This window comes from Cibotium barometz, chromosome 50, assembly GCF_041138505.1.
Source record: "Cibotium barometz isolate CiBa-2024 chromosome 50, ASM4113850v1, whole genome shotgun sequence".
NCBI lineage: Eukaryota > Viridiplantae > Streptophyta > Polypodiopsida > Cyatheales > Cibotiaceae > Cibotium > Cibotium barometz.
Window position 1 is genome coordinate 2,697,571 of NC_141095.1, and position 60,948 is coordinate 2,758,518.

At 41.2% G+C, this 60,948-nt stretch overlaps 1 protein-coding gene across 3 annotated transcripts; it reads right to left on the bottom strand.

Annotated features, from left to right (window-relative positions):
- Window positions 1–31,897: 31,897 nt before the first annotated feature.
- Window positions 31,898–57,077, bottom strand: LOC147609720 (mitogen-activated protein kinase 9-like). Of its 3 annotated transcripts, none has more exons than XM_086787184.1 (11): window positions 56,574–57,077; window positions 55,836–56,244; window positions 54,328–54,455; window positions 54,128–54,187; window positions 53,777–53,926; window positions 53,263–53,418; window positions 53,026–53,163; window positions 52,824–52,897; window positions 52,612–52,710; window positions 32,612–32,742; window positions 31,898–32,336 (listed from the first exon to the last, which is right to left on the bottom strand). In XM_086787184.1, the coding sequence occupies exons 1-11, from the start codon at window positions 56,805–56,807 to the stop codon at window positions 32,077–32,079; spliced, it is 1,839 nt and encodes a 612-aa protein (XP_086643310.1). In that variant the 5' UTR covers window positions 56,808–57,077; the 3' UTR covers window positions 31,898–32,076. The 3 variants fall into 3 exon arrangements, with proteins under 3 accessions (XP_086643310.1, XP_086643313.1, XP_086643311.1); XM_086787187.1 differs by having other exon boundaries at window positions 56,564–57,065; XM_086787185.1 differs by having other exon boundaries at window positions 56,569–56,987.
- Between the last annotated feature and the right edge of the window lie 3,871 nt (window positions 57,078–60,948).

A 60,948-nucleotide genomic window follows, 5' to 3' on the forward strand; every position in this document is an offset into this window, starting at 1 on the left:
CTTCCTTTGATTGGGTGGGTCTAGTATCAATAGTATTCATCTTGGATTGCGACCCTCGTGTCACACTTACCTACTTTTTTCACTCTTCTCTGCCAGCCAGTTTTGGAAATAGTCGCATCCGCTCGATTTCTTCCCTTGTCTCCTAGTTGAGCTTGAGCTCGATTTCTTCCCTTGTCTCCTAGTGAGCTTGAGCTCTTGTTATAGGACATTAAGCAGTGTGATCTTCCCAGATTGTGCACTAATGGTCCGGATGGTGGCTTGATTAGTAGTAGAAGCAAAGCCACTTGCTTGGTATGGACAATCCTTGATCAAATGATCAATTCCACATTTAGTACAGGTGAGCACTGGCATGTCATTGGGAGAAGCTGCCACTTGTGTGTTGTGGTTGATGTGTATGACTTATATTCTTGTTTGGGCACTCGGAGACTCGATGTGGCCCTCCGCACCAAAGCATTGTAGCAGTCCTCTTCTCAAATTCGAGTTCTTGTCCTTGCTCTTCCATTGTACTGTGGTTTGAAACACAGGTACTAGCGTGTTATTCTATAGAACGTAGTATTCCGGCAGAGCCTCAGCCGTTTCCTCATAGTAATCCCCGCTAAGTTCTATTTCCTACACCATGTCAACATCTTCTGACGGCTCTTCAATCAGTACTTGATTGATCTTAGCCTGTGGTGGTTGTGGTGGTAGAATTGGTGGTGGAAAAGCTGAAGCATCTTGTACTCGAAACATCCCCCTAGGTAAGTAGGAAGAGTTGGGTTGTCCAGCAGTAGGGCGGTGATCTATACAGGTGGCACCGGTAAATCTAGTGGGGCTCTAAGTGTTAGTAGTTGTGTGCAACATTTTGAAACCTTGGATATCTACACATTGAAGTGTCATGATTTCTTAATTTTACACAATGAGCACAATAGCGTAAGGGCCTTGCTCTTAACTGTGGACACTCGGTGGTGGTGTGATTTAATCTGCACATAGAGCACCACACCAATTACATGCAGGGGTAAAGGTGATTATGCCCATGCCCAGATGTTTTTGTTCCCTCTTTGACTTTCAATTTTTCTAATATGGCATTACTGAGCTCATCCACCATCATGTTTTTGACTTGCTTGCTTCGAGTTCCAATTTCTTGGTGGCTCTCGAGACACGCGAAGTCGTAGTTGCTGAAGATGTTTTAATATCTTCTGGTTGTGGCAATTCTAAAATATTATCTTCATATTCGATTGCCAGTTGTAGCATGCATCAAGAGTAGCAGCTTGGGCTAGTACCAGGTAATCATGCATTTTATGGTCTCTAACCCCCCTCCGAAAACAAGGCAACAACTGATCATCAATTAACCTTTCCCAAAGTTTGCACCTTCTCCCTCTCTCTTTCTCTCTCTTTCTCTTGTTGATGTGTTGATGTATGTTCTCTTCTCCCTCTCTCTTTCTATTGTTTATTCTCTCTCATGCTCTAACTCACCCTGGCCTTGAAGTAGAGGTTGAGTGACGGTGTTGATGTATGTTCTCCTCTCCCTCTCTCTTTCTCTTGTTTACTCTCTCTCATGCTCTAACTCACCTTAAGCACATTGAAGTAGACGTTGAGCTTTCTATAGCATTCTCTCTCTTTGCTCCCCACCCATTTGCAAATCTCCTTTGTGTGGTGACAGCAAAGGAGGCAAGGTTGAGGACCCTAGCTCTCCACAAGAGAGCTAGGATTAGTCTACCAAGAGTGGAAAGAGGTAAAAGCCGATAAGACCCTTACATTCTCTTCTCCTTCTCCCTACCTTATAAGGCTCAAGTTTTCTCAATTGGTGAATATCTTTTACACCCTCATGAGGCTAGATAAGCTTTGGATTCCCATACTCAAAGCATAGGAAGTTTTGTAACATGCTAGAGTTACCTCTAGGACCAAAAGGCAAAGGTCTAAAGAGAGAGGACAAGGGGAAGACCATGTCACAGTTCAAGAGGGATCAAGTGAGAACACAGTTTCCAACATCTCTTCATCCTCTTTAGAGAAAGAATTAAATCCTCAGCCTACTAGATACCTGGAAGAGCTATTCATAGACCCTTGCAACTTGCCTAAGAATCTAATAGAATATCCCAATCCTATTGAGGGAAACATTAGGGTCGGAGCAGCCCAAGAACTGGTAAGAGCATGCCAAGCACAAATGGATAAAACCTCTAAATAGTCCCCACTATTAGAGAGGATTCCAATGTAGAGACTAATTTCACCTTGGTCAAGAAAAGACCAGGAAAAGAACCACTCTATTCCACAACCCAAGAAAACTTGGAACAGGGATTGGGGATGATGAGGACAAAAGCTTTGGCCTCCAAAATCTTAGGCAATGATGAATAGTCCACACACTCGAAGGGGCCTATACATATTCCATATACTATCAATCTTGAAAGCTATGTAAGTGGTGATGGACAAACCCCTATGGACATAGCAAGACTCATTGCCTCCTTCCTTTCAAGTCTAGATTTATATTAGCTCCTTTACTGTAAGGAATCCCAATCCTATGGAAGGACTTTAAGGATTATATGGATGGAGGGTTAGAAGTGAGTATGGAATAACAACCAATTCAAGACTCCTTATATGAGTCGGATGATGAACCTGCAAAGGAAGAGGCAGTTCACCAAGGTTCTAAAGGTACCAATGAATAATCTAGGCCTCTACTTTGAGAGTGAGACATGAATGTAGTCCTTTTCCCATAAAATACAAGGAAAACCAAGTCACATCCATCCTAGATGGAGGGGCTAGGGTCAACATCATTACTAAATAGTGTTGGAAAAATTGGGGGTAGCCAGCACTTGATACTACCAGCCTAATAGTTAAGGTCACTGGTGAGACGGGGCCATAGCAAAACCCATAGGCTATTGCAAAATCTGAGAATCAATATTTTTGGTCTAGTTTTGTCGCCACTCTTTTTTTGTGGTGATGAACTTTTCACAATAGCCCAACTCCTATGACTATATCCTTGGGAGACCCTTTATGAGAGAGACCCAAATGGTCCATGATTAGGTCATAGACATTCGAAAGAGGAATGAAACTCTCAAAGTAAAGTTACAAACATGAAAAAATCATCCTATGAGTGGTGGAACTCTTTTTCTAAAGACTCTATTAACCACCAATAACACCATTGAGCTAAACATGAGTGGTGGACCTCTTTGCCAAAGACTCGATTAACCACCAATAACACCATTGAGCCAAACATGTGCCAAACTTGAATGATAAATGTGATATTGTAGAATTTGCATTATTTTTAGAGCATTTTCAACAAAGCCAAAAGACTGTGAAAATTGGATGCACATTCCTTTAACTATGGTCATCCTCCCAATGAGAACATGCACAAGATATGCACTAGTAGATGCCAAGGATATTGCTTTGATATATATGTTGAGCACTATAGCAATGCAATGTGTTGCAAAATTTGAAAGTAATATCCTCCCATGACGAGTAGGTCCTAGCTTGGGACCCAAAAAGATCAAAAAGGGATGACCTATATCTTATCCAAAAGGAGAAAATGAACACAATTGGATTTTGATACATCAAGGCCATAGACTCCCATGTAGACTTTTTCATTAACAACAAAAAGAGCTCAATATTCATGAAATGTTGGTCAAGTTAATGGCCATAGAGAAAGACAAACCTATATGATCAAACGAATCTATAAAACTCTCTCAATCCACAAAGAAGGTCAAAAAACAAAGCCTTACCAGAGGTTGAAAAAAAAAAGCTAAGGGCATCCTCATGCCCTGTGCTGAATACCTTAGAGATTTTTAAAATATATAATGTCGGTGACCACTTTGTACACTTTGAAGAGGCAAATAAAACCCCTAATGGGTAGCTTGGAACATCTTACAATGATGGACCCAGCCGAAGTTAAGGAGGTCAAAATAGCATGACACCTAACAAGGATCCCAAACTTGTATACAGTAGGAAAGACCTATCTCTACAGAAGAAGAAGAAGAAAAAGACCTCATCAACCTACACGGAATTCCAAGACTACTTCTCTTGAAAATATACTGACATGAAGGCCATACCGTTGAAGGTGGTCAAACACACATTCCCATTGTGGAAGAAGTGCAGCCATCAAGGCACAGGATCTATCAAATGAATCCAAAATACTCCAAAATGAAATTGACAAACTTATTGAAGAATCTAGATTCACATACGAGATAGAGCACAGGGAACATCTATCCCCTAATAGTCATAGTGCCAAAGAGACATGGAAAGATTCAAGTTTGTGTTAAGCTCAAAAAGGTTAGTGCAACGACGATGATGAAGGACCATTACCCGTTCCAATGTGTAGCATCATGTAAGGAGCCCTATAGCTTCCTTGATACATTCTTGAGCTATAATTAAGTGGAATAGACCCGAATAATCAACATACAACTGTATTTTCCACATAATGGGGCACTTATGCATACAAAGTTATGTCATTTGGCCTATCCAATGCCCTAGGCACTTCTCAAAGCCTTTTTTGCACAACATACAAGGAATACCTTAGGAAGTTCCTTGAGATCTTCATGGATGACTTTTGTGTCATTTCTAAATGGAAAGCACATCTTTGGTGCTTGAGGAATGTGGTACTCAAAAAATACATATTATACAAAATATGCCCCTTAACCCACTTAAATGCAAAGGAACATGTTTGAGAAAGGTGGTACTCAAAAAAATTAAGATTATAGAAAATATCCCTTAACCCACTTAAGGCCAATTTTAGGTAAGGCATGGAGTGATACTAGGACACATTACTTCTCAGCATGGCATCTCTATTAATGACAACAAGGTAGCACCCACTAACTTCAAGGGTGTCCAACATTTCATGGGACATGTCAGACTCCTATAGACGATTTATAATCCTTTACCTTGACATAGCAAGACCCTTATATATAGTGACTACTTGTCATCTTTAAGTGGACAGACTATTACACTCTCAAGAAAGCCTTAACAAATGCACCAATCTTGGGATATTATTTTCCATGTGCACATAGATGTCTCAGTGTTTGCAATTGGCTACGTTTTGGCACAACCAAGAGAACATAACATGGATTTTCCTATTAGCTTTCGCCAACCATGCCAAATGAATAATGCTGGACAAAACTACACCACCATAGAAAGGGAAGCACTCTCAATGGTGGTCTATGTTGTAAAGAAATACTGCCATTATCTTTTGGGGAAAACAAGTTCATGTATTTCGTAGACCATCAAGTACTTATTTACTTAGTTAATAAGCCTTATGATATGGGAAGGATAACCTAATGGCTCCCGATCCTACAAGAGTTTGATTTCATAGTGTGATCATGTGGAAAGGCTCACAACATGTGCATGATGATCACTTGTTGTGTATCCCCAACGGAGAACCATAGGTCAAAGTAGTGAAGGATAAACTACTAGATACCCCACCATTAGAATTTTGCATTATTTTGAAATAAGAGATCGCTAATGGTTCCCCAAGACCCCTTTTATTGAGACAAATCATGACCTCTTATCAAAAAGGTAGCCCCCTACCAATTGATTATGGGAAATTTTACAAGTTAGGCTAAGATGGGGGGATCATGAGGAGGCAGTGCTATTCTTAGAAATTTGAATACATCAATTATTAAGAGACTAAGGTTATGTAGAAGGGGAAGAGAAGGGTGTAAGTGTGAATGGACTTAAGGTCCACTAGCTCACCTATTTAAAGGTGGAGCTATGAGGCATTTCGTATGTGAGCAAGGCCTAGTTGTATTCATAAACAACTCAATAAGCAAATATTGTTCTTATATTTTTTGAGTCTCTCTCTCCACACACTTGATCTAGTATGAGCACCACGTTTTCTCAACATGGTATCTAGAGCTTGGTTGATTAGAACCACTTGTGGTGTAGAATAGGTCAAAAATATCCATTTTTTGCTTATCTTTCTTGTGTGGAGCTCAACCCTCTCATGGTGGAGGACTTCCACAAGCTTGTAGAGGGCATATCTCTCTGAGATTTCAACTAGGGAAGTATAGAGCACACCCGGGCGCATCATTTCGTATGGGTAATTAGCTGATTTTCCTTGGTGCTGCGACGGCATTCTCTCTGCAGCAACCCGCCTGCTTCTGCGCAGGTCGTACAGCCATAGCACACCCGGGCGCATCATTTCATATGGGTAATTGGCTGATTTTCCTTGGTGCTGCGACGGCATTCTCTCTGCAGCAACCCGCCTGCTTCTGCGCAGGTCGTACAGGCATTGCCCGGCTGTAGACCACAATAAAGAAAGAAACCTTAGGGCTATGGTAGCCCATTGAGTGGAGGTGCTACAGCTCTAATTTGAGCTCCAACAATGCAGTAACGCACCGAAAATCAGAGAAAAACCAGTCACCTCTCTCTTTTCCCCTCAAGCTTCCATTAAAGCTTCATTTTTGGTGAATTTTTTCTTGCTCATATCATCACCTCCTTTGCTCTAATCAATCAAGTGATGAAGTAAATGTTTGTTGCTGAGCTTTCTCTTGATTTTAAAGAGATTCCAACCACATGAGATATTCATAAATCTCATTCCCGTCAAGCTTCAACATCAACATCAACTTTCAAGCTTTCAAAGCTTTCAAAGTGTGCTTTTAAGCACTAATTGTGTTGTTTAACACTAATTAAGCTATTAATCTAGCAAAGGGAGGTTAGTATAAAGTGTTCTTAAACACTAATAGTGTTCTTAAACACTAATGGTGAACTAATCACCAAAATAAGTGTCATTTAACACTAAAAATATACTTTTTAGCACTAATTATGTTTTTTACACACTAATGGTGATATTAATCATCAACCAAAGTGTTGCTTAACACTAAGGTGGTCTTAACCATCAAAGGAGGAGGTCATTTACATTAAGGAGGCTCTTCTTCATCAACATTGGAGGCCGGGCACACACCATAAGTGCCACATTCAAGTCTTTATAGTAGTCAACCCGTTTCTTCCAAGGAGAAATGGTGCAATCATGAACCAATTGGCTTCATCTCATGAGTCAAAGAGGTTGAAGATCTCTGGTTTTTTCATCAACAAACTCAATACTTGAGTTGTTTAAACTTGAACACATGTACACTAAGTGTTCATTTTCAATGTTGTTGTGTATTACCCTTGAGGCTCTTATTTTGTAAGAGGCATAGGCATGTCCTAAGCCGTATGCTCTCATTTCCCAAGCCCAAGGCATGTTATTCCGCTGCATATTCAATATTTTCATCATTTAAGATGAGTTGTAAGGTTAAGCATAGCAACCCTAAGTGCTCTACCTTGTTGTTTGTCATAATTTTAAACATCTTTTGGCATTGTTTTTGTAAAAGACATTGGCAACATTATGAGCCATGCCCTCTACTTCTTGAGCCAAGGATGATGAACCTTATTTGTTTGAGTATTTACCTCAACCACTTACTCATTAAGCTTTTAACTTCAAACTCTAATGGGTATCATGTAACAAACATGCACAAAAGTTGTTGTAATTGTGGAGTAGACACTGCCCTTGACCAATTCATAAGGCAAGTGGTAAGACCCTCCCTTTCCCTTTCCCATATAAATCTACCTCATTGCCCATGGAGGAGGTATGGTATTCAAGGAAGCATCAAGCATGTCAACTACAAGAAGTGAAGCAAACACAAAGAGTGGGGTGCACCTTCATTGAGGTGTACATCTTCATCGACAACAAATAAAGACTTAGATGGCATCATTGTCTAAGGCTCTAGGAACTCTTTGTAAATCCTAGATAACCACACCTATATTCCAAACCCTGTATGCCTAATGTTATAAAGTCATCCTATGTCCAATACCACCTATTCCATTCTTTCATAGTTGGTATTGAGGGGGGATATTAAGAGACTAAGGTTATGTAGAAGGGAAAGAGAAGGATGTGAGAGTGAATGGACTTAAGGTCCACTAGCTCACCTATTTAAAGGTGGAGCTATGAGGCATTTCGTATGTGAGCAAGGCCTAGTTGTATTCATAAACAACTTAATAAGCAAGATATTGTTCTTGTACTTTTTGAGTCTCTCTCTCCACACACTTGATCTAGCATGAGCACCGCGTTTTCTCAACATCAATGTCCTTGAGAAATCCCACTCTGGTGTATATTTCTTGGTAGGTATCACCGCAAAAAAAGTGGAGGATAAACTACTTGATACCCCACTATTAAAATTTTGCATTGTTTCAAAATGAGTAACCCCTACCAATTGATTGTGGGCAATTTTAAAAGTTAGGCTAAGATGGGATCATGAGGCAATGCTATGCTTAGAAATTTGAATACATCAATGTCGACTCTGGTGTATCTTTCTTGGCATGCATCACCGCTCTATTAGCAGACTTGTGGTGTCCAACTTTGTTCATAGATGGTGCTTAATTTATAAAGGTTGAGATGAATGTCAATGGTTTAGTGGGGTTTACAAATCATGTGATAAAATGCCCCTCACCCTATAGTGTCTCTACAATTATTTGGGAAAAGGGGCATTGACTTTGTTAGTCCAACAGCTCCAAGGAACTCAAGAACGATTTATCATTTTCTACTAACAACTAGGTAACAACTATAGTGGGATCATGTTCATAATGTAAACAATAGTTTCTACTATGTTCTATAGCCCAAAAATAATCTGACATGTTCTTTTTAGACATCAAGGCATAATCAGCTTCTACAATGTGCCTTTTCTTCCTTTTTAAAACGTCATTCTTTTGCAAAGTGTACCGATATGTGATTTGTCTCTTAATTCCTTGCTTTATCAAAAAGAAGTAAAAAACTCATTGGAGAAACATTTTTCACACCATATGGTTTTAGGCATTTGATTTGCATACATTTTTCCTTCTCAACAACCAAGGCTTTAGATCTCTAAAAGTAAGCAAATACCTCACTTTTCTGATTCATGAAGTAAACCTGTACTTTTCTAGTGTGATCATTAAACAAATGTAACATAGTATCTATTGCTACAACCTGCAATTGTTGTTGTATTCTAGATTGGTCCCCATACATCAATATATATGATATTTAATGGACTTGCACTGATGTCCTTTTCATGTGAGAAAGCATGTTTGGCCTACTTACCAAGTTGGCATGCTTTACATACTTTGTGCATACAATCAAACTTAAACTTTGGCCAACTTACAATAATATTTAGGCCTACATAGACTTTAGTTGTGCATATTCACATGACATTTCACTTCTGCCATATGTCAATATCTGCAATGACACCTATCTACACAAACCTAATTATTTTTACCTTATGCATGTTAACATCCAAAGTAAACATCTTGCCATTTTTGTTACCCTTTGCAACCAAGCAACACTGATTTTTGAGGTCTTCAACAAAACACCCTTGAGGATTGAACCTCACCTACATACCCTGCTCAACTGGCTATGTCACCAGTAGAAGCCAGATTTTTTATAATATTAGAAACATGAAGTACATCTTCCAAGTATTCAATTTTTCCATCCTATACATAGACAATAGAACTTTACCAACATGTGCAATGGGATGTAGAGTATCATCACATCCATTTCCACATACTTAGTTTTTTCACTTTTTAAATCTCTATACCACTCACCATGTCTGTTTATGTGATTAGATGTGCCATAATTCACATACCAAATATCACCCAATCTTGACACATCTCTTGTCGTGGAACTGAGCATGTGTGCTCACTTCTATCATCACCCTATTTACTGAATGATGCATAGTTGTCTTATGCTATAACTTTCCACTTTTAATATCATTCTACTTTTATAGCAATCCTTTGCAAAGTTGCCTTATGCTATAACTTTCCACTTTTAATATCATTCTGCTTTTATAGCAATCCTTTGCAATTTGTCATAGTTTGGTTGTTAGCCTTGGAAGTCCTAGTGTGAATAGCCCTACATCTTGTGCTAGTAGGTGTTTTTTTCCCATGTGAACACACTCTAGTGTACTAGCCACATCAACCCTAGGGCTAGGGCTACGAGTACTTTGTACTCCACATATTCATAATTATTATCGAGTGTACTTCTAGCTATCTCATCTTGTCTCTCTCCATCTCTAAGCTTGTGTGTGATTGTGTGTGTGCGTGTGTCTGTGTGTGTGCAGAGCATCTACTCCCTCATCCAATATTGGTATCAGAGCTTTATTTTAGAGTCTAGGTTTTAGTCCCTAGTAGGTAAAACCAATATAAGACAACTATCCAAAATAAAAAATTGAACTAGGAGAATTTTCTTCAAGCCAAGAAGTTTGGAGATGGCATAGTAGTTCTTCTTAACTAGAATCAATGACATTTAAGACAAAATGGTGGCAAGAAGCATGACTCTCACACTAAATATTTGGCCTAAAGGTGTGTTAGGGTGCTACCCCCCAAGCATGATAGCTTAGGGGTAGCATCCCTTGTCGATACACAACCCTCACCTCTCACTTTTAAGGAGTTTAACTCCATTTTTCTAGAAGACGATAAATATTTGCCTTCTCCACCAACAAAAAAGGAAAGGTATCACACCTCTCATGTTTAAGAGTTCAACTGCATTTTGCTAGACTCAAAACTTGGTGAGAGCTTGGTTTTAGATCCAATAGCTCCACTCTATTATTCTCTCTCTTGCAGTTCATTAATCCACGCCATTGTACATCTCGGGTAAACTCACACCCTTCTGTACTTTGCTAGTGTCATTAATCTTTGCTGCTTGTACATTCTGTGTGTAAGCTCTTGGACTTTCCATAGATCTAGGGTTTTTTGCCTCCTTCATTTATGCTACCATGTGTTTTTTCCCCATGTAAGCTCTTGCACTTTCCATAGATCTAGGGTTTTTCCCCATTTGGTCGGGTTTACTTTCTTGGCCGGGTTTACTAAGTTCAACATTCTACTTATGGCCTTTGACATTCTTCGTTTAGGCTACATATTCAGCATGAGCCGCTTTCCAGATTCTAATCTGCAAATTTAGCATTAGCTGCTTCCGTTGTAGACTCTGAGCTACAAAGTCCGTGCCATCCCATTCGGACTTGCTAATTATCACCTTGTTAGCTTGACCATTGACTAAGGTTCCTTTGTTGATGTATTTACATTCGGTGGACATTGATAGCTTATGCCTTGTTGTTGGAAATTGCTTGCATTTTTATACCATTATTTGGTACCGGTGCTGAATCCATTGAGCCTCCATTGGCTCTAAATCAATCTTATGTTGCTATTGATAATCAGCCAATTCAATAGCCCAACTTTCCCATATTACTCCAAATCATGCCCTAGATGATGCATTAATAAAGAGGATGCAACCATTCATGACTCATAGAGAGTTTCCCTGCTGATAGTAAGCTGACTACACTTACTTCAAGTTAGACACATGTTGCCTCTAGACATGCATCTCATTTTGTTGATACAGGCATTGTTACTTTGGCATTAAATGAGGAGCCATTTTCTCCTTTTGATCCATTAGAGGATGATAATTGGGATGATTTTCTCATGACTATAACTTTTATCACTAAATTACACCATGCATTGCATTATTATTCAAGTATCCAATTGTGCAACAAGCTGTCAGGATACCTTATTATCTATGCACTACCCATCTTGATATTATCTGTGGGGTCCCTGCCCCCTCCGCGATGCCCTGCCGCGGCGAACAGAAGCGGCGTCGGCCTCCCACGCGGGGCAGGGATCCACACTCGGGGCCTCGCCCGCCGCGGATGTCCGAGACAAGAGGCTAGCCTGGGCCAGAAGACTCCCCTCGCCCGAAAGGCACGAGCGATTCTGCCATGGGAAAAATCTTCTAACGGGGGAATTACTCTAACGAGTCAAAGTCTTAACTAGTTAAACTAATCTGACCGAACCTGAAGTCACATAGTCAGATCAAGAAGGGACTTGCACTTGGTCCATGGAATCACCGCTTTTTTCCTCATTTATGAGGCACAGCCACTAATCCCCTCCCACAAAACAAGGTCTTCTTAGGATTTAAACTAATTAACGTAACTAATCGTATCTAGTTGTTTCTTAAGAATCCTCTGATCCAGCCTTAACCCCAGCCCATGGGTTAGCCAACCACCCAACCACTGTATTGGTGGGATTCCTTTATAAAGATTTGGTTGTGTTTTTGCTTGGGTACCGAGAGTTCCCAGGCCCCCTAACCGACGATTCATGCAAAAATTAAGGTAGGCATACCACGTACACACCCAATATGAAATTACCATTTATAACAGATTCAACTGGCTTTAAAACAATCCTTCAATAGAAACCATAATATTTTTTATTATCATTTTCTAAAATTTCGAGTCCATTGTATTACAATAATATTCTTTGGACTCTCCGTTGAAGACCCGCTGTGGCCAACCAACGAGATCCAGTATCAAAATTTGGTTCCCAAAAATCTTTCCTTTTAGTCCATCTGAAATCTTCCTCGACGTACGCATGGGTGTCCTAGCAACCGCAAGCCCATGCATCCCCTAGTCAGAACCCTCTAGGATCCTCCTTAGGTGTCCTAGCACTTCACTCATGGACCGCTTTGTCGGTCGGCATCCATCATACCGGAAGCGCACCATTTTAACCGTACCGAGGCTGGTCAAGACCTTGGCAGGCTTTGCCATGAGCGACGTCCCTTGACGACTCCCCGCCAGCTGTTCCAACGAACCTCCTCTTAGAAAAACATAAGCCAAATGCTTTCTCCAGCATTCTGGCGTAAAACAATCCTTTGAATAAAAAAACAGAGGTTCCAATGCAAGTAAAATTCCAATTTGAGATTGGTTCCAAAAACCCTTTTTCCATAATTTCCAATTTCATAATGAGGATCCTTGATCTCTCATCAGGGTAATCTACCCATCATTTAGTTTGATTGTCCAACTAGATTCTTGGTGAGTTCGGTCAGGAAAAACTAGTTTAGTTCTTCCGGTAGTCTATTCTTTGTGATTAGAAACTGGAATGAAGTTTTTACTTGATTCAGATTGAGAGATGGACAAGTAGGTTTACTGTCCGTCCCTCTCGTAGTTTTAACCAAATTCATTCGGTTTAGTTCTACAAGGATTCCCTTCAGAGATAAACATCTAGTTTTGGGTAAATATCCATTTAGTGATTTTACCAATTAAAATATCCAAACATAATTTCTCAACCTTAGGTAGAATTATGGTGGAAATTCATCTTTTGACACTAAAATTTAATTCAAATCCATCTTTTCTTAATTATCATAAAAATTCTTCTTTTTAACTAAATATCTTACCTTTTTTTAATAAACTTGAAATCCCTCTTTTTCTCATTTTAATGAGTGCAATCCAATCATCATGGGAATTCCTCTTTTACCATAAATTGAATCTATTTAAAATTCTTCTTAAAAATTACATTAAAATATCCATTAATTTCATTAAGCTAAAAATTCCACTTTTCTCATTTAAATATTTGAATTCCAATATGGTGGGAACTTCTCTTTCATCATTTGAACTTATCTATGCAAAAAGATAAATTTAACTAAATTTTCTCTTAAAATTTAAATAAAAATCTCCATTAATTCCTTTACACTAGGAATTATACTTTCCTCATTTAAATATTTGAATTCCAATATGGTGGGAATTCCTCTTTCATCATTTAAATTTATCTATGCAAAAAGATAAATTTAACTAAAATCTTCTCTTAAAATTTAAATAAAAATCTCCATTAATTCCTTTACACTAGGATTTACACTTTCCTCATTTAAATATTTGAATTCCAATATGGTGGGAATTCCTCCATCATTTAAATTTATCTATGCAAAAAGATAAATTTCACTAAAATCGTTCTTTAATTTTTAAATAAAATATACATTATTTTAACATCACAATTTTTCTCTTACTTCATTGGAATACATGGATTCCATTGTCATGGGGATTTCTCTTTTAACATAAAAATGGATTACTAGAAATTTCTCTTTTTTCTAATTAACTATTTATGCATAAACATAAAAATCACTTTTTCCATGATTATAATGAGAATCATTCAATTAATCTAGGATGATTAATCCTAGAATATGGTAGGAAGTCCTCTTTTCATATTATGAATGAAAATGATTTATGTGTTAATTTTTTAGAAATTTTACCATAGCTCCGCTGCTATTACTGATAATAATTTTGAAAACATAAAGTCTAGTAATATCATATGATAGAATAACCATTAATTGGATCAATATCCAATTATGGACTTGTTTCCTAATTTTTTCCATGAATTAAATAGCGTAAAATCATTAAAAAGCCACCTATTTGGCCTCAATTTGACAAGCATAGAAATTACTTTTAGATTAGAGAATTGCTTCATGAGAAGCTTCATTTGAATATATAATAGGTCATAGGAATGACCATTCTTTGGGGGAGAGAGAGAGAGAGAGAAATGCTTAAAAAAAACATTATAATTTAAGCACAAATGAAAATTTATGTGTTTTATCACTATAATTCATAAAGAACTTCAATTGTATTAAAAATCTGTTCAATTGAATGCTTCTCAAGCTTGAGAGGGGTTGAGAAGAGAGAAACATTTGGAGATTTTTAAAAAAAAGACCATAAACCACACTTTACCTCCTAGATTGCTTGATTCTTTAATCAAAGTAGAGGCCCCCAACCAATCAATTGATTTGGTATATTGATGAATACTCCAAGGAAGATTGAAGAGAGAGAGAAGCTCCAATCTCTTCAACTTGTAGAGGATTTTTAGAGGATAATAGAAAATAAGCTTATCTTATAGTAATACCGGCATAGTTTAGTTCACAAATGAGAACACAAAAGAATGAAAGTCTATTTATAGGTGAGGGAGGCCACTAACTGAGTTCTAGATTTTTTCAGCTTTAGTTTGGCTGAATTTGGACAAGATTTGGACTAGTTTGGCTCCCTTTTTGATTTGGTTTGATCCAAGAGAGAGGAGAGATAAAAATATCCTATTATTTTTTAGTTTCAACCTCATCCACACATGTGAAATAGGTTCCTCCTTGAAGGGCCCCCTTCTCCTTACCAATCTGTCAAAAATGAATGATTACTCCAAAATATCCCATTTTTTTATACTTCATAATTTTTAACTAATAAATCTAGTACTCAGTCAACTCTTCATCTTATGTGGGCATTTACTCATTTTTGGGTAATTTCTTTTATTCTTTGGATTTATCTTATCCCAACACTTGGATTAATCTTATTGGTCCATAGGAACCTTAATCCAAAAATTTTTAAAAATATTGACTCTTAGGCTAAGGTCTTCTAAATCATTTTTAATTAATTCCAATTGCACCTTGGAAAATCAATTTTGATTTTCTATTTCAAAGAAACATTTTTTTATATTTTCAAAATTTATTTATCCAAAAATATCCCAATATTGATTTACCACTCTCTAGAAATTTTTATCTCACTAGACTGAACAAGGAAAAATAATATTTTCTTGTATTCAGAAACATAGAACGATTACAAGGGATTGAAGTAGAGGCTTATTTGTTATTCAGGCTAAGGAGGAATCTTACATCCTCTCCCACTTGAAAAATGTGAGATGTCCTCATCTCGCAAAGTGGGGGTAATCTTTCGCTAATTCTTCTTCTTTCTCCCAGGTGGCGTCTTCTAGAGGGAAGAACTTCCACTTTACTAAGAATTCTATGAGGACTCTGCTCTTGAGAATCTTCTCCCGAACGTCAAGGATTTCCTCAGGTTGGAGTACCATCTGGCCTTGAGTCAAAGAGATCAATTGTTCATCAAGCATGTGACTCGGGCTAGGTACATACTTCTTAAGCAAACTGACATGGAATACATCATATACTTTGAGACAGAAGAAGTTTGTAGGCTAGATCGCCCACTTTTTTTATGACAGCATACGGCCCACAGTACCTGGGAGAGAGCTTCTTGTACTTCCCTAAGGATAAGGAACTTCTTTTTGGTCTTACTCGAATGAAGACCATATCTGACTCTTCAAACTCTCTCTCTGACCTCTTTTTATCTGCATAATGCTTTTGTCTGTCTTGGGCTGCCTTTATATCTTTACGGATTGATTGCACTACTGGTCCATGTCATTAAGCATTTGTCTAGACATTTCGACTCTAATCAATGGGTCAGACCAAGTCAACGGTGTAAGGCAATCTTGTCCATACAAAGCTTTGAAAGGACTCATCCCAATGCTCCGATGATGATAAGAAGCATTGTAAGCAAATTTGACCAAATGCAGATGACTTAACCACTTCTTGGGTTCCTTGCCGCAGCATGACTAAAGGATATCTTCTATTACCTGATTCACCCTTTCCGTCTGGCCATCTATTTTGGGGTGATAGGCTGTGATGAGGTCCAAGAAAGTTTTTACTGCTTCAAAGAATGCAGTCCAGAATTTCGATGTGAATTTGGGATCTCTGTCACTTACTATCCTCTTGGGTAAACCATGCAATCTGAAGATCTCCTTAGGGAAAACTCTGACAACATCCACTGCAGAGTGTGTTTCTTTCACTGGAATCAGATGGGAAACTTTGGTTAGCCCGTCAACTGCCACAAAAATGGAGTTGTAACCTGATTGCATTGAAGGTAATCCAGTGACAAAGTCCATACTGATGCATTCCCACTTCATTTGTGGAATGTCTAGAGGCTGCAGTTCTTCTTTCCTCGTCAACTGCATCATGCACATTTGCGTTATCAATACGTTAATCTATGGGCTGAAAAACATGTTGATTTTCAACCTATGTGGGCTGATTTTAAGCATTCATTTGAGTACCCAATTGCTCTGCGTCAATGTGCCCTACATTGAACAATGGAAGTAGAGTGTTAAATATGTTCTGTAAACATGCATTTTGTTATTTTCTACACGAAATCAAGGGTTGAATTGCATCTTCCATAAATACAACATCTTGACTCACGAGTTTGCTTAGTAGCAAGATGATAGAGATGGCAATCTTTACTTTCCAAGCTATACCCCACAAAAATACATTTAACGACCTTATCGTCAATCTTGTTGTGCAAATTTTATCAGACACAAGTACATAAGCAAGACAACCAAAATGCATAAGTGAGCCACAGAGGGATTTCTACTATTCCAAGCTTCAAAAGGCATAATTGTATGTAAAGCCTTTTTAGGACACCTGTTCAAAACATATATTGCACACATGACTCCTCCTAGCCAGAAACCATGAGGTAACTCCTGACTTTTGACCATACAATGTGCCATCTCCATGAGAGATCTGTTTTTGCATTCAACTACATCGATTTGCTGAGGTGTACAGAGCACAGTGCATTGGTGTTTTATCCCATGATCAGCCATGAATGCATGAAACTCCTTAGACATACCCTCCCCACCTCGATCAATACACAGGGTACCAATCTTACATGTAGAAACATTTTCAACCATAGCAACAAAGTTCTTAAAGCACATAAAAACCTCTGATTTTTGTTTCAATGGATATACCCAGGTATGTCTAGAACAATGAATGTGACAAAATAGAGGTAGCCCCCAATAGATGGCGTCCTCATAGGATCACATACATCACTGTGTATAATTTTTAGACAGCTATAATTTTTGGACAACTCTAGTTGAACCATATTTGGGAAATGATGCCCGCCGGCCGCTACATTTTTCTAAGAATACATCCCTCACAAACATGTTTAATAGGGGTTTTCAAGATGTGGCAGCTCAAACAATATGTCATGCTTATGTAAATGCAATAAACTACCTAAGTTCAAGTGACCAAAGCATGTATGCCACATCTTAGCATTACCTATTGCCTTTGTGGAAATTGTACATACATCATGTTTTCATCTTTTATATACATCTAGACTGAAAAGGCAATGAGAAAAAGTACCAAAAGCAACAATTGTACATACATCATGTTTTCATCTTTTATATACATCTAGACTAAAAAGGCCATGAGAAAAAGTACCAAAAGCAACAATTGTATAGCCATCACTGCGATCATGAACTATACATCTGCATCCATAAATTGAACCACTAAACCTATCTTAGTAATGGGTAATGGTAGAGATAGATAACAAGTTCTTCTTGATCCTTGTTGGTACATACAATACATCTGAGCGTGTGATTGTTTTGCCATTTGCAGCAATGAGAACAATTTTACCAACTCTTTTTACATGATATGAAGAGTTTTTTGCACATGTAACAGTGTCTCCCCATGGAGTAGATTCAAATGATGAGAACGAATTGCGATGAGAAGTAATGTGCTTTCTAGCACCACTATCAAAATACCACACATGTACATCTGTAACAGCCATGCATACATCCTTATGTGATGGCATTGCACAATGAAAGCCCAATCATCATGTGCATAGTTTGCAGATTCTTTGTTTCTGTATTAGATGTTGGTGCATCAGTCTACAACCATACCTGAGTCTTTCTTTTTCTCCTTCTCTAACTACTTCTTGCACTCATTAATGTAGAGACCAAGTTTCCTACAATAGTTGCATTTGCCCTTTTTCTTTGGCTTGTGACCTTCCTTGTCTCTAGGCTTGCTCAATGACTTTGATTTCGACTTGTAACTACCCTAAGGAAAGTATTTACCTTTGTCTCTTTGTTGAGTGGTAGCAAAAGCATGATCTCTTGTACACATGGTAGATCATTTTTTCCTAGATTGATTTTATTACAAGAGCACAGAAACCAACTCCTCAAAATTCAAGGCATTTGGATTGCCTTTCATTGACATGAGTCTAATGGTAGAAGCAAAACTTTGATACGAGTCCATCAATGCATTCACAATAGTAGGCACCAATGAATTATGTGAAGATACCTGAGTCTTTCTTTTTCTCTACAACCATACATGATTCGTTCTTTTTCTCCTTCTCTAATTGTTTCCTGCACTCATTAATGTAGTGACCAATTTTCTTGCAATAGAATTTGCCCTTTTTCTTTGGCTTGTTGCCTTCCTTGTTTATAGGCTTGCCCAATGAACTTGTAACTACCCTAAGGAAAGGATTTACCTTTGCCTCTTTGTTGACTGGTAGCAAAAGCCTGATCTCCTGTACACATGGTAGATCATTTTCTCTTAGATTTCTATTCTTGCAAGTGCACAGAAACCAACTCCTCAAACTTCAAGGCATTTGCCTTTCATTGACATGAGTCTAATGGTAGAGGCAAAACTTTGATGCGATTCCATCAACCATATTCAAGATAGTAGGCACCATGAACTATCAGGATATACTTCATCAACATTGGTCAATTTCTCTTTAAAATTGTTGATTTTTATAAGGAAACTTCCCATGGAGTCTCCCTCATTCATATGCTATGACTCTAATTGCTTGCGTAGATAAGCAACATGTGCTTCATTACGTACCTGGTATAATGACTCAAGTGTATCCCAAGCATGTTTATTGGTCCTACATGATAAATGTGAGGAATGATATGCCGCTTGACTGACAAAGCAAGCAACGCATGTTCCTACGTATCTCTTTCATTCCACTTTGTTTGTTCCTATATAGGAGGTATGCTATCATGTGGTAACGTACCATGTGAAATGGAGTCCATGTCTACAGATGTGCCCTTTGCATCATGTTCTTCAAAGGAACTAGGACGTTTCTCAGTACCAACCACAACATTCCATAGCCCTTTGGCTACTAATACATGCCGCATCTTATAGGACCATAATGGGTAGTTGCTCCCATCATAACATCTGAAATACATCACACTGTCTGCCATTTCTGATAATATCCAAGCAAGTAATCATGCAACCTGCAAAACTGCTAATCCTTTGATGCAACCAAGGTAGCTGCTAATAATGCCACTAACAATAGAGACCTACAAGGTGTATAAAAGAAATGCAAAGTAAAGTGAGTAGAAATTTTACTCCTAAGATGTAGAGATTGATGTCACTCTGATAGAGGTCATCCTCGTATATCTATATATGATCCCCACAATGACAGCCATAATGGATTGAGTAACCATAGGAATAAAAACATGGTGTCTATCAATATGAGGTAAAAGACTCTTAAGTTTCTGATGAAACCCGTAATTGGTTAGGCTATCATCATGGATAACATAATAAGTAACTACAATGCCAATAGATTCAAATTTATGGCAAAAAACTAAATTGGGTCACAAAGCCATGACCTCTGCCACATGGCATCTCTTTGTCCTCCTCCAAGGTAATGTTGCACATATTGCTCCACAGCCTCATGTCGTCTCATATGTTCTACTACTAACTCACTAGTGACCTCAAAATAGAGCAGATTCCATCATGAGCATCCAGATCAAAGTGAACCATGATGCCGCCTTAGTTGAGAAAATAATTCATTTCATTAGATTCAACCATTTAGAGAGAAAGCCAACTTTATTACTTATTTACAAGAAAAACTATATACAAAATAACTTATCATAATAAGTCATCTCTCCTATCAAGAGGATAAATCTCTCTCTCTATCCCAATGGTAATGCTCTCTAACCCCTAGAGGAATTGCTATTTTACCAAGTGGTGGTAGGTGATGAAATATAAGATCTACCTCATCCTTAAACTGCTGGGGAGTTAGATTTGGGGTTCCATCTATGACATAGGTTAAACTAGCCCTTCCCAATCCATCTTTTTATATAAAAGGAGATTCTCCAACAAACCTTGATGATTTCCTAAGGGGGGATAAACACTATACACTCAATGCTGGTGGTGTTCCACACTTTATCCCATGTATATGAATAAGGGGATGTTTATACCTCCTAGAAATAACACAATTGTTTCACTTTTAACTTGATAAAAATCTTCTTTTAACAAAATAGAAGCATACCTCCAAAAATGATGTAAACTAAGAAAGTCTAAAAATGCTTCTTATGTTACAAAGTCATGGCACCCAGACCAAGATCAAGGGAGTACACATGAGACAATAGATCGATAGATAATGAATGTGTGCTGTACAAAGATGATAAGTATACCCCAAGATGGGTGTATACGGAAAAAACCTCCTAAAGAGGGAAAAAGTGCCCTAGCTGGTCCTAGTGAGTTCACATACATCATTACCAAGTATGGCTACAGCAAGTTCAAAGTACTCTTCATAGAAGCTTTCCATTCTTCCAAGATTTTCTCTAGCATTATATCGATCACCTAAAAAGGGTCTTTGTTGGGATTTATGGAGGAGACCTCTTAGATCGGCATCCATGGCCACACCGCACTGAATCACGGGTGTGCGTGCACGTTCACGCAAGTGCATTTCTGCAACCCTATTTCTAACATTTGGTATCAGAGTATACGCTCCTAGCTCGTACTGCTACACCTACTCTATACCCCAAGTCGCATGTCTTCTTAAATCAGATCCAGGAGCCCTTATGGGAGAATAAAGAGAACCTAGAAGCATGCACTACTTTGTACTATAGGTTTTTCAGACAGATTTTTATTCCGAGCACATTTTGGGGGGCCATTCACGTGGTTTTCGATTTTCAGACATCCTCGAGGACCAGATTTGTATTGTTCTTCATTAAATTTTAGAGTAGTATTGTCAGATCTACTACATATGGGTGTGCAGATACACATGAAAGCATCATCAGACACTCACCACATCGAATCTTGTCTACGCGCTATTGAGTCCAAAACCTGAATGTACTATGAGAATTCTGATTTATACCACTTCCAAAATTTTTGAGCACTACAAGAGATCAGCCTAAAACCATCATATGTACTAAACAATTTAGACTTAGTTTTTTTTTTCAAAATTTCCCTATGACATCAGTATTAGCATCAATACAAAATCATCAAAATACTCATTGGGTAATAACATGTTTATCGACTTAAATATCGATGGTAGCATGATTAAAATGTTTGTATATACATCGAGCATCAACGTTTTTTTTGATGTAAATACTGACAAAAATATCGACCCTTATACCGACCTAAATACCGACACTATTAGAATATTTTTTTAGGTAGAATGGGATAGATTAGGTTAGTTTGCCCCAAGCTGTCCCATTTTGCCAAAAATACCTAGTCAGGTACTTTTATAAATACATTAGGACAAAAATAAATACTTTAACATAAAAAGGACAAAGATGCAAAAAAGATAATTGAATTTATGCATAATTTATGCGTAAAATTTAGAAACTAAAAAGTTAACAGATACTCGTATTCAAGATTTTGTAACTCATTGACATTAAGAAACCTCATAGAGATAATCAAAGAAAAGTTATAGATATTGATAAAGGACAACAAAAGCTTATCTTACAAGCAGTATAAATTTCAAACACCATATTAGAAAATTTGAAAAAATCTTGGTACATTGCAAATTTTAAAATTTGTACATCGTTATCTTACAAAAAAAATATGAGCGAAGCCAGTGCCCTTACAAAAATTGTGAACATAGATCTTACACAAAATATAAGAATATAAAAAGAAGGCCTATGTAAGAGCTACTCGTCCGTGATCATTGTTAAATTTGCAGCAATGTGATGAGCTATGGTGGATCAAATGCTAGAGACAACATCATTAACAAAGAGATTAGATGATAATTAAGACGTGATTAGTGATGAGCAATTATGTGATAGCTTAATGTAGGCATGGATAATCAAAAAAACCAGCAAATTCTCATTAGGCCAATGCCTCAATTTATAGGATTTACATCCAAGCATCCAATCCCACTGATTTCCCTTGATTCACTCCACCTCTTTTGCTTGATTCTCTCCACCTCTCCCAGAATATCTCCACACCTCCTAAATCTCCTCATTTTACCCTTTATTCTCTCTCAGTAGATACTTCTCACCTTTTCACAGGTTCCCTCGCATTTACAAATTCTCTTTTACAGCCTCTTGCCAGGGCTTGTTCCCACACACACCCTATTCACTTGTATATTTTAACACCTCCCCTCAAGTGAATACTCCTAGCACACCTAAACCCTATACCAAGTTTCCCTCTTACTTGATAGTCTGCGACCAGTGCCTCAAGTCCCTAAACTCATAGTCCTTGACACTCTCTCTCTCTATGTGTCCAAGGCTACTACAAGTGCCCGTGACCTTGACTAAAGTGCTCACACATATATCTACCACATGGCCTACATCATCGGTGGCTTAGAGGTGGCTTAGAGGTGGTTTTACTCTGTTGGGGCAGGTTACATTGGGTTGTGGGGTTTCACTCTCTCTCTCTCTCTCAGAAAAGATGATCTGACTCCACTTCCTTAGGAGCCTCCCTGAAGTTTGCTGATGTCGTTCCTTCTCCACTGGGTTTGCTGTGTCATGGGTTTCCACAGTCGTGGCAAGTGAAAGTCCTTCCTCCGACTTTGCCTCTTCCTCGTCCTCGTTCTCGAGAGAATTCTCCTCGGGTGAAGAATGCTTTTTCCTCTCCAGTCGTTGAGTCCAGCCATTTCTTCTTTTTGCCTCTGGTCTCTTGCTCTAGTATCTCGTGTAGCTTCAATTCAGGTACATTCTTTAGTGTTGCTACAATGTTTTCATATTCACCTTTGTCCACACTCTTCAGAAGCACTGCTAGTGCCTCATAATCTTCTACCTTTTTGCCAATAGAGCTGCTAGTTATTGCTTAATGCTTCTATATCTGTTCAAGTGTGTGATTAAAGGTTCACTTTCCTTCATATCCAACTTGTAGAATTGCATTAACAGATTTATCTTTGAATTTTTAGCTTGTGTGCCAAATAATTTATTGAGTTCATCCCATGCATCTTTTGCCCATTGTATCCCTGTGATGTGATGAATGATTTCATCATTTAAACTGAGTGCGATAAGTCCCAATGCTTTTTCATTCCTACTCTTCCACTCATTTTTCCCTCTCACCTCTGTTCATCTCTTCCCTCAACTAGCCCCCACCACAGATTTTTCTGCATGATGAGCAGATACATGGTTTTTGTCTACCATGTGTAAAACTGCTCCCCATCAAATTTGGCTATCTCTTGTGTAAAACTGCTCCCCATTAAATTTGGCTCTCTCTTGTGCCGTACTCACGATGATGATGTGAAGGGGGTCTTACCTCTTGATCCAATTATAAGATTCAAGGACAGTTTCTACCCTTTTACAACTCAATCTGGTGTTTAGGTGATGATTACAACAGATTTATCAGCATAAAATCACCAGAAATTACATTAAACCAAGGGTAACAAATCTGTATGGAATGGTTGGAGTATCAAACCATATCCGAATTGTAATCTGAAGTTATTGGGATCTATATCAGATACTCAATGGTTAATTTGAATCCTCAATTGCACCAAAATACAATGATTAGTATTGATTAATCACTAATTAGCAAATTAATCCTTTGTTTTGTGTGCAAAAAACAGAGTATGCAGGGAGTCCAGATCTAAGTCTTAGAGTTCAAATGAGCTCAAAACCTTTCAAGGCCACTAATAGCAATTAGTCTAGCAGAGGGTTAAGCCAAGAAACATAAGATTTGACCAAACATTGAATGCTTAATCTTTGTTTTATCAAAGTCACCTGCTGTGTGCAGATTTGATGAAGAGCTTGGATCTCACTGTAGACTTGATCAAATCAAAATCTGTCTTCACCAGCTTGTAGAGCACCCTTGAAAACCCCTGGGTCTAAGAGGAATTAGACCAATTCCTTTTGTGTAAATGTAGATCTACAAATCCCTCCAGAAACTTGGTGCCAGCGAAATTGCAAATTTCTCCAGATGTGGGCGGCAGTTTGACGACTTTCTTGAATGGGGAGCCTAATGGGTATGGCTAGCTCTGGCTGAAAGATTTTGACCTAATGTTGAGCCTAGAGGGAGAGGGAGCTCCTCCACCAACTAGGGGTGCAGAGGTTAGTTGAAAATAGACTTAAAAATTGATTAACTCCTAATTATGATTAGTAGAGTAATTAGCAAGGTAATTAGGCTCAAAAAATAGATAAATCCTAAGCTTGGCTCTGATACCATGTTAAATTTACAGCAATGTGATGAGCTATGGTGGATCAAATGCTAGAATCAACATTATTAACAGAGATTAGATGATAATTAAGATGTGATTAGTGAGAAATTAGATGATAATTAAGATGTGATTAGTGAGCAATTAACTGATAGCTTAATGTAGGCATGGATAATCAAAAACCAGCAAATTCTCATTAGGCCAATGCCTCAATTTATAGGGTTTACATCCAAGCATCCAATCCCACTGATTTCTCATGATTCACTCCACCTCTTTTGCTTGATTCTCTCCACCTCTCCCAGAATATCTCCACACCTCCTAAATCTCCTCATGTTACCCTTTATTCTCTCCCAGTGGATACTTCTCACCTTTTCACAGGTTCTCTCACATTTACAGATTCTCTTTTACAGCCTCTTGCCACACAAGGGCTTGTTCCGCACACACCCTATTCACTTGTATATTTCAACAATCATCACGTCCAATGTCTCCTCCCACATCCACATCATTGCATGGCTCCTTTGGAGGTCCCTGTATGAATAGAACCATAAGTTTTATGCTAACAATTCAACACAAATAAAACAAAGATGCAGAAAAGATAATCAAGTTTATGCATAAAATTTGAAAAACTGAAACGCTATATGCTTGACGATGTCATATACTGACATAGTTGATGATATGGCCCCAATTGAGCTCATGTCCTTCCCACTCTATCTTGTCAAATAAGGACGTAGTTCTGTGAGACCACATGAAGTCATACTCTTCTTGAGTATAGCCATGCCCACTACTTCTCTCTAAATACATTCAAGGAAGAATATTTAGCGTATTTAGCCATTAATACATACATTATTAGATAGATTGCAAAAAGAAAGAGCTAAAAACTTATGAAGTACGAAAGTGCCCAAGTGCCAAAAGCGCACCAAGGTGAGAAGTGCCCAAACCCTCAAGGCATACTTTAGGAGCCTCCCATTGTTGCTCGTACTTGTCAAGGGTGTCACGGACCTCCATCTTATCCTTTCTCTAGTCATCGATATAGAGATACACGACGTTACTCTTTCCTTCCTTTATTACATCGCGCACCTCTTAGACCTTCAATGGCTTATAAGATCTCTCATTCTTTTAAGAATCCACTTGTGCTACTAAATTTCTTAGAGAGGGTTGGCATAAGGGAACTCTCTATGAAGCTGCTCATGTTGTGGCCAAACTGTACACAAGAGTGGATGGATACACGTCAGTACCCTACCACCTACCTCATCCTCAATGGTGGACCAATCATCGTAGCATCTATAGGAGTGCAAGAGCCTTGATGCTGGAGAACGAGGAGGAAAGGGAGTGCAAGCAAAAGGAAGACACTATGTATTAAAGAGAATGCGGGGGAGAGAGAGAGAGTTTGAGTTTCTTGCAAAAGAGTGCAAGACACAAGAGAGAGATGGATGGCTGAATTTTCTTATATCTTCCTCTCTTCTCTCCAACCATCTAACTAAAAGATAAGAGTACATACATAAAGGAAAATTACTCTCCTACAATAACATACAATGGTCAGTCCATAGTGTGAGCTCGACTATATAAGCTGGTGCTATAACTATGCCATAACTCTAATACTCCAAAGTAGTTGTCACACATCTTGTCATTCACTAGCAGCATATCAACCATAATATCACCAACCATGCGAGTGGCGTACATGCGGAAGCTATCACCCGGGTGGATCATCAATGTCTGTCGCCATAGCATTAGTTAAGCTCGATATCTCAACACTCCCCCTTTAGCTCAACTCCACACACTATACTCCAAATAAGCTCCTAAACATGTGGAGCTTCTCTATGCGCCCAATGCCTTCGTGAAGATGTCAACCACCACTTGTTGCGAACATGAACATTACCACTTTATCAGGGAGACAGTCCTGGCAGGTGACATTGACTTGGCCTACATCAACATACACGATCAAGTTGTTGAAATCTTCACGGAGGCCTTGGGAGCTGAGAAGCTCCCAAGGCCTTGGGAGCTGAGAAGCTCCCTTGGAAGCTCCACAGATTTCAAGATATGGTTGGAGTTCATGAGCTGGAGTTGAGCTTGAGGGGGAACTATTGAGCTAACATTTACATCACTAGCGAGTTTGGTAGTAGCTGGCACCAACATATCTTCACCAAAGATTCTACAGCTGGACTACACCGACTAGTCCACACCTACCCACTCCACTTAGCATGTTCACATTATGGACTGCTTGTATATACTCTATTCTGTGTGTTAGTCACTTTATCTTTCTTTGTAGACCTCTTTTGTTATGTGAAGAAGAAGAAGAATTTTCAGCCTCTCACCTTGTGTGTCCTCCTCTAGGGTTTGTGTGAGTGTGTGTGTGTGTGTGTGTGTGTGTGTGTGCTTACAAGAGCTCAAGCTCTCCTCTCCCCTACATATTTTCAATAAGCAAGCAAGCTCACAACCACCATCACCATACAAGAGAGCAAGAGAGGAGAAAACTCAAATGTGACAACGGGATTGTATCATTTCATATTTCTTTGATCGGACATGTTGAGGTGAGTAGAGGTGAGTGGTTCCCTCAAAGCTATCTCTTAGTCTTAACATTTTTGGCACCTTTTCTAGGGAGAAATCCCTTGGCTTTATCATTTTTTTTTCTCTAACCTATAATTTACCCATTACTCACACTCTTGAGTAGTGGAGTGCCACAAACAAGAGTGGGATTTGATGGAGATTTGTGTGAAACTGGTGTAGTTTTTGCTCTCTTTTAAGTGTTAACATAGAGCCTAGATGCTTAAATTTTACATGTTAATTAGGTTTTTTGTTGCAATTGATTACATTAGCATGTTAGCATTCATACTAGGTAGCTTAATCAACAACAAAAAAAATCATTTAAAAAAATAAACGAGATCTACATCACATTCTCATGTTGTCAAAATAAATAACAACTGCCCTATCCACAAGCTCACCCATATCACCAAGTAGCTTCTGAAACCAAGCTACCTCACAAGATGCCATAGCAGCACCCCTGCACTCTTCCTCTGTATACTCGACAAGGCAATTGTTGGGGTTGGTTCTTACTGCTCCAACTCACAACAGCACTCCCAGATGAGAATATAAAACTACTGGTAGATCTCCTGTCTGCAACACTACCAACCCAATCAGCATCTGTATATCCATGTAGTTGTATCTCTGTACCAGCCTCATAGAAAAAAAGTCCATAATCAACAATGGACTTTATGTACCTGAGAATCCATCTAGCAGCATCCAAGTTTGGCTTCCTAGGGGCCTAAATAAGATGACTCACAAGTCCAACAACATAGCTCAAGTCTAGCCTAGTAATGGTCATGTAGATCAAACTACCCACCACCACTATGTGTCTGTATGTAGCGGGGTCCTCTAAAAGCTCACCGGTATCTTCAGAAAGCTTTGTGTTCTACTACAATGACACTAAAATAGGCTTACATAGAGGCGCCAAAGTCCACATACCATATATCTTGAGATCCTGACACATCTCCTATTGTGGAACTGAGCATGTGCTACATCACAAACAGTTTCTCACTTCTGTCAACACCACCCTATTTACTAGATGATGCATAGCTGCCTTGCTGTCTGCAACGTTCCACTTTTAATGTCATTCTTCTTTTTATAGCAGTCATTTGCCATGTGCTCTAGTTTTTCATAAATAATAGCACTTTATGCTATTTGTACTCTGATTTCTTTGCCAACCACCTCAGTCTCTTTGGCTCCCCTGGCTCTAGATTGGCCTCTTCTACCTGTGTATAATTGCTGCGTGCGAATCATTGGACTATTGTTGCTGTCGAGAATTTTGGTTTCCTTATCAGCCAACCACCACTGCCTTAGTCTTGACCACATGACCACTACCTCTACATGAATTAGAGTGCAAGGCTTGTTCTGATGTGTTCTTACTTTGTGAAAAAGAGTCCTCACCTACAGACTTCTCTTCTACGATCAGCATAGACACCAAATCCCGAAAGTTGAGAATATTATCTTTGAATGGAGGTATTGAATGGCTTGTACTCTTTGCTAAGCCCATTCAAACAAACACTCACTAAATCATCATCTTCCACCGATATATTGATAGATCAAAGAGACTCAACAATGACATCTCCAAGCCTACAAAGACAAAAAGGGAAAGAGATGATGATGCTCTTGCCCGTGTACCGCTTCTTTCCTTGCTTGTACTTACCTCTTGCTTGCCTCCTCAGCTCATACGAACCACAGCTCTGATACCGTAAAGGGAATGCGGAGTAGAGAGAGAGATCGTGAGTTCCTTACAAAAAAAAAACACACACACACACACACAAGAGTGCAAGACACAAGAGAGATAGATGGCTGGATTTTTTTCTATCTTTTTCTTTTCTCTCCCAACAATCTAACTAAAAGATAAGAGTGCATACATAAAAAGAAAGTACTCTTTTACAATAACATACAATGGTCGGTCCATAGTATAAAATTGACTATATGAGCTAGTGCTATAACGGTGCCATAACTCTAGAACTCCAAAGTGGCTATCACACACCCTGTCATTCACTAGCAGCATATCAATCATAATCTCACTAACAATGCCAGTGACATAAGTGCGGAAGGACGGATCATCAATGTCCACCATAGCACTAGTTGAGCTAGATAGCTCAACATGTATGTTGTAACGAAGATTGTACTTTCTAAGACTTTTTGAAGTGTAACTACCAATGATTATATCATTCTTATATGAGAAAAAAGACCACTAAGCTTGAAATAAGACCTCTTAGCAAGAGACGTGTCCCAAAAGGATTTGTTGGTGTGAGATCATAAATGGTATCATACATTTTGCATGAGTAGTGGACATTAGGCATAGATAAGTTTGCTTCATTTAAGTACAACTCTTTGCAAAATAGAAATGTGTGTGTGTGTGTGTGTGTGTGTGTGTGTGGGAGGGAGAGAGAGAGAGAGAGAGAGGAGCAGTTTGCAAACTTATGAATAGTTTACTTAATGCTTTGTTCATGCAACTCTTGTCGTATGGAGTAGAGATTTGAGGAGTAACCTCTTAAGAATATTTGAAAGGCATTAACAAGCATTCATGAGACTTTTTTAACAAGGCATGTGAGAGAATACATCCAAGGGTTCAAAAATACCCCAAACTCCATTCATGTGGTGTACACAATGGAAACATGTCATTGGAATTATTTGCCTCATGAAAAGACCATACCATTTAATTTGGTCATGCATTTTAAAAGAAATGTTATGTAAAGAATGTGCAATGTTCGAATCTACCCACTCCCATAATGGAAAGACATGGCATGTTATACCGTATCTTCTCACATTGTCCACTAAAAGCATGTTCATGACACACGAGCATGATTCAAAATCTAGATTGCAAGATTATCATTGGACTAGCCCCAATGAGAACGCACCCCTCCCTAGTATACATGTAAAAACTAGTCCCATGAAGTCTCCAATTTTCACTAGCCCCATGAATCATCTTTATGCACACCTCTCTCTCTCTCTCTCTCTCTCTCTCTCAAAGTGGCACCATGTGATTCTCTCTCATCCTATGGCATCTACACAATGTACCTTATATTATTAGTCATTCAAAGTAGCATCATGTGTGATAATATTCTCTCATCCTCTAGTCATTTCTTTACAATACGTAGCTAACAATTTTTATGCTGTTAAGAACTTCAAGATGTTACATCATAATCGTGGTTTTTATTTTTTTCTTTCCTTCTTTTTCTCCTCTATCAAAGAACCTAAAGCTGTGAAGGCACGGTGATCATCGTCCGACAACTTCATTAAGACGTATACTTACCTTGTCATCAATTTACATCGACATGTCAAAGATTTAAGATCTTCTCTAAGTGCATAGCTACACATAGGAGCGCTTTATAGATGAAACCAAAGTCTTACTTTCTCACTTCCATCTTCTCTGAGTGCATAGCTACACATTGAAACCAAAATCTTACTTCCTCTAGAGTGAGAATTGCTTTTAAGACACATGATTACACTCTAGATTCAATAAGATCCTCCCAAACCACACAAATCCCCAATAGTACATGGAATAGTTGCCTTCTATCTGGAGCAAGAGAATATAACATAGGACCATCTTGTCGTACGACTTTATTGGCATAGAGAAATGCAAAAAGAGGGTAGGACATGCCACAAGGGATAAGTGAAATACATGCGTTTCAAATCTCTTCCACTCAAAACCATGGATCGTCCTTATCTCAATCAACTCCATCCTATATCTATTAACAAAAGCATTTCTATTTGCTTTGTGCACTTTGAATCACAATAAACTTGCGCAATTCCTATGTTTGATAGTGTTATCCTTTGAAAATTCCAACATCAAATAGCCATGTAACCTCATATATGGTCCACATAAAGATTATGAAGAGTTCTAAACCTAGTTGAGTGAATGCAGTTGTGAACCCCACAGCCCCATAAATCTTCAATGGCGTTGATCATAGACCAACATGATCATCCCCATCATAAAGCAAAGGGCACTAATAACCTTCATCAAATCTATCATGGTCAATCTTATGGCTAAAACCGAGACGAGCACAAGCAGTTACACACACACACACACACACCAGAGAAAAAGAACACATCTGTGTGTTCCGACTGCTTCATATGGTCAACTCATCTCCATGTAACTACTTTCATGAAAAGTTGTGGGTTCCACACACCACCTTACCATCTTCATGTTATCTCCCCATCTCTTCCTACATCCACATATGTCGCAGCCTACAGCCCTTGAATCCAACACTCCGTGAAAAATATTGGCAATACGCTCAGCCAGCTTCAAATAGCCTCTTATTCGTGAAAATATAATAACCTTTCATGAATCTAAAGAACCTAACTGGACAGAATGCCCAGAGTTCAGGATGATGTCCCATGCGTGGTGTTCCAATAGAATGACATATTCAAGAACCACATTCACTTTAAGGGTGTCTTGCACATCAGCGCGCGGGCCGGCTGGCTACCTTGATAACATACATAGAGCTGTCTTTTTCTATAAGGTTATACCAGCTGTCTTTTTCTATAAGGTTATACCCCTTCCCGAACCTCCAATCAGCTGGGAGAAAGTAGCACAATGGCAAGAGCCATATGAAGAGCACACGCCAGAGAAATTAAAGTTGTAAGGCAGGTGGGTTGAAACCCCCGGCACAACCCTTGACACCAATCAGGACATGCATGGCAAGATAGAGCTAAGGATTATCTCCAGCCTCATTTCCCATGCTAAATAAGATCATTGACACCTCACAAAAAATACTTTGTGACATTTCATAATTTTCCCCCCTGAATGTAAGAGGAGCAATTCCATCATACAAGCATGGTCGGCTAACCTAAATACTAAACAACTTCACGGGTTTGGACCTGAGAAGTTTGAAGCCGCCCACCACCATCAATGAATGGATTTGAATATGCAAAGAGAACCAACTCATGAGTGAGAAATTCCACCCGAAACAGCAGCAGTAGCCTTCTTTACACCACCACTGATTCCCATAGCTTCTGTCTTTGACTGTAAAGAAGCCAAGTCATTGGATATTTCTTCATTCTCAACATCCCCATCACCTTTAACATGAGGGCTCCTCTTTGAATGATACGAGTAAACAGATGAAGAATAGTGGGCTGCCCTACTTGCACTAGAGGTTTTTACTAGCTTTTTGGTATCAGAAGCATCCTTGCCACTGCCATTCCCTGCAGACATGCCAGGCCGAACAACCTTAACTGGTTTAGCAAATCCACCTGCAATAAGAAAAAAAAACTTGCGACACCTATTGCCGCAAACTTGAGAGCAATAAAGGAGACAAATATACACACCTCATAGCCCATTCCTCTTTATAAGGCTCTCGCTCTCTCTCTCTCTCCATCTCTCTCTCTCTCTCTCTCACACACACACACACAACCCATTGCACAGTCTTGGTCTTGCAGCACACACTTTCAGAAATGGAATTCTCAGAACTAATGCACACCTTGCAAAGATTTCTGTGGTACAGTTGGAGCTTTCGGAAGAGGTGCCACACATCTGTCTAAGAGAGGTGATGGCTTGTCAGTCTCCTTGGCCTGTTTGGTAGCATCTTCTCGATACTCAAAAACTCGTTCTCTACAGATTCATAAGCAGGTTAAGTGCAGTCAAAATTCGAAAACACAATCACACATACTAACTTTCATGATTACGTTGTGTGAACGGGGCACGTCTGTGCCAAGTTGACCCGACTCGAAAAACAAAACAAAAAATTACATTGTGTGCCTTGCATATCTAGGCAGCCATTGTGAAGAGGTTCTAGCTACCCAAAGGCAGCCCAAATTTTACATGCATTGTGTTTTGCATGTGCGAATATGTGAATATGAAGCGGAAGCAAATAGAGATTGCATAAGAGAGAATAGACAACCAAGAGAGATCCAACACTTGAGCCAAGAACTGAAAAGTATTGAAATGAATTACAAAGGCACAATGGCCATGCTTATATACGTCTCATGGAGAGCAGTCGGCCAGTAGGAAAAGGCACATGGCTGTAGTAAAAGTGATAAAGCCTTAAAAAAAGCTATAAAGTAGTGGAAAAATATGGGAAAAATCCCTAATGACATCAGATAAATATCCGGATAAAAAGGGGAATAAAATGGAGTAAAAGAGAGCTGGAGATGACATGTCCAACACCTCCACTCAGCTCCAACACAGGGGTCCAACTCCCATACCGGTAAGGAGCTCATCAATAGTATCTCGAGGAAGAGGTTGGTGAAGAGATCAGCAAAGTTGTCAACGTAATAATGCCGTCAGCGACCAGCTCACAAAGTTAAAGTGGACCTCAATATGTTTGGTCCTTACATGGAAGAATGAAGTTCGAGCCAACGCCAAGGCACTCTGGTTGTCCGTAAGAATACGGATCGGAGAATCCAAGAGTACATCAAGATTGCTCAACATCTCGAACAACCATAACAGCTCACAGCAGGTACATCCAGATAAGCACAGTACTGAGCCTCAGTAGAAGATACGTAAGACCTGAACTAAGAGTGAAGCAATAACCACAAGTGGATCGTCGAGTATCCTGATCACCTATCCAATCAGTATGAGTATCCAACAAGCTCAGTGCCTCCTCTGAAAGAGAGACCATAGTCCAAGGTACTGGATAAGTATCCGAGAACCCTCAGAGCGGCCTGCCAATGAGAATGGCGAGGAGCGGAAGAAAATTGACTAAGAACACTAACACTGTAAGAAAGGTCGGGCCTAATGTAAGTCAAATAAATAAGAGAACCAACAAGCCTCCAATACTGTGTACTGTCCTCAAAGAGGGAAGAGGGATCATCATGGGAGAGCTTGGAGTTAGGATCCATCGGACAAGAAATTGGACGGCACTCGGTCATCCCAAATGTCTCCAAGAGCTACTGCAAATATCTGTGCTGGCTAAGAAACACTCCATCACAAGCCTGATAAACCTCCATCCCAAGAAAGTAGCAGAGAAGTCCTAAATGAGTCATCTCAAAGGTGAGAGCTAAATCTGACCGAAGCTGTTCAAACTTGGCAAGGTGTGAGCCAGTGATCAATAAATCAGCAACATATAACACAATCAAAGCAACCTGAGCAAAGACATAGAGATTTTTGTCTACAAAGCATCTATGGAATCCAAGGGAAAGAAAGAATGCATCAATCTTATCATACCACGCCTTGGGTGCCTTTCAAACCATAGAAGGCTTTGTGCAATATGTACACCTTACCCTCATGTCCGGGAACCTGAAAACCTTGAGGTTGTTCAACATACACCTCCTCATGTAAGTCACCATTAAGAAAGGTAAACTTGACATCCATTTGGTAAACTAGCCAGTGCTCATGAGCAAAAAGAGCAAGAATTGCCCGGATGGTGGTGTATCTAGCCATAGGAGCACAAGTTTCCTCATAATCCACACCCTCAATCTAAGAGTACCCCTTCGCAACCAATCTAGCTTTGTGTTTGTCCAGAGATCCATCAACATGAAACTTGGTCTTAAAGACCCACTTGACCCCAATGACATGTCGATGCAAAGGCCAATCCACAAGCTCCCATGTACGATTCCTCTCAATGGATCTCCGTCTCCATGGCTGCCCACTACTCCGGAAGAGCAAGAGCCTCTTTAGCTGTAGTAGGCTCATATGACTGTACTGATCAAGGCGAGGTTACAACGACGAGGAAGCTGTTGTAATCTCTGTGCTCGTGTTAAAGATTGTGCTGAAGACTTAGCAAGCTAATGAAGTTCCATATCGGAGAGATGAGAATCACGAACAGTGGTTTCCAACCATCATGGAATCCTCTTTGCAGGAGATCAGGGCATGCTATCCTGAGGTTTTTAGAGGGACCACATCACTTAGACAGATCTGGGAGAGATTGGACTAGAGACAGCTAGGTAGACTACTACTAGCACTGCAGAGACACAGGGAGATCTTACTTCAGACACCCGCACATCATAGCGGAGGAAGACAGTCCCAGTTGACTGACTTCTTCCAGAGATTGGCACCAGTAGCCCAGCCACACACATTGGGAGTGACATCTCAGTGAGCGGAGGAGATTCGAGCTAGGCGACGACCCAGACTAGCTGGCTACCAGACACCACGGCTACACCACAGAGAGATCGCGGCCATGCGGTCTCGACACCAGCAGGAGGTCCAGGAGCAGCTGGCACATTTTCACTCTGATCCAGGATACATGTTCCAGACATTTACGGCATCCTCAGATCGGATGTATGAAATATTGTACCCAGACTATGGGACTGGATGGAGTTAGGAGTAGATAACATATCATCCTTGTATCACCCCTTCAGCATATAGAGATGCATTAGTAGCCCTAGTACTCCATCCACACCCTCTCGTTTGTACACCACTATTGAGTCCCCTATGGTCGTGTTGTCATACTTGTACATTTTATTCTCACTCCACATTTTCCTCTTGATGACTGGAGGAACATCATTGTACTACTTGTTTGTCTCATAGGCCAATTTTGGCCTTTTGCAGACGTTAATATATCTTTCTTTCTTTCTCTCTCTCTCTCTCTCTCTCTCTCTCTCTCTCTCTCTCTCTCACCACCGACATGATCATTTTTTTTGTTTTTCGACTCAAGGTCTAGCACTGCCTTACAATGCCGCCAATAGACTCGAACACAGTAACGCTTTAGTCATTAGCTTCTAGCGTTCCCATTTCTGAGAGTGGTTTTACCACCCACTTAAGGCATTACCCAGGGGGGACTCCAACACCATCATCCCCATCCACAAAGGAGACATCATGGACCCAGGTAACTACAGGACTATCATGATTGGCCACACAATGGGCAAGATCTATGTAGCAGTACTAGAGGACATGATGAGCTCTATGGCAGACAATGGGACAAGGCAATCCTGTTGGAGAATGCATAGGTGGAAGCATAAATTGAGCAAGAGAGAGTAAAGAGAGCTTGTGGACAAGATCACCTTTTATATTAGCAATAAGCTTTCCAATGGCAATTAGCCAGCAAGAGATATTGAACAATGTGCAAAGGAATGGATGATAAAGTGAGAAATGGGAGGCCTCCTTATATAGTGCATATGTGAACTGGCCGACTGTCTCTAGGGACAAGCCAACTGCCCACGACTCATAAATCAAGGAGAAAATACATAAAATGCCCAATAAATAGGCACAACCCAAATACATTGAGATGCACTAATTCTAACACCCCCTCTGCAGCTCATAGTGTGCAAGAGTCTGAAGAAGATAAGCTGATGAAGATGCAACCATGGACCCTCCAGCACCGCGAATACTGGAATCACCTCGAAGAGAGAACCCACCAACCTGTTTCCTTGAAACAAAATGCCACTAGGAATAGCAAGGAACTTTGCTTGGTTACGAATTCCCCCACAAGACAGTGAACTCCAATAATAGATGATGAGCTATTTGACACACTGCGCCCATAATCCCCAACAGTACACGGAAAACACATCATGTCCCAAAAGCCTCGAACAATGAACTCAGAACACATCCAGTTCATAATCTCTGCTACACAAAAGATAACCATGTCCTGCCAGATGTCTAATGCTTGGAACTCCAAATTACGATCCCCATGCAATAGTAAGTGGAGCTGTAATCAACCCCCTCTCCCACCCACAAGCCTCCTCTGCCTAGAAGCACATGGGAAAAACTGCATGCATACTAGAGAAGTAAACCATCTGGGTCCTTATGAGCGAGAAGCACCCTGGGAGCCCTAGAAGTGGTACTAGAAGAATCTATATCACTGTCATTGTCACCCGCCTGTATTTGTGAGAAATCCCCAATCCAAAACCCTAATCAGCTTACATGGAATTTTGTATCAAGAATTTCAAAGTTAATAAAACTTGGACATGTTGTCTAATCTAGCATGGCAAACTTCATGATTGGACATGTGTTTTTTTTCAAGGAACCATGATTGGACATGCTTCTATTCCGAAATGGAAAAGCATAATATTGCATGCATGAATGGACATGCTTCCATCCCGAAGTGGGGAAGTATGATTGAACATGCTTCATAAGCATAATGGACTATGCACTCTTACCATTATGGGAAAGCGTATAGATGGATACAAGTGTATGGACCGGATGGTACTCACCTTAGGCACATGCACAATAAGCTATTTGAAGATCTTGCATTGGATACTGATTTTGAGAATGCTTGAACATTTAGGCATTCATCTTAAAGCATCGAGCTTGTGCATAATACTGGTTGCTGATCTAGCGACTTGTATTTAGTAGGCGGTTAAGTATGTTTCTTGCTTAAACTACTTTCAATTTTGATAGTTTTACAAGATATGTACCTTTTAAGTTGGAGGTCGATTTTGAGGCCTTTCCCTTCATCTTTTGGAAAAACAGAGGCTGGAATCGAAATCAGAGCAGTTGTAAACCCCCTTGGCAAAAAAACAAAAAAAAAAAAGAGAGAGAGAGAGAGAGAGGTGATGTGGCGACTCACCCAGGCCATCTCAGCAACTATCTCTTCAATTGCACATGCAAATTCGTTTTAGAACTTGAGTTATAAGCATCTCTTTCTATTTTCCAAAGAGGAAAAGAGAACTAACTCTTTCTATTTGTTGACAAAGGAAAGTTTCCCATGCAAAACTAAACATGTGTAAAAGTTTCCCATGCAACCTAACATATGTAATCTTTTTCTATTTTGAACTAAGAAAGCTTTTTAGAAAGGAATTCACCTATAAAAGGAGATGATTCCCTTCATTTTGGAAGAGGAGAGTTCATGTAAACTTGTGCATTTTTGAGAGCAGGAAGGCAAGAAGACTAGCTTCTTCTCTACCAAGTGTAGAGAACCATTTTTCAAGAGAGAAGGCTATCATGTGAAGACGGAGGTGCTACTCAAGAAGAGGCTTTGAAGAGTTGAAGAAGAGCTTGCTGATTTTCTTCATCAAAGGACTTCACTCTTGTGAGCATCCTTGCCACAAGAGAAGATAACCGGTTGTGTGACCCATTGGTAGGCCATTGGGGTGGCACACAGACGGGTGAGTTTCTCCAACACTTGTGTGTGTGTGTGGTAGGCCACCACATACAAACTACGAGATTCCAAAGGCTTTGTTTTCTATCTTGTTTGATGGCGGTACCATGCTGATTCAAATCATACCATACACTTGTAAAATTCTGGAGGAATAATTCATATTCCTGTGAAGGGGCCCGGCCGTTCCGGGTCTATGCTGTGTCGTCTCTCTCTCTCTCTCTCTCTCTCTCTCTCTCTCTCTCTCTCTCATTTATTCTTCCATCTATTTGTTGGGGTAAAGGCATTATGCCCACCCTTATAATGTGTACAAGCCCATGTGTTTTATAGTACATAGTACACTTAGTACTTTTAATGTACTAAGTGCACTATGTGTACTAGTGCAAAATATACATGTGTGATAGGGGAGTCACACACTCACTTGCTGAGTTGACTTATCCCCACATCTCTCTCTCTCTCTCTCCCTTCTTCTCTCTGTGTATGTCTCCCACATGAAACCCTAACTCTTAATTCTCCCCCATCAACTGGTATCAGAGCTTTGGCTACAGGAGATCCCTGTGGTAGAGAGTGGTAGGGTTTCTACATCGAAGAGCTACTATGGATGGACTTGTGAGGCATCTGTCGAATAGCCACGGGCAGAGCTGCATCGCTTCATCTACAGCAGCGCAGCAGCAACGTGGTGAGGCCGGAGGAGTGCAGAGCGGCGGATCCTGTCCTCAGCGATGATGAAGGCATAGCTCAGCGTATCGTAGCGGAACGCAGGCGGAGCAGGCTTCCTGCAGTACGAATAGCTTCCAGCGCGGAGGCTTGCAGTAGAAATCGTCGCTCGGCACAGCCTCCTCCGCCCAGAGCTAAACGCCGCCCGTTGGCAGGAGTTTAGAGCGAGTACCCGTATCGCGAAGGGGAGGCAAGCGAGCGAAGAAGAAAAGGGCAGCGGCGCTTCACCAGCGCGCGAAGCTGGAGGAGTCGGGCGCCGTGCAGCCGAGGAGGCTGGGCGTAGAGAAGGACTGCACGGAGTATGTGAAGGAGGTGGAGCCCGTAGCCTGTCAGTTTGACTCCACGCTACAGAGTTCGCAACACTAGCGTTGCCTTGCCGTGAGGCAAACACCTGTCAGTTTGACCACGCATCACCAGGCGGGCACGAGCAAAGGAGAGCTTTACGACTCAGTCTTCTGCAGCACGCCTAAGGAGCTCTCGCCTGAGGAGAAGCCTTAACCTGCAACCTGCAAGACCTACACAGAACAGCAGCAGCAGCATCACCCCCTTTTCCTGCAACAAAAAATCAAAAATTACAAGGTATTTGCTTCAATTTTTTTGGGATTTGCAATTGAGCAAGTACAATCATCAAATGAGCAGGTACAGGTGCCAATATGCTCAATTTTTGAGCAAAATTGGCAAAATTGGGTGACATTGGTCACAATCAGAGTCAATTTGCAAGAAATTGGATGTCAAAATTTGGGGCTTTTGATGTAATTGTGCAATTAAGCATTCATACATGCTGTATGATGTGAGAAATCTCACATTCGGGCAAAATTGTAGGAAATTGATGTGCAAATCAAAGGACTTTTGTGCCGATTGGGTTGATTTGCATGCAGGCACTAGCAATTGATGCTTTGGGCAATGTGTTGATGCCTGTCAAGCACTCAATGTGCCTGTAAATCAAGAGGCTTTTATGTACTGGATGTATATGTGGCCAGAGGGAAGCATCGAGAAGACTCTGGATGCCTTCATGTGCGTTAATGTACCATGTATGATCAGAAATTGATCTTAAATCAAGGGGCTTTTCAAGATTTTATGCTTGTTGAGCTTGGCAAAGCAGCAGGCAAGACTTTTATGCCTTGAATCCTCAGAAATCAGGTTGTAGTCAAGGGGCTTTTGCCCAATTTCTGTTCGGGACTGTTGTATGCAGTGGTCGGGATTGTAAAAGTCTAATTTTCACTCATTTGGACAGCCAGGAGAGCATTTATTGCTGCTGTACTTGCTGGTACAGATTTGGTACAACTTTGTGCAAGTTTTGGCATGGCTGTACATTGATTTGAGTGAAGAAAAGGTTCATTTTCAGCTGCTGTACTTGCCGGTACAGGTTTGGTACATCATTGGTGAGCACTTGGTACTGTTGTACAATACTTTGGAAGGGGAACAGAGCACATTTAAGGTGCTGTCCTAAATCTGCAGCAACCAGATTTTGGTGATTTCATCACATTCAGTGGGAGTAGAGTTGCATTTGTGCTTCCGCAGTGGGAGATAAACTTTGGGAGAACAACTGTGAGCACTTTGTGTGCTTTTGGTGCAGTGTTTGCACATCTTGCAGGGAGTCACACATTGACAGGTTGCATATTGCTATGGCAACCACAAGTGAGAGCTCTTCATTGCTTCACATCAAGAAGCTTGAAGGCTCACATAACTATGATATTTGGCAAACCCAGTGCTATAATGTGTTGCTCCAGAAGAAGCAGCCCAAGCCTATCAAAGAAAGGGGTGTAATGCCCGCTTCTCTTACTGCTGAAGAGTGGTAAGATTTTGAACAGGAAAAACAACTCTGTTGGAAAGTCCAATGCAATGAATGCACGTGGGAGATCCCAGCAAAGGGGTAAAAGCCAAGAACGGGGAAGGAGCAAGTCCCGCTCCAAAAAGGACTTGGAATGCCATTATTGTGGCAAGAAGGGACACTTCAAAAAGCAATGCTACAAATGGAAGAATGATCACAAGGAAAAGGGCAAAGGCAAAGACAAAGACAAAGATGAAGCCAAAGAAGCAAAGCTAAAGGGCAAAAGTGTAGTCAAGATTGAAGAAGTCAATGTGTCACATGCAAGTGACAGTGAGGATGAAGTCCTATTCACGTCTTCACTTTCACTTCTTGCAGGAGATGGTCATGGTATGCACTCATGGATCATTGATTCAGGTGCCTCCTTTCATGTCACAGGTTGCAGAGACTTGTTTGTCAGGTATACTGCTGGCAATGAAGGAGTAGTTTATTTGGGTGACAACCATGCATGCAAGATTCTTGGCAGAGGTGATGTGAGGCTTGTGTTTTCAGATATCTCACAGCTTATGCTCCATGATGTCAGGCATGTGCCTGAGATCAAGAAGAACCTGCTTTTTACTCGACAGCTTGATGATGCTGATTATGTTACCACATTTGGTCGTGGAAAGTGGAAGATCAGTAAGGGCTCACTGGTTGTTGCCAGAGGCTCTAAGGTGGACACTCTTTACTTCATGCATGCAGGTGTTTGTCACCATGCTAATGTAAATGCAACCGAGCTGCCGGAAATTTCTCTGTGGCATAACCGGTTGGGACACATGAGTGTCAAAGGAATGGAGCAATTGTCTCGTTTTGGTTACTTGCCTTCTCTAAAGTTTTCAAGTTTTCAGTTTTGTGAGCATTGTATATATGGCAGGCAACTCCAGTGCCCCCACAAGAAAGCTCTTGGACAGAAAGATGCTCAGTTAGAGCTTGTGCATACAGATGTATGTGAGATGCCTCAGCTTTCTTTGGGAGGGTACATTCTCAGTGTTTCAGAAGTTTGTTGCTCTTGTTGAGAATCAAACTGGCAAAACACTGAAGGCTTTGCGTTCCGAAAATGGTAGAGAGTATATGTCCAAACAGTTTCAGGAGTTTTGTGATGCTAAAGGCATCAAGAGGGAGCTCTCTACTCCTTATGATCCTCCACAAAACGGGACAGCAGAGGATGAACAGGACCATTCAGGAGAAGGTCCGTTCTATGTTGTCACATGCTGCATTACCTCATGGTTTTTGGACTGAAGCTGTTATGACAGCCGTTCATCTTATAAAGGTCACCTAACACAAGGCTTGGTGGGAAAGTGCCAGAGGAAGTATGGACAGGGAAGCCTCTGTCATACAAGCACTTGAGAGTGTTTGGTTGCGTTGCGTACGTGCACATACCGGGGTATAGACTTTGGGATCCAGTGAATAGAAAGATTATACGCAGCAATGATGTCATTTTTTATGAAACATGCATGTATAAGGAGCCTGCAAGGCAACAGGAGCCTAGCAGAGTCATCTTTGATGATGATGGACATCATGGACAACAACCAAGGACTGTAAATCAGCCATTACAGCAACAAAACCAGCCCTTAAATGGTGCTGAAAATGATCCAAATGGACAGCCAGAGATGGCAAAAGATATCCCTATGAATATCCCACAGTTAGAGGAGATAAAGGGCATGATTTTTCAACCTTATGGCATGGAACAGGAGCCACCAATAGGTGATATGCAGGCTGGACAGCAACCTGCAAATGATGGTCATTGGGTACGGAGGTCCACTAGACCCTCCAGAGCCCCTGACAGGTTTGTTCCAGGGGTTGACTACTTGATGCTCTAACAGGTTTGTTCCAGGGGTTGACTACTTGATGCTCACTGACTGTGGGGAGCCCTCATGTTATAAGGAGGCTTTACAGAGGGCAGACAAGGCTCTTTGGGAGCGTGCTATGAAGTCAGAGATGGATTCTCTGCACAAAAATGGAACATGGAAGTTGGTGCATTTGCCTACAAGCAAGAAGGTTTTGCCATGCAAGTGGGTTTACAGGCTCAAAGTTGCACCTGATGCAAAGCCAAGATACAAAGCCAAGTTAGTGGCTAAGGGCTTCAACCAGGAATATGGTGTGGACTTTGATGAGATCTTCTCTCCAGTGGTCAAAATGACCACACTTAGAGCTGTATTAGCTTTGGTTGCTCATGATGATCTGGACTTGATTCAGATGGATGTGAAGACTGCTTTTCTTCACGGTGATCTCCATGAGGAGATATATATGCAATAGCCAGAGGGTTATGCAGTGAATGGAAAGGAGAAGCTTGTATGTAAGCTGAAAAAGAGTCTTTATGGGCTCAAACAGGCACCAAGGGAATGGTATCATAAATTTGATACATTCATGAGATCACAGGATTTCAGGAGAAGTGACATAGATCATTGCTTATACACCAAGAAAGCTTTGGATGGCAGTCTATTGATCCTCATCTTGTATGTTGATGATATGTTGATTGCCGGGAAATCTCGTAAAGAGATGGATGCCTTGAAGAAGAGGCTGCATCAAACCTTTGATATGAAGGATTTGGGTGATGCAAATCACATTTTGGGTATGCGGATACTTCGGGACAGAAATCAGCATGTGTTGTATTTGTCTCAGAAGGAATACATTGGCAAAGTCTTGCAGAGGTTCAATATGGACGGGGGGAAGAAGACTAGTACTCCTTTGCCTCCATATGTGAAACTCAGTGCTATGGACAGCCCACAGTCGGATAGTGACAAGGCTGATATGTCCAAGATTCCGTATGCTTCAGCTTGTGGCAGTCTCATGTATGCCATGGTTCTACCAGGCCTGACATTGCATTTGCAGTAGGAGTGGTTTCTAGATACATGGCCAAACCTGGCAAGAAGCATTGGGAAGCAGTGAAAGGTGTCATGAGATACCTGAAGGGCACACATGATATGTGCATTTGTTTTGGCAAACAGGATGCATTAGTGCATGGTTACACGGATTCGGATTATGCCGGTCATCCAGATAACCGGAAGTCTACTACCGGTTATGTATTTACATTCACAGGAGGTGCTGTGTCATGGATAACCAGGATGCAGAAGTGCACTGCCTTATCTACTACAGAGGCCGAGTATATTGCAGCCACAGAGGCTTGTAAGGAGGCATTATGGCTATCTCGGTTAGTGGTTGATTTGGGTTATACAGGGGATATTCCATTGTTGCATTGTGACAGTCAGAGTGCCATCCAGTTGTCAAAGAACCCTGTCTTTCATGCAGAGACGAAGCACGTGGATGTGAAGTATCACTTCATCAGAGAGGTGATAGAGAACAAGCAAATTCAGCTTATCAAGATTCAAACGGATGACAACCCGGCTGATCTGTTGACAAAGAGTTTGCCTCCGAAGCGGTTTGCTCATTGCAGACACTTGATGGGCATTGGATGAGGCCAGTTTCAGCCTTGATATGGCCTTGTATATTATCATGTACATGCTGATTTTTTCTTTTCCTTTACTTAAGGGCACTTTGCCTTTAAGTGGGAGGTTGTTGGGGTAAAGGCATTATGCCCACCCTTATAGTGTGTACAAGCCCATGTGTTTTATAGTACATAGTACACTTAGTACTTTTAATGTACTAAGTGCACTATGTGTACTAGTGCAAAATATACATGTGTGATCGGGGAGTCACACACTCACTTGCTGAGTTGACTTATCCCCACATCTCTCTCTCTCTCTCTCCCTTCTTCTCTCTGTGAATGTCCCCCACATGAAACCCTAACTCTTAATTCTCCCCCATCACTATTTGGCTCAAGTATTGTTGGCTGAAAATTCACAAGTTTTACTTCAATTTTCAGCCATGGTTAAAAGTGGATTAATGTGATTTAGCAGTGATAAGCTTGTTACGCAACCTCAGCGAGTTTCAGTCGTGTCGTGTCTTTGCCCATTCTCTGAGATGAAGACTTGCCCTTGGTCTTGTCCTTCTTCTTGGAAAAACAATCCTTGGTCAGATGTCCTCTCTTCCCACATCAGAAGCAGCGACTCCGACCTTTCTTTTGAACTAAAGTAGGTGCCTGATCAGAACTGTTGAGAGACACCTTCAACTTACCCTATGAAACGAGGACGTACTCTTCCTCCGATAGTAGGGAGCTAAGATCATCAAAATCCAACTGAGTGGATGTGACCTGGCACCACAAAGATCGAGAAATCGCATCATAGTCCGAGGTAAGCTTGGTGAGGATAAGTGCAACCAGCTAAGCAGAGGATAAAGCAAAACCCATTGCCAGTAACTCGTCATGGATATAGCCTTAGCCTTCATGAGGAACGATTGCATGGAACTTTCTGTAAGGAATAACAAACCATAGAGTTGCCGTTGCAAGGTAACTGCCCTCATCCACGAATCTCGAGTAAAGAGATCCTCCAAAGTAGACCATACCTGATGAACACTAGTAAGAGTTTGCACGGCCGATGCGACCTCCTCTCTAATGGTCCGCACAAGAACAAAATGCGCCTTTGAATCCCGATTCTCCCAGTCTTGTAATTCTGCAACAAATTCATCCTCTTGATCCTGAGTCCACCTCCTAGAGTTCTGATGACGCTCGGGCTGCTTCTCAGTGCCCAGAACAATATCCCACAAACCCTCGTGGATGAACCAAATCCGCATTTCAGACTTCCAATGGGCATAGTTGGGTCCTTTCAACTTGTCGTCCTTGTTTATACAGGGAGGAACAATATCCACAGCAACAAAGAACACAAATCTCAGCTCTCCAAGACTCCTCTCAAGTGCTTTCCAACAAAGTGAGGCTCCATAACCAATCAGCCCCCTCTCAAACCAGAGAGAGACAAAGGCTGGACAGCAGCAAAACAATCTAAGAACCAGCGAGAACCTCCTACCGGAAGGGCAAGGACTCATGGAGGAAGAAGAAAAAATAGTGCCACTTGACTGAGGACACCACATGCAAGAGAACTCACCAACAACCGATGCTGGAGTAGAAAACGCAGTCAAAACTCCAATGCTCGACTCTGTAGAAGAAAACGCAGCCAAGAAACTTCACAACTTGTAGAAGAAAACGCAGCCACGAAGACTGGCCGACAGCAAACAAAGGGCTTGCTAGACCAGAAAACGCAGCAAAGTAGTGAAACGCAGCTACTATTAGGGATTGACTGCCCATGACTCATAAATCAAGGAGAAAATACATAAAATGCCCAATAAATAGGCACAACCCAAATACATCGAGATGCACTAATTCTAACAAATCCTCCATTGTGAAGGAGATAGCGCTGGCGGAAGCATAAACAATAAACATATGAGAGAGTGCAAAGGAGAATGAGAGAGTTGGACAAGATCACCTTTTATAACAGCAGTAAAGCTTTACAATGGCAATGGCCAGCAACTGAATGGTGAACTCTATGCAATAGAAGTGGATGAATGAGTGAATAATGGGGAACTCTTTATATAGTGCAAGAGGGAACTGGCCAACTACCTCTAGGGCTGGCCAACTGGCCTTGGACAAATAATTAGGAGAAAAATCCAGTAAAATCCCAAATAAATAGTAAAGCCCCAAAACACTGAGATGCACAATTCTAACACCTCCTCTGCAGCTCATAGTGTGCAAGAGTCGGAAGAAGATAAGTCGATGAAGATGCAACCATGGACCCTCCAGCACTGTGAATACTGGAATCACCTCGGAGAGAGCACCCGCCAACCTATTTCCTCGAAACAAGATGCCACCACGAACAGCAAGGAACTTTGCTTGGCCACGAATTCCTACACAAGTATGCAGTGAACTCCAAAAATAGATGATGAGCTGTTGGACACACCGTGCCCATAATCCCCAACAATGGACGAAACACATCACGTCCCAAAAGCCTCAAACAATGAATTTGGAACAAATCCAATTCATAATCTCTGCTGTACCAAATATAACCATGTCCTGCCAGATGTCTAATGCTTGGAACTCCGAATCACGGTCTCCATGCACCAATAGGTGGAGCTGTAATCCACCCCCTCTCCTGCCCACAAGCCTCTTCTAGCTAGAAGCACATGGAGGAAAACTGTATGTGTACTAGAGAAGCACATCATCTGGGGTCTCTTGAGCCAGAAGCGCCCTAGGAGCCCTCGAAATGGTACTAGAATCTGTATCGCTATCATGTGTCGTGTCTTTGCCTTTTCTCTGAGATGATGAAGCCTTGCCCTTGGTCTTGTCCTTCTTCTTGGACAAACAATCCTTAGACAGATGTCCTCTTTTCCCGCAAGAGAAACAACAACTCCGACCTTTCTTTTGAACTGGGGAAAGTGCCTGGTTAAAACTGTTGACTAACACCTTCAACTTACCCTATGAGATGAGAACGGACTCCTCCTCCAAAAGTAGGGAGCTAAGATCATCAAAATCCAACTAAGTGGATGTAACCTGGCACCGCAAAGATAGAGAAATAACATGATAGTCCGGAGGAAGCTTGGCGAGGATAAGAGCAGCCAGCTGAGAAGAGGACAAAGCAACACCCATAGCGAGTAACTAGTCATGGATATCCTTGGCCTTCATGAGAAAAGACTGCATTGAATTGCCTTAAGGAAATAACAAGCCGTGGAGCTGCCCCTGCAAGGTAACTGTCCTCATCAATGAATCTCGTGCAAAGAGATCCTCCAATTTTGACCATACCTGATGAGCACTGGTAAGAATTTGCACTGCTGGTGAGACCTCCTCGATGATAGACCGCACAAGCACAAAATGCGCCTTCGAGTCCCGATTCTCCCAGTCTTGTAATTCCACAACAAATTCATCCTCTTGACCTTGAGTGCACCTCCTAGAGTTTTGAGGACGCTCGGGCTTCCTTTGAGCGCCCTGAACAATGTCCCGCAAACCCTTGTGGATGAACCAGACCCGCATCTGAAGCTTCCAGTGAGCATCGTTGGGTCCTTTCAACATGTCATCCTTGTTCATACAGGGGGGAGGCATATCCACAACAGCAAAGAACAAATCTCAGCTCTCAAACACTTCTCTCAAGTACTTACCAACGAAGCGAGGCACCAAGAACAATCAGCCCCTCTCAAACCGTAGAGAGAAAGAGGCGGGACAGCAGCAAAACAGTCCAAGATCCACTGGGAACCACCTACCGGAAGGACAGGGACTCGTGGAGGAAGAAAACAGTGAAGAGCCACTTGTCTGGTAGCACCACAAGCAAGAAACGCACCACCAACAGATGCTCTAGAAGAAAACGCAGCCAGATCACTTCAAAAACTGTCTCTGAAAAGCTAAACAGAGGCTGTAGGGCTGGCTGACAGCAACCAGAAGAGGGCTAGACCAGAAACGCAGCAAGGTACTGAAAACGCAGCTACTGTATGGACTGATCTGCAGCCGGAGAAGTGATGGAAGCAAAACGCACAGCAAGGTGGGCAGATTTGCAGAGTTTGGAGCAGCCTGGACCTAAGCGTATAAGCGTATGATACCATGAAGGAGTTAGCACAGGCGTATGATACCATGAAGGAGAGTTTGGAGCAGCCTGGACCTAAGCGTATAAGCGTATGATACCATGAAGGAGATAGCACAGGCGTATGATACCATGAAGGAGATAGCACAGGCAGAAGCATAAACAGTAAACATATGAGAGAGTGCAAAGGAGAATGAGAGAGTTGGACAAGATCACCTTTTATAACAGCAGTAAAGCTTTACAATGGCAATGGCCAGCAACTGAATGTTGAACTATGTGCAGGGGAAGTGGATGAATGAGTGAATAATGGGGAACTCCTTATATAGTGCAAGAGGGAACTGGTTGACTGTCTCTAGGGCTGGCCGACTAGCCTTGGACAAATAATTAGGAGAAAATTCCAGTAAAATCCCAGATAAATAGTAAAGCTCCAAAACACTGAGATGCACAATTCTAACACATTGCACAAGAGCAAGAGAAGGAGAAGCCGGGGAAGGAGGAAGTGGGGGTGGAGAGGCAGGGGGTAAAGAAGTTGAAGGTGGAGAAGCTGGTGGTGGAGTTGGGGTGGCCGAGGAAGGAGGAGGGACCTTGATGGTAAGCTCAGGATGCGAGCGAGAATCATCTGAGGGTTCAACAAAGTGAACATCGCGAGACATCGCCAAGGATCGCGACTCCAGATCCCATAATCTGCAAGCTTTGGAATGAGAGCTATATCCAAGGAATTTGCACTTTCTAGACTTGGGATCAAATTTGGATCTGTCAGAAACAGGGATATGACCACAGGCATCACAACCGAAAACCCTGAAATGAGAGACGAAAGGTTTCTATCCAGCAAAAGCCTCCACTAGAGTCATATGAGAAACTGCCTTTGTAGGAGAACGGTTGATGGTGTAAACAGCAGTGCTCCCAGCTCTCCCTAGAAAGAGGAGGGAAGATCAAAAGAAAAAAGCATGGTACAGGCCATCTCCTGAACAATCATGTTCTTGTATTCAACCACACCATTCTGCTAAGGAGTGTGAGGTGTGGAAAATTGACGGCTTATACCTTTCTGTGAGCAAAATTATGGAAGGCTTTGGAGTTGAATTCTCCTCCATTGTCGGAGCGGACTTGTCAAACCTTCTATGTGGTCGCAATCTCAACCAAAATCACCCACTCTTGGAAGTGGAAGAAAGCTTGAGATTTTTCTGCCAAGACATGAATCATCAATAATAAGCATAAAGTACCTAGCTCCTCCTTGGGTAGTAGTCCGCATGGGGCTGCATAGGTCCATATGAATGAGCTCCAAAATATGAGAAGTCCGATGAGTAGCCTCATGAGGAAAGGCCTCTCGGTGTTGCTTGCCATAAAGACAAGCCACAAAAGTGGAATGAGACAGTTTCAGTGGTGGAAGACCCTCGACCATCTGCGAAGTATAATTCAAATGCCCATAGTGAGCATGCCACAAATCCGTATCCACATGAGCTACCAAGGCATGATAGCTATGAAGAAGTTGCCGCAGATGAGATTGGGACTTAGTCAAAGAGCCACCAAAGTCCTTGAACCGATAAAGACCGCCTTCTTGGATACTTGTGGCAACAATCTGCCAGGTGCTGGTGTCGATGATCTCAAGGACAGAATTGTCGAAGTAGACACCATATCCTTTCTCCGCAATCCGAAAAATTAAGAGGAGATTGCTGTAGAACTTGGGAACATGAAGCACATCCCGAATGGTAGAAGACTGGCCCGAGGAAGAATTAAGTCACACATTACCAACTCAAGAGGCCTCCAAGTTGGAAGCATCACCAATGGACATCGTCGAAGAGCTCGGACGAGTGTTATGAAGAACGGTCCTATCAGAAGTTATGTGAGTAGTACACCCACTATCAACCACCCAATCCGTAAGACGTGAGGTGAAAGGAACAAGAGAGTCATAGGGAACCTCCTCAATACCGATGAAGACGACTCTCCTTGGTGGAAGAAGATTTTTGAGTTTGGTTGGTGGATGAAGAGGTTTGATTGGGGGGTTTCTTAGCAGAACCACCTTCTCTCTTCTTGCAACAATCAAGCTGAATGTGACCTTTGAGACCACAATGACAAGAAGTAAGCTCCTTAGGAGAGGGATGATTGTGGTCACCTTTGTTGCTCGTGGAAACCTTGGACTACCATTTGCTTTTGTCCTTGGCCTGAAGAAGGGTCTCGGAAGTACCCTAGCTAGTCTTCCCATATCCTAAACCATGCCAACAATGGTATGTAGTTCAAGAGTAGAACTAAAAAGTGATACAGTATTACAAAATGCAGAGAAAATCTCGAGCAAGTTGACGAGGAGCTGATTGATGAAGTCCTCGTCGATAGCTTTGCTTCCCAAGAGACCAACTACTTCTGAATGGTTGTGAACTCCGTAACAGAATCCGGCGATCTTCAAGTCAGAGAGTTGATTCTCCAAGGCTACCTTTAGTGATACCTCCTTTAGATGAGGTCCCGCAATTATTCTACAGTTTCCTCATCATTGTCATCAAATTGACGAGCAATAGAGGGTTTTATGTTGAAGAAGATAAAGACATGAGCCCTTGCATCTTTGTTAGCCCAAGCATCAATCGCAACTTAGCATCGAGAAAGGCATATGTACCAAAAACAATACCCCATAGCCGATGATATCGAAAGAGAGTCTTCATATGTAGTACCCAATCAAGATAATTGGTTCCATCTAAGATGGATTCCTTGGGAAGTTGAGGAATGGATGAAGAGATGACAGTCGATGTAGAAGCCATGGAATCCTCCTCTTAAATTTACAACGGAAAGGCTGCAAGAAGATACCCAGGGGTTGCCCACTCCTCCCTAGACGCTAGGTGAGGTGAAAGAACTATACTCCTACCGGAGATCGTGAAGACGGAAGCTAACCCAATGCACGATGAAGTGAGGGAGGGAGAGGCTAAAGGAGCAAGTGCACGGTGCTACCACTAGTCCGGGGTAGGGACAGAATACAAAATTAGGGGAGGAGGAGAGGGAGGGCTGGGAAAAAAAATGTAGTGAAGTACTGCTGTAGGAGAAATGCAGCAAAGAAGGCAAAAAACAAATGCTGATTTGTGCTCGAAGGAAATCTCCAAAACGTAACCACCCAGGGAGCACAGGAGAAAAAACAAATGCAGGCTGAAAACTCTTCTTGCTGATCTGTGGAAGCCACAAGATCTCTAATACCATGTGAGAATATATGAATATGAAGCAAAAGCAAATAGAGATCATACAAGAGAGTAGACAGCCAAGAGAGATCCAACACTTGAGCCAAGAACTGAAAAGTATTGAAATGAATTATGAAGGCACAATGGCCATGCTTATATACACCTCATGGAGAGCAATCGGCAAGTAGCAAAAGGCACACGACTGTAGCAAAAGTGATAAATGCCTAAAAATAAGCTATAAAATAGAGGGAAAATATGGAAAAAATCCCTAATGACATCAGATAAATATCTGGATAAAGCACAATGATTCTTGGATCTAAACATAGATCCGGTTCATGCATGCTAATCTGTTGTGCATACAAAAGATCTTGTTGATTCCACACCTTGGTCATGCTCTGTCAACGCTTGGATTCCTGCGCAAAGTTGCCTCGGGCTGCCTCTATGCGGGGATTCTCGCCAACACCTGAGAGATCTGTGAGATATCTGTTCTACAATTACCTTTGTCCTCCCTTTTTATAGGGATCTGATGGCAAGTCATTTTCAGGTTGGCCATCCATTTGCAGGTCATAATGATAAAACATCATCAAAAACACCATAAAACATGTTCATATTGTGCCCAACTTGTGTCCCAACCATTGGACCTTGTTCAGCAAAGGGGAGATCTCAGCTGCCCTCCCTCATGGCCAGGGAATCTTCCCCGCCCAACCCCACCCCACCCATCAGGCACCTATTGGTTTGTCAAAACCACCCAAATCGGACCATATTCTGCCCCTACTCTTGCCTAACTGTCGGCATCAAGTAACATCCATGTCCATGTGGCACTCACACACATGATGCACAAAACACCACAACAGCCCTCGCAAAGCCCAGACAAGGATTGATTTGAGCATTGTTTACATGCAGACTTTACGTATCGCCTACAAGCTTCCTCGCCTTATTGAGATGGTATGACTATCCTTAGGCAGCCACTTCCTTGAGCAATGTCGTACGCAGACTTTACAGACCATCTGTAAGTCAATTTATAGGGTTCCAATGAATCACATGTTACCCGCCCATCAGTTCATATTGAAAATTTCCTACATTGTATCACACATTGTCAAGTGCGGACATTTTGAAGTGGATTCCTGCCCAGACACCAGACAAACGAATACGATTTTGCCATGTTGACTACACCCACCTGGACACCAGACAAATCAATACGATTTAGCCATGTTGACTACACACTTGTCTGGATGGAAAGCTCTCAACCGCACACCTGTGTTAAATTCTGAAAGTGAAGTACTTGTTCGCAGAGGGAGAAAAGGTTAAAATTTATAGCTCTTAAAATGTCTTGGCCTCAGAAAACTTGAAAGTCTGATCCTTTGTTTGAAAAGAAAGTAGAGAGAAAGGAACCCAGAAGGAACAAAGCTCAAGTCCAATGTGGAAGCATGATGTTACCTGGGTAAGGAAGCATGCTGTCGTCCTAGAGGTGTGCCACCACCCTTGCCATAATGTTCCTCCAAATGGGCAAATTGCCTTTTAAATTGATCAACAGCACTGCAAGCAGTGAACACATAATGTACATCAGCAGGTACTCCCAACGAGAGAGGGAGAAAGGAAAAGAGGGGGAGCCATCCAGCACTTTCAATGCTAAGCATGGGAGTGCCAACCTTGGATACATGAAATTAGTATGGTCAGCACCATTATGGTATTCCTTCAGCATTTGTGGATGGTATTCAAGTATCTATACCCAAAAAGCACCAGAAAGATTCATAGCTTTAGCATAAAAACTCATCAATTCTACCCAGGACTCCCTCAAAAATGAAGAGAAAGAAACATGACTGGTAGTTGACCTGATATCTGCCAATGTACCTCTCGGTAGATGAGCTCTCGCACATCATCCTTGGTTAGCCGGCGTCTTTCAAATTCAAATTCCAATTTAGAGATGGGTTGTGAGAAAGGTTCTCGCTCTACCTTTGCTAAACCCTTGAAGTAAGGATCTGCCAAAGCCTAAGGCACACATCCAAGTTAATGCGTCAAACTGGTACTGTAAATCCTTTACAAGCACCAAGGCATCCACTTAGAGCAAGGTTATGCTAAAATGCATACCTGTTCTGCAGTAGGCCGGTCCTTGGGGTCAAAGGCAAGTAGTTTCTCTAAAAGGCTTGTTGCCAAAGGATCAGCATTCGGAAACTTATAAGAAAACGGTATGTGTTGTTTCTTGCGCATGCTGCTCAGATACCTTCTAGCCTTCTCATTCCGAACCTGCCCAAGAGAAGGTAAGAATGAGAAGGGCATAGTTTCCATGTCAACACACCAAGCCAAACACATCATCAGGTGGAAATATGTACTGCAACTCAACTATACAAAAGTAGTACTGCTAGAGAAAAACTTCCCAAAGCCCAAAACCAAGAAGAGAAGGATCTAAACTATGTCAACCACAACACAACAGCATAAAGAGAGTAAATAAAGACAATTTGTCCAGTTAGAGCAAGTAGGTTTTGCTCTAGATCAAATGCAACAAGCCCAACATCCATGGGAGGATGCCTGAAAGACCCCCTTAGATAAATCCACACGTATCCTTCCTGGCTGCCAAGGCAAGGAGCAAGGAGGAGGGGCCAACCCTATCAATTGCATCTGGGGAAGGAGTTCCCAGTAAATCTGTCATGAGATCCAGTTGGTGCACAACATTCTTCCCGGGAAAGAGCGGCTTTCCAGTCAAGACTTCAGCAAAGATGCAGCCAATGCTCCAGATGTCAATCGCAGGGGTGTACTGCAACAAACGATGAGGCAGGTAAGGCCCCTACATACTTAAACGGGGGTGCATAACCATCTTCCTAAGGGAATTTACAGACAGATCTGGCAATGGGTTTAATACTCTTTGGGCTTGGACAAGTAATGATGCCCATCCATCTATGAGTTAATACACCCCATATCTGTAAGGCCCCTGAGAAATTCATAAATAGGCACAAACCTTGGAAAAAAAGGAACCACATAGTTCCGGTGCACGGTACCATCTTGTAGCAACATAATCCTGCCACAAGGAGGGCAAACATAATCACTCCCTCGATGAGAACATTCAAATGCACTCACAATAGCTCAAACTCAAAATGAAACATCTCTCTTTGAGACAGTCTGCAAGATATCAAACCCTTCAATTTGCATGGTACATACGGTCCAAAATATTGCTGATGGAGCATCATTAAAGGTAACACGAGCCAGACCGAAGTCACAAATCTTCAGCTTGCAGTCAGCATTAGCCAACACATTCTTCGGCTTCAAATCCCGATGGAACACGTTAGCTGTCACATTGAAATACAGTAACATAAGGGAATGGGAAACAAAGAACAAAGCTAGTTAATCCACAATAAGTGAAGGATAAAAATAACAACTAAAAAATCTAGCACTGTGCCAGTCCTTACAGTTGCTAGCTTGCAAGAATGAGTGGCAAAAGCCCTAGGAAGTATGCAACTACGGCATGTAAAACATCCCAAAAAAAAGGCCACTCTGGCCTCAAGGTTGTTGGCTTTTTCCTTGTCTGTGTTCTGATATCTTCTGCATCCAGTAACCTCAAACACTGTGGTCTCTCCTTGTCACATAGAACCCACAATATCGGACCAGAGCATTCTTACGTGCTAGCCCCTTAGAGCATGTCATCAAGCATCCCAGGCAAGCATATGGGTGCACATGATACAAGGAATTAATGATTATTGCTAAAAAAAGCCAGACATATACTAAACTTTAAAGAGAGGTGTATCTAAGAGCAAGGGCATCCATTACACTTACTGAGGTTAAATAGAGGATTGTCTAGGAGCAAGAACATCCTTTATACTTACTAAGCTCGCTCTGTTTTCTCTTTTCATACATATACTAAGGAAAGGCTTGCTTGGTGGCCATAAACTGAAGCAATAGCTGCAGCTGATGTCAGAAAGACTCCGCTCTACTAGAACCTGAAGCCACATGACCTGGATGTGAGAAATCAATGCTTCCACCTCAGGTTAGACCAGGCATCTACTAGCTCATGTTCATAAGTTCCCCCCATTACAAGGAAAAGTCATGTTTGAGCGGCAAGATGTCTGGTACCCTGATTTCCCACCAGACACGTGTCAGACTGAGCTTGATGGCAAGACAAAGGGAACAATTTGGAACCATTTGACCAGGGGTAGCAAAATCTGGCAGCATTTGGCCAGGCAGTACTGAGCTTTGTAGGCTGCATTGACATCCCATAGGCACTTTTAAAAGTTCCAAATCCAGCACCCTCATAATCCATCCCCTTGCCCTTCTTTAAAGTGCACTGTATGACTCATGCCTTCAGTTCAGCACAGAACCACAGCCTTGTACTCCAGCCATTTTTGAGCAAAGCAAATGCCCCATTTTAAAAAGAGTCCAGGAGGCCACCTGCATTTGAGCTGAGGTGGTTTTCTCACTCAGCATTAGGGTTTGTTACACAACATTCCCCACCCATACGATGGACAGGAAGTTGCACGGAGACAATTGACCATCAATCTTAACAAACCGTCCATAGACGAGCAAGAGTGATTGTATAGCCAGCCTAAGAGTTGTCTTGTCGCTACAGTTCCACGTCTATCACACCTGATACCATCTGAGCTCCAAAACCAATGATCACTAGCAAACATTTTCCTAAGTAAATCGAGTACCCATATGCCATGCAGAGTTTTCACCTGTGTGAATATACTTCAAAGCTCGGAGGAGCTGATACAAGAAGAACTGATAATGCTCTGGGGTGAGGTCGTCATTGGCCTTGATAACTTGGTGCAGATCAGATTCCATGAGCTCAAATACCACATAGATGTCCTTGAACTCACGAGGTGAAGGGGGCAGCATGATGTGCTTGATCTCAACAATGTCCGGGTGCCGCAAAAGTCTCAGGAGCTTGATCTCCCGTAGTATCCGTGTTGCATCTGAGACATGCTCAAAGATATCATTTATCTTCTTGATGGCAACCTTCTCACCATTGTGTGTATCTATGGCAGAGCACACAACGCCATAGCTTCCCCTACCGATCACCTCCTGGATTTGGTAGCGGTTGCCTTCTCCATATTCGGTGAAGAACTCGTGATTCACCAGGTTCTGGTTCCAAAAAGGCAGAAAATTAGGGCCACAAAGCAAGAAGTGGGGGAACTAAGGTTGGAATTACAGCTATGAACAGGAAAACTAAACAAATGCAACATACAGAGCAAGCCATAGAAAATTAGGTAGGTATGTGCAGGAAAATCACATGAATGCATCAAACCAAGTAGGTCTAGGGTGAGCGGATGGACACCAAATCAGGTATAGGGTTCTACTACGGAAAAATGCACAAACGCAACGTTTAGAGCTCCATTGAGTACATGAAAACTGCAAATTTGTATTTCACAGAAAAAAAAACACGCGCGCGAGGAGCAAGTGCCTGACTTTACGGTTTTTATCAGGGCCGGCTTGCATCCTGCGTCAGCCAAACGGGTCTGCTGCACGCGGATAATGTTGAGGGTGAGGTCGAATTGCTGCGGGAGCAAGGAGGAGGCCTGCACGAAGAAGCGATCCGCGTGGCTTTCCCTCTTCTCTTTGCTGTCTTGGGTTTCCCAGCTGAGGCAGGAGCAACAACAGAGGCGCTGGCACCACTGGGGTAGATTCTCGAGGAGCGATGTGCCCATGTGCTGGGACAAAATGGCGACGGATGGGAAAAAGCTCTGCAGGGTCTACAGGCTTTTACGGTTACGCTGGAAAGCTCACGAGGAGCGAGCTAGGCAATGGCGATGGGGCATAGGGCCTTTTCACTTTTAGGGTTTCGTTGGGACGCTCGCAGAAGGGAGTAGCTTGGCTACGGCGCGAGGGGGCATCAAAAGTTGGGTTTGGTGGTAGTGGGTGGGAAGGCGAAAAGGAAGCAGAGCTGACAAAGGGGTTCTTGCTGTATTCCAAAAACTACCTTTGTGTTGCTTTTGGCCTCGTGACACAAAAACTCTAGAGTCAACACTTGTTGCTTGGCGAGCCAGAGGAGCAGAAAATTCTATTATGGTCTATAGAAACTATGGAGTGTTACCAAAGAAGCATAACTGATACACACTCTATGAAAGTATGAGTGTGCGTGGCTGGTCAAATTCCTTAATTGAATTGACCTATGACTGACTCTATTCTCCCAATGATCGAGTAGTTGAGCAAAGTAGGAGCCCATAGCTACTACATTTTGTTGGTTGCTAAGCATATCTGACAGAGTGAGAAACCCCTCCACAACTTGTGGAACTTTTGTCTGCATAGGTTGAACAAAAAGAAGAGTGTGCTCTTTCACTCTCTATTGCTATTAAGGGCATAATCTACATAGTATATCTCCTTGTGCCTCAATCCATTGCTCGCTCATGGAGAGATTGGTGTTTGCAAGTGTGGTGGTGCCACCTAAGAGGCTTGTGTGTAAGTGTCCCATTACTAGGATTATATATGTTCAATGGTAATCAAATTTTGACCAAATTAGAGCCTCTTTTCAAGAGATGCAAATGAAGTTACATGACATGTATCATGAAAAAGGTCCCATGTTCATTCATCATCCCACCATTTGACGTGCTCATATATCTTGCACCCTACTTGACGTTAGATGGTCTTTTGCGACTTGGATCTTGCTTCATGTGTCACCTATCACTAAGGCATGTGCTACACTTTTGTGATACAATTGGTACGATCTCTTCAAGGTTGATATTTCCAATGGCATACTCCAAGTTCCTAAAAAGAGGATGGAGAGTATGAGGGTGGAAGCCATGACTCCCATTAGTCTTCGTAGAAATGTTTTTTGTATTTTCTCAATATCATTGCAAGTATTATTGGATGTGTATCCTCCCCCACATCTTAGCTCCCTATAGCATGACCTACATGTCCAAGGCTTTGGATAGGTATGCTTTGAGATTATGCTTCTAGATACATGGTTGCATTTGTTCTCAAAGGTGTAGTACGGAACATTGTTGCATTTGTTCTCAAAGGTGTAGTATGGAATATGGTTATATTTGTTCTCAAAGGTGTAGCATTGAATATGGTTATATTTGTTCTCAAAGGTGTAGTATGGAATATGGTTTATATTTGTTCTCAAAGGTGTAGTGTGGAATATGGTCTATATTTGTTCTCAAAGTTGTAGTATGGAATATGGTTGAATTAATATCTTGTAAAATTTGTGGCTTATACTAAGTGTATTGGCTCACTTCTCTTCAAAGTCTCAAACAAGGACTTAATTGGAAGCACCCTAGTCCACAAGTTCTTCTAATGCCACTCATGATTTTTGATGGTTTGTGCATATACTTTATTCTTCAATATACTTTTTTATCCCCTAGCCCACAAGTTCTTCTGATGCCACTCATGATTTTTGATGGTTTGTGCATATACTTTATTCTTCAATATACTTTTTTATCCCCTAGCCCACAGACAAAAGAATGTTCGTGACCTCTCTATTTACATATTGTATAAAAGACTTTAAATTTTAGTTTTAACAAAGAAAGGAACATTCTCACGTCACTTGAATAACCACACTTTTCAAATTTGCCTACAAAATGCCGTGAAAGCTTGCCTTAATCTTCAACCACTTTAAAATTATGTGGCCTTTTTTACTCGCACTATAATCAAAACCTTTGGTTGGCATTAATTCTCTTTGTGCATGGAAAATTGTGCCCAAAAAATGCCCCACAAAAGCTTGCCTTAATCTTATTTAACAGGTCCTATCTTTAGCAACATTTATGTCACATATAAGCCTTCAACTCTAACTAGAATGAAAACCTTTGGTTAGCTTTAATATTATAATTCTTATACTTTTCCAATATCATTTCTTCCTCTACTTTTTCTATATCACCTTTATAAGTAAGGAGTCCTATAGGATGCCTTAATCTTTATTGGCACATGTGCATAGTTCCATCCATCAAGTGAATGCTTCATATGTCTTCTCTTCAAAGTGATTTATAAAAATAGGAGCCTATGTATGACTATTGATGCCTATGGCGCCAATGGTAAAAAGCCTATACACTCTCCCTTTCAACATCCTACAAATCTCCCTACCCTTGGCACCCATCCATCTGCACACATATGAGAGGTGAAAGTATTAAAAATATACTATTTAGAGAGCCAAACATTGTGGCTAGTAGAAAGAGCTATCTCCTTAAAATCTAAAGGAGGATCATTAATGGTTTTTATGTGGCTTTATGAATTAGGCGTCGAGGATTGTGGATGTGGTGTGAAGGGGATTGTTTGAGTCGCTTCTCAGGGTGAAGCTTTGGGGAGACACACATAAATATGTGTGTGTGACTTCATGAGTTAGGTGTGGAGGACTATGGACGTGGTGTGAATGTTGAATGTTAGAGTGCCAAGTCAACATTTTCACACATGAGCTATCAAAGCCTTGTTGTACCTCCCTTATATAAAAGGGGTCACTTTCAAGCAATGGAAACAAGCAAGCTCTCAAGCCGCTTTATAAGTACAAGTCTTAATCTTGTAACCTAATTGTGCTTGAGTCTAAAGCTTAATTACTTTAGTTTATTCATCATTATGATTGTTCTTAGGTATCATTCACCCTAGCTTAGCTTAGCACTAATCACATGTATAGGATTAACTCACCTTCACCATTTCCATGAGAGCTTGGATCCTTAAGTTTTATCAGTGAAGGGGATTATCAGAGTCAGTGATGGTGAAGCTTTGGGGAGACACATGCGCACACACACAAATGTGTTCATAGAAAAAACACTTACACTTAAACTTGAACAATAAGATTTATTTATTTTATTATTGTAAGGTTTTTGTTAGATATTTGGTAGTACTACACTATGAGATTATGCACTTATGCCATGGGGGGGATGTCAGAGAGGGAGCTTGGTGGAAGGAGATTTGGAGAGGGAGCTTTTCTTGGCTACCCTCTCTCTCTCTCTCTACTTTGACTTAACTTGAACAACAAGATTTATTTATTTTACTATTGTGAGGTTTTTGTTAGATATTTGGTAGTACTACACTATGAGATTATGCACTTATGCCATGGGAGGGGATGGTCACTGAGGGAGCTCGATGGAGGGAGCTTTTCTTGGCTACCCTCTCTCTCTCTCTCTCTCTCTCTCTCTCTCTCTCTCTCTCTCTCTCTCTCTCTACTTTGAACACTCTCCTTCTAACTATTCCCACCACCATCTCCGCCCACCACCTCCCAGCCCAACCCATCCCAGCTCCCTCCACCACCAACCTTGCTCCTCCCTTTCTCTCTCTATCTATTACCAACTTCTCTTTCTCTCCTTTCTCTCTCTCTCTAACCCTCTCACAACTCTTCGTTACTTCTCTCCTCCCTTATCTCACTCTCCCCTCTCTCTCTATATATATCTTTCTCTTTGCTCACACTCTCTATCTACACTTCATTTTATTTCTCTTTCTCTCTCTCTCTCTCTCTCTCTCTCTCTCTCTCTCTCTCTCTCTCTTTGCTACAGGTATATATTTTATCATATTTTTAATAAATTAATAATTATATAAAAATATATTTAATATAATTTGTGCAGGATTTAGTTTAATGGAATGTGCAGTTTGGCACAAGATTAATGTATAGGTGTAAATGTGCACAAAGTCATTTTTTGTAACAAGGCCCACTAGCTATTTTATTTGGGCAAAGGTTTTTATATGTACAAACCTTAGGAGATTTCATATGGTTAAAAATGTATAAAGCAATACTCCAAAAGTGGGAGAAGGAAGCCCAATATGTACGCTCATCTATTCTTAGCTCCTTGGGCTATGTTTATTAATAAAAATCTAAAAATACTCAAGTTGTGGAAGTGGGAGCTACACGCTTAAGGGGGGAAG

What these genes read in the sequence shown, in the direction of transcription:
- LOC147609720 (XM_086787184.1), bottom strand. Translation starts at nt 56,807, where the DNA reads ATGGGCACATCGCTCCTCGAGAATCTACCCCAGTGGTGCCAGCGCCTC. An exon ending in ACCGGCCTACTGCAGAACAG is followed by an intron (nt 53,164 to 53,262) that starts GTATGCATTTTA and finishes TGTGTGCCTTAG; the next exon opens with GCTTTGGCAGATCCTTACTT. An exon ending in ACCACAGAAATCTTTGCAAG is followed by an intron (nt 32,337 to 32,611) that starts GTGTGCATTAGT and finishes GCATGTCTGCAG; the next exon opens with GGAATGGCAGTGGCAAGGAT.